Source organism: Mus caroli, unplaced genomic scaffold, assembly GCF_978045245.1.
Source record: "Mus caroli unplaced genomic scaffold, Mus_caroli_1 scaffold_1, whole genome shotgun sequence".
Classification (NCBI taxonomy): domain Eukaryota; kingdom Metazoa; phylum Chordata; class Mammalia; order Rodentia; family Muridae; genus Mus; species Mus caroli.
The window spans coordinates 46,076,424-46,148,512 of NW_028227256.1; the positions used below are offsets into that span (position 1 = coordinate 46,076,424).

The 72,089-nt window shown below is 35.4% G+C and overlaps 1 pseudogene; it reads left to right on the forward strand.

Moving 5' to 3' along the window:
- The first annotated feature begins 6,331 nt into the window (after nucleotides 1–6,331).
- LOC110295163 (ADP/ATP translocase 2 pseudogene) lies at nucleotides 6,332–49,547 on the forward strand (annotated as a pseudogene).
- Nucleotides 49,548–72,089: the final 22,542 nt, after the last annotated feature.

Genomic DNA, 72,089 nt, shown 5'->3' on the forward strand with positions numbered 1-72,089 from the left:
CATTTGACAAAATTCAACACCCATTCATGATAAAAGTCTTGCAAAGATCAGGAATCCAAGGTCCAGACATAAACATAATTAAAGCAATATTCAAATTGTATCTTGGGTATTTTAAGTTTACCCATTAGTACATATCACGTGAGTACTTTTTTGATTGGGTTATCTCACTCAGAATGATATCTTCCAGATTCATCCATTTGCCTAAGAATTTCATACTTTGTCCCTCCTTAGTATGGGGAACAAAATAATCATGGAAGGAGTTAAAAAGTTTAGAGCTGAGACAGAAGGAAGGACCATCCAGAGACTGCCCCACCTGGGGATACATACCATAATCAGACACCAAATTCAGACACTATTGCATATTCCAGCAAGATTTTGCTGACATGACCCTGATATGGCTGTCTCTTCTAAGGCTATGCCAGTGCCTGGCAAATACAGAAGTGGATGCTCACAGTCATCTATTGGATGGAACACAGGGGGCCCAATGGAGGAGCTAGAGAAAGTATCCAATGAGCTTAAGGGGTCTGTTAACCTATAGGAGTAACAGCAATATGAACTAACCTGTAATCCCTAAGTTCATGTCTCTAGCTGCATATGTAGCAGAAGATGGCCTAGTCAGCAATCATTGGGAGGAGAGGACCTTGGTCTTGTAAAGATTATATGCCCTATTACAGGGGAATGTCAGGGCCAGGAAGCTGGAGTGGGTGGGTTAGGAGCAGGATGGGGGAGTGTATAGGGGACTTATGGGATAGCATTTGAAATGTAAATGAAGGAAATATCTAATAAAAATTGTTTTAAGCCGGGCATGGTGGCACACGCCTTTAATCCCAGCACTCGGGAGGCAGAGGCAGGCGGATTTCTGAGTTCGAGGCCAGCCTGGTCTACAAAGTGAGTTCCAGGACAGCCAGGGCTATACAGAGAAACCCTGTCTTGAAAACAAAAACAAAAACAAAAACAAAAACAAACAAACAAAAAAAAACAAAAATTGTTTTAAAAAAATAAAAGCAATATACCACAAACTAGTAGCCATCATCAAACTAAATGGAGAGAAACTTGACACAATCCCACTAAAATCAGGCACTAGACAAGGCTGCCCACTTTCTCCCTACCTATTCAATGTAGTTCTTGAAGTCCTAGCCAGAACAATTAGAAAGCAATAGGAGATCAAAGGGATACAAATTGGAAAGGAAGAAGTCGAAATATCACTATTTGCCAATATTATAATAGTATATGTAAGTGACCCTAAAAACTCTACCAGAGAACTCCTAAACCTGATAAACAGCTTCAGTGCAGTAGCTGGATATAAAATTAACTCAAACAAACCAGTGGTCTTTCTCTACACAAAGGATAAACAAGCTGAGAAAGAAATTAGAGAAACAACACTCTTCACAATAATCACAAATAATAGAAAATACCTTGGTGTGACTCTTACTAAGGAAGTGAAACATCTGTATGATAAGAACTTCAAGTATCTGAAGAAAGAAATTGAAGAAGATCTCAGAAGATGGAAAGATATCCCATGCTCATGGATTAGCAGGATTAATATAGTAAAATTGACCATCTTTCCAAAAGCAATCTACAAATTCAATGCAATCTTCATCAAAATTCCAACTCAATTCTTCACAGAGATAGAAAGAGCAATTGTCAAATTCATTGGGAGTAACAACAAAAAAAAAAACTCAAGATAGTGTATTCTCAACAATAAATGAATTTCTCAAGGAATCACCATCCATGATCTCATGCTTTATTATAGAGCAATCATGAATAAACAAACAAACAAACAAACAAAACAAAAACATGATATTGTGATATTGTTACAGAGACGGGCAGGTTAATAAGCTAAATAGAATTGAAGACCCAGAAATAAACTCACAAATCTATGTTCACCTGATCTTTGCAAAAAAGCTAAAACTATCCAGTGGAGGAAAAAATACTTAAATTAAAATCTGGAAAAAAAAAATCCAAGCAAATGGTTCCAAGAAACAAGCTGGAATTGACATTCTAATATCCAATAAAATAGACTTTCAACCAAAAGTTATCAAAAGAGATGGGCAAGGAAACTACATACTATCAAAGGCAACATCAACCATGATGAACTCTCAATTCTTAACTTTTATGCCAAAAAGGCAAGGGCACCAATATTTGTCAAAGAAACATTACTGAAGCTCAAAGCACACATTGAGTCTCACACAATAATAGTAGAAATCATCAACATCCCACTCTCACCAATGGACAGATCATGGAAACAGAAAATAAACAAAGACACAGTGAAACTAAAAGAAGTTACAAAACAAATGGATTTAACAGATATCTACAGAACATCTCACCCTAAAACGAAAGTATATACCTTCTTCTCAGAACCACTTGGTACCTTCTCAAAAATGGACCATATAAACAACAAAGAACAAACAAACAAACAAACAAACAAACATCAACAGAACCAAGAACATGAATTAATCCCTACCATGGACTAAGGCTGGTCTTAAGAGCCACAAAAACAATAGAAAGTCCACATACACATGGAAATTGAACAACTATCTACTCAATGATAATTGGTCAGGGAAGAAATAAAGAAAGAAATTAAGGGTTTTTTAGAATTTAATGAAAATAAAGGCACAACATACATATACTTTATGGGACACTAGGCAGTACTAAGAGGAATACTCATAACCCTGAATGCCTCCATAATTATATTGGAAAGCTCATACACTAGTAGCTTAACAGCACTTCTGAATGCTCTAGAACAAAAAGAAGCAAATATACCCAAGGCAAGTAGACAGTGGGAATTAAACTCAGAGCTGAATTCAACCAATAGAAACAAAGAGAACTATTCAAAGAATTAACAAAACTAAGATCTGGTTTCTTTGAGAAAATCAACAAGATAGATTAACCCTTAGCCACACTAACCAGAAGGCACAAAGTCAGTATCCAAATGAACAAATCAGGAATGAAAAGGGAGATATATCAACAGAAACTAAGGAAATTTTAAAAAAATTCATCTGATTCTACTACAACAGTCTATACTCAGCAAAACTGGAAAATTTAGAGGAAATGGATGTTTTTTTAGACAGATAGCAGGTACGAAAGTTAAATTAGGATCAGATAAACCATCTATACAGCTGGGCATGGTGGTACATGCCTTTAATCCCAGCACTTGGGAGGCAGAGGCAGGCGGATTTCTGAGTTCGAGACCAGCCTGGTCTACAGAGTGAGTTCCAGGACAGCCAGGACTACACAGAGAAACCCTGTCTCGAAAAACCAATAAATAAATAAATAAATAAATAAATAAATAAATAAATAAATAAATAAATATAGAGTACCATACTTTCTAAGGAAATAGAAGTCAATAGAAGTCTCCAAACCAAAAAAAGACCAGGAAAAGATCGGTTTAGTGCAGAATTCTATTAGACCTTCATAGAAGACCTAATAGCAATACTTGTCAAACTATTCCAAAAATAGAAACAGAAGGAACACTACTCAAGATGGTCTATCAAGCCAGAGTTATTCTGATGCCTAAATTGCATAAAGAACAAGCAAAAAACAGAACTTCAGACCAATTTCCCTTATGATTTTCAATGCAGCAAAACTTAATACAATTCTTTTAAACTGAATGAATTCAATCACAGATCATTTACCATGATCAAGGAGGCTTCATCTCAGGACTACAGGGATGGTCCAATACATGAAATCCACACATCTTCATTCTCATCTATACCTATTATCCTTAGGTTTTATTTTCTCATTGTGCCCTGAATTTCCTGGATGTTTTGAGTTAGGATCTTTTTTGCACTTTGCATTTTCTTTGATCAATGGAATCTACTATATAAACAAACTCAAAGGAATAAAAAAGCCACATTGTCAACTCATTAGATGCTGAAAAAGCCTTTGACAAAATATAGACCCCCTTCATGTTAAAAGTAATGGAGGAATCAGGAATTCAATGTCTATACTTAACCATAATAAAAGCAATATAAAGTAATCCAATACCCAACCTCAACCAAAATGTAGAGAAACTTAAATCAATCCCATTAAAATCAGGGGCAAAACTAGGCTGCCCATTGTCCCCTGATCTTTTTAATATAGTATTTAAATTTCTAGCCAGAGTAATTAGACAACAAAAGGAGATCAAAAGAATAGAAATTGGGAAGGAAGAATGTCAAGAAATCACTATGTGCAGATTATTTGACAGTACACATAAGCAACCCCAAAAATTCTACCAGAGAAATTGTACAAATGTTGAATTATGTCAACAAAGTGCCTGGATATAAAATTAACTCAAACAAATCAGTAGCATTCCTCTACTCAAAAGATAAATGGGCTGAGAAAGAAATTAGGGAAACAAGACCCTTCACAATTGTCACAAATAATATAAAGTATCTTGATGCCACTCTACCCAAGCATGGAAAAAACATGTATGATAAGAACTGCAAGTCTCTGAAGGAAGAAATTGAAGAAGACGTCAGACGATGGAAAGACCTCCCATGCTCTTTGGCAAGATTAATATAGTAAAATTGGCCATCTTACCAAAAGCAATCTACAAATTCAATGCAATCTTCATCAAGATTCCTACTCAATTCTTCACAGATAGAAAGAGCAATTGTCATATTCATTGGGAGTAACAAAAAGCTCAAGGTAGTGTGTATTCTCAACAATGAAATTCTCGAGGAATCACCATGCATGACCTCAAGCTCTACTACAGAGCAACAGTGGAAAACAACAAACAAAAAAACAAACAAACAAACCATGATATTGGTACAGAGATAGGCAGGTAAATCAGTCGAATAGAATTGAAGACCCAGAACTAAACTCACAAATCTATGGTCACTTGATCTTTGAGAAAAATATAAAACTATCTAGTGGGAAAAAAGACAGTGTTTTCAACTAATGGTGCTGATTCAACTGGCTGTCAACAAGTAGAAGAATGCAAATTGATCCATTATTTATCCTTGTTCATAGCTCAATTCCAAGTAAATCAGGGACCTCTCCATAAAACCAGATATTCTGAATCTAATAGAAGAGAAAGTGGAGAAGAGCCTTGAACACACGGGCACAAGTGAAAATTTCCTGAACAGAACACCAATGGATTATACTCTAAGATCAACAATTGACAAATGAGACTTTGTAAAATTGAAAAGCTTCTGTAAGCCAAAGGACACTGTCAATAGGACTAAACAGCCACCCACAGATTGAGAAAAATCTTTACCAACCCTACAACCATTAGAGGATTCAATTAGGATTACCACCCTAATATCCAATACATACAGAAAACTCAAGAAGTTAGATAGAATCCAGAGAACCAAATAACCCAATGAAAAATGGGGCACAGAGCTAAACAGAGGATTCACAACTGAGGAATCTTGAATGGCTGAGAAGCACTTAAAGGAATGTTCAACATTCTCAGTCATCAGGGAAATTCAAATCAAAACAACCCTGAGATTCCACCTCACACCAATCAGAATGGCTACCATCAAAAATTTAGCTGACACTAGACACTGATGAGGAGACAGAGAAAGAGGTACACTCATTCATTGCTGGTGGGACTGCAAACTGTTTAAACCACTCTGGAGATCTTTCTGGCAGTTCCTCAGAATATTGGTCATAGTACTACCTGAAGAACTACCCATAACACTCCTGGCCTTATACCCAAAAGTTTCTCCAACATGTAAAAGCCATATGCTACACTGTTTATAGCAGCCTTATTTGTAATAGCCAGGAGCTGGAAACAAACAAGATGTCCCTCAACAGAGGAATAGATACAGAAAAAGCAGTACATTCCCAGAATGGAGTTCTACTTATTTATTAAAAACAATGACTCCATGAAATTCTTAGGAGAATGGATGGAACAAGAAAATATCATCCTGAGTGGAGTAACCCAAACACAATTGAACATACATGGAATGCACTCACTGATAAGTAGATATTAGCCCCAAAGCTCAAAATGACCAGGATACAATCCACAAACCATTTTGACCTTAGGAGGAAAACAGTCCATGGCATGGGTGCTTCAGTCCTGCATAGTCTGGGGAACAGGATGATTCTGGGTGATGGAGGGAAGTAGTGTTGGGAGGGACATAAGAGGGAGAGGGGTAAGGAGGCAAGTTAAGGTACTAGAGGGTTCAGGAGGACTTTACAGAGGGTCAAGAAATCAAATAAAAATATGTAGCAGTGGTGAATGAGGAACTGGGGTTATACAAAGGAGGGTGCAAGAAGCCAGGGAAGCAAGTGGCTCCCAGGACCCAGTAGGGATGACTTTAGTGGAAATGCACAGCAAAGATGAGATAGAACCTGTAGAGACCAGCTCCAGTAGATAGGCACGATCCCCAGTCTAGGGATGGGGGCACCCACCGATCCTAAAGTTCTTAACCCAGAAGTGTTTCTGTCCAAAGGGAAGACAGAGATAAAAATGGAAGAGCCTGAAGAAAGGCTCTCTGGGGACTGCCCACCTGGGAATCCACACTATCTGCAGACACCAAACAAGACATTGTTGCTGTTGTCAAAAGGAGTTTGCTGGCAAGAACTTGGTGTGGCTGTCCCATGGAAGTTTCAGCCAACCATTAGACTAAGTACCAGGACCCCGCTGGGGGACCTGGCAGAAGCACTGGAGGTGCTGAAGGGAACTGCAACCCCATAGGAAAAATAATGTTGACTGTCTGGACTACCACGTGCTCCCAGGGACTAGACCACCAACCAAGGAGTATATAGGGAGAGATCCATGGCTCCAGTTAGCCATGTAGCAGAGGATAGACTTGTCTGACATCAGTGAGAGGTGAAGCCCTTTGTCCTGTGGAGGTTTGATGCTCTAGTGCAGGGGGATTTTAGTGGTGGGGCAGGAGTGATTGGGTAGGTGGAGGAGCTCTCTTATAGAGACAAAGGGGAGGAGGGATAGGGTAGATGGGATAGGGAGGTTCTGGAGGAGTACCCAAGAAGGGGGATATCATTTGAGTTGTAAACTACAGAAATGATTAATAGTAATAATAATAAAGATGCCATTGACATTTTAGAATCCATTTCTTACTGAAATCACCTGTTTGATAAGAAAACTAGCATATGGTTGCAGCTCATTAATTTTCAATGAGTATCTCACAAAAACAATGCCATCTTAGAGTCTATGATAAGAATCATATTACTCAATTCTCAATCTCTTTTGTTACACAAAAATAATATAATAAAATATCTTCATCTATTACTTTTATGTATTGTTTCTACTTCATAAAAATATTAAAAACTAGAATGAAACAATTTTATGAAACTAAATTTTTGACAAAATGAACAAGACCTCTAGCTTAATATCTTTTTATAACTAAACCTTCCCATTTTGTTGTTGCCACACCTTCCACATAACTGTGATTTACCATAAGCTAGACTTTTCATATCTGTAGCCCACAGAAGATGTACAAAGAGGAAAAGGATTTGTTCACCTCTATTTTCCAGAACACAATATCATCTAGAATTTTATATAACTTTCTTTTACTCCTCTGCAAGGTACTGCAGAACAGTATTGGCTGCTGGGGATGTTAATGATCATGCAGAGACTTTCTTATACACCTATCTATTATGAAACACTCTCTTCAGAATACAGTATATCTTATATTCTCTTTTTAGTCTCCTTAGAGTAGAAAATCCATCATCAAGTCATGATGCGTATGTACATGGACTGCACTATGAAGAAAATTGACTGCAAAAATGATTCAAAAAACACGCATTTCCTTTTCAAGTATACAGTATATGAGTCACAAAGAAAAAAACCTTCCCAAGGGATGAAATTATGTAATAGTGTAACAATGGTAAGGTTCTATGATCAAGATCTTTTAATTTAATTATCTGATGAAGATTTTAATGAAAAAAATGTATTAGAAATGTTTCAAGATTTGGCAAAAAATGTATAAAATGATTTTATAGATAAAATTCCTATTGTCACCATCAATCTCTTCAAGTAACACCAGCAATTGAATGAAATTCCGTGAGCATGACTTTTCAAATGGAAGTCTCAAATCTCATGCAGAGCAAGGTCCTGACCTGGTCTTTGAAACCTATTTTCTCAGCAATAATGACATGTTCTAACTGCAAGTAATTGAAATAAATGTAATTCTATGATACTTTAAAACAATTATTAAGGCTTTGACATGAAGAAGGATAGCTTGTAACACTCAGAGGCACAAATTTTGTAGTTTATAAGAAAAGCCTGTATTGAAGATCAAGTTTTCCAAACCAGAGCAATGCCTAAGGGATAGGAGACTTTTCTTCAGACTTCAGTAAATTGCAATATGACATTACATGTCTGCATGTTCCCCTTTATTCTCATAAGTTTCTTCGTATTATTTTATGGTAAATGACCTGGCAAAAATGAGAAAGCTGATTGCCTAATACATTGCGTTTGTTTGTGGGCATGAAGCACCACTTCGTTGACGCTAATTTAATTAAACTCACCTAGAGCATGCACACTGTCATGGTACTTAATGTACTGAAAATATGTACCCAGGATTCTGATTCTATTGTGTATTACTGATACACTGTACAGTTAGCATGATATTAATATATCACTGAGACAGCTTCCTACATAGATACAAGATCACATTTTCTAGTATTAATTTAAAAATGAGAATTATTCCCAGAATAGAAAATGTTCTTATGACTTGAATTTTCTATTCCATTTTCTACTTTGGTAGCCTAAGTATAAATTATGATATAAATTATGAGTGAAATTTTGTATTTTTAAAAATCAGTATTATAATGAAGGAAATACAAAGTAGACCATTCAAAATAAAATACTGAATTTACAGAAAATAGCATTGCTATCAATTTCACTTGTTCTATGAAATTATGTTATTTTTTCAGTTTCATTTTAAAAGCTTGATAGAATTTTAATAGGTCTCCTTAGCTAAGAGGACAGAATAACTAATTGCTTTACATTCAGTGTCTTGGCTGAAGGGTGATAAACTAAATTTACCCAGTAATTGCTCCATTTGTGAAATGCAGCATCAAAGTCTTGATGTGTTTTACTGTAGTCTCTTGGGAAGGTTCATGTCTAATTTTTATGCTGATATGGTTCATAAAACAGTCCTCTGACTCTTCTATTTTCTCTTGCAATTACAAGTTTTCTTATTCCATTGTGCCTATTCCTCTGAACTAATCTTAGCTTAACTGAACTTCCTTTGAAAACCTGCCTACCCATCAAATATGTCAGACCTAATGCATTCAGTAGCCATAGAAAATCAATGAGCTGCACACTTTCCCGCTTCCTGCCACGATCAATAGTGTTCACATAATGGGTGGAAAAATTTTAATCATGACAACTCAGAATCTTCTTAGCATAAATCATTCCTGAAGTAAAAATTCTTCATTTCCCACTTCCTGAATTTGTAGACATTGAATAGCATCTTTACAGAAGCTATCATCAGTGAAGTAATGCAATTAGATCACATGTCAATGCTAACAACCTCAGATTGCAAAGGACCATGTTCTGGCCAATGTGTCATCTTTTGTATTTCTAACTTTAAATTTATATCTTGAATATACTCCACAAAATGTAAGCATTTGTTTATATCTATGTTCATTTAAATATGAATATAGAAGGAAGGACAGAGTTTTATATTTTAATAAACTGAAAGTCTTTGAAGTTTTTAGGAATGGTTTAAAAGGTTTTCTTTTGAGGTTTCTGTTTTGTTGCTTTTTGATACGCGCGCGCACACACACACACACACACACACACACACACACACACACAGAGAGAGAGAGAGAGAGAGAGAGAGAGAGAGAGAGAGAGAGAGAGAGAGAGAGTATTATACTACTGTAGTCCTTAGCAGCTTAGAGTTGAGGTTCAGGAGAAAAAAGACAAAGTTTAAGTAAATACTTGTTTAGAGATCTTTCTTTGCTCAGTTTTTTCTCTCTCACACTAGCCATGTATAATGGGTGGGCCTCTTATTTAGCAATCACACACTTTACATCCGAGGTTTTTCCAATATTTTTGTTGCACAAGATTATTTTGTAAATCTATCAATTAAATGAAATATATCATCATCTCTAAATAGTGGTCCATTTCCTTCTCTTTGGCTTGTACTCAGCTACCTTCCTGAGGTTCTGAGTACATAGATAGTGGAAAATCAATGTCTTTGACTTAATTCATTTTAGTGGATAATTTTAAATAGTGAAGCATAGAACATACTAAAATGTGGTCTTAAACATATATTTTCTACAAGATTTCAAGAGATCTATACTTGTAATATTTAATAGATGTAATAGTTTTAAACTTATATTTTATAATTAAGTACTTATATTTCTTTGTTGTTTCATAGCAACTATTTGGCTATAAGTTATTTTCTAGACTAGGTTTTTATTATAGTTAAATTTTTAAATGAAATTACATATATAAAAATTAGACAGTATATCTAATTGTCTCTTACTGACATAAAAATTCTATATTTATTATATTTATGAAAATAAGGTTGTTTTCATAATATATTTGATCATAATGATCATAGTACAGTATAAATATGAATGTACTTCATCCTTGGCTTTGTATACACACACACACACACACACACACCGCACACAAACTGTAAAATTAAATTAATTTTTGAATGGTCCATCCATACCAGCAAAACTTTAAAATGACTTCTTGTGTCTTTTCACTTTGATGTAGTCAAAGTTTATATTAGAGTAGATATTCTTGTTGTTGAATTTTCTGTTTTACAGATAGAAAGTAGGAATAAAATCATTCTTCCTTAAGATGAGTCAAAGCCAGGTAAATAAATGGTAACTAAGCCCCTTTTGCCTGAAGGTTCCCTATTATATTATTTTTTATCACTGCCTGTGAGAAAAATTCCCAGTGATGCCTTCACCAGAGTTGTCATGTCAGATGACAGGAGTATGAAGTCAGGGTCTGCTTCCCCTGGCATCAACTATTTCAGATACTGTTCCTTTAATTTAAATGTAAAACAGTTTTGATGTTGTATTTCCATGCAACCATAAGAGTCTAGTTCATTTGTTCTTATTAGCAAGGATTAAAATCAACCCTATTAATACCCCACAAAATACTTATGGGTCATTTAGACACTTGGTTATCTTTTACCTTCTTGTGAATTATGAGTTATAGAATTTGCTTTGACCTTTTATTATAATGCATCTAATTTATTGGGTATTCAATTCCCTTCTCATTTTATGACCTCTGTAACATGTAGCAATAGAAAGAATCGCCAACACATTCAAATGTAAAATATTAAAAGGCCAAAGTTGTTTTAAAAAACCCTCTACTTGGCTTTAAAGGATATTTTAGTAGTTAATTTCTGGAACTGCTATGAATTACTAAAAATAATAAAATAAATTAATTTCTTTCCAGTTTTAAGTGAGAAATTGCATGTCTTTTCTTTTTACTTTTCTGCATTTTTCCTTTAATGATTTCTTTCCTTCTTTCTTTCTGTCATCCTTTCATTTCTATTTTCTTTCTTCACTTCACTTATTTAATCCTTCTCTTTGTTCTTCCTTTCATTATTTTTTAACAGTCCTTTGTTTCAACTGATGTCACCTCTTTATGAAGAAGAAGATGACTCTGAGCTAGTTACTTATAGTCCTGCCTTCAGCTACAAGTGCTAATGCTATACTCATATACCATTACTTTATTTTTTCTAAATTCATACATTTTATCTCTGGATTAAAATGTTCTGCAGAACTAGTATTTCTCAGTTCTTTCTCACGCTTCCAATATAATTAATGTATAAGTCTGAATTTTTTTTCTTATTTTTTAATTAATCTTTGAGATGATTACACAAATTATCATAACCAACCTTTATCACATTCCTTACTTTCTGAATGTATGTTTTTATCTCTAATTTTCAAAAATGTGTCTTTTTGAGTGTTCTATTGCTGTAAAGCAACACCATGAAACATAAAAGTGCATCTGTTATATACAAAAAAAAAACATTAAATTTGGGCCTATTAACGGTTTCAGAGATTTAGTTTACCTGCATCATGGTGGGAAACATGGTGACCCAGAGGCAGACTTTGCTCTGAAGAAGACTCTGAGTATTTTATACTCTGAATAGCTGTTCTAAAATCCCATCCCAAGCCTCATACCTCTTCCAACAAGGAGATACCTCCTCATCTTTTCAAATAGCATGCTCTGGTGACCAAGTCCTCAAATTTATGAGCTTATGGGGCTCATTCTTATTCAATCCGTCATAGTAAGTAAATTACATGAGGGTGGACAAGGTGACATGGAAGCAGACATGGTGTTGAAGTAGTAGATGAGAGTTCTACATCCTCATCTTCTGGCCTCAAAGTGCACCCTGAGGCAAACATCTCCTCCAACAGTGACTAATCCTCTAACACCTCCTGTTACTTTCAAATAGTGAGCAAGTTTTCAAATCTGTATCCATCATAATAAGTAAGCTACACGCAACACTCTTTCCATGCTGAAATTCTGAACATTTATAATAAATAAAGATGATCATGTTCTAGAAATAATCAAGTCTTAAGGTAATAGATAGTTGCTTCTATTGGTGTTGTCTCTTTTACTCATGTTTTACTATTTCCTGAATTGATAGTGTTCTTGAGAATTTTATATATGAGTACTTTATTGACATCATATCTGCCCCCTTTTCACTTCAACTCTATGTTCCCCCACTACATCTCAAATTCATATGTATATGAATGTGTGTATATATACATGTATGTATGTATGTATGTATGTATGTATGTATGTATGTATGTATGTATATGGAAAAAGAGAGATAGAACTTAGGTTAGCTTATTGTTGGCCCTACCTATATGGTTTTAGGCCTCATAATTTAGGATCATCAAGATGCTTGTCTTTGGTGAAAACTGATTGTCTCTGGCACTCAGTGGCCTGTAACTTTTCAGTTAATAGTAAGACCTTAAGATTTCCCCTGATCACATTGAAATGTCAAGTGGTCTTGATATTGTTCCATTTTTTTATGCAATATCATTGCTAATATTTTAAGAGCTGACACCATTGCATACACTAGCAAGATTTTGCTGAAAGGACCCAGATATAGCTGTCACTTGTGAGATTATGCCAGGACCTAGCAAACACAGAAGTCGATGCTCACAGTCAGCTATTGGATGGATCACAGGGCCCCCAATGGAGGAACTAGAGAAAGTACCCAAGGAGCTGAAGGGATCTGCAATCCTATAGGTGGAACAACAATATGAACTAACCAATAACCCCCGGAGCTCGTGTCTCTAGCTGCATATGAATCAGAAGATGGCCTAGTTGGCCATCAGTGGAAAGAGAGGCCCATTGGTCATGCAAACTTTATATGCCTCAGTACATGGGAACACCAGGGCCAAGAAGTGGGAGTGGGTGGGTAGGGGAGTGGGTGGGGGAGCGTGTGGGGGACTTTTGGGATAGCATTGGAAATGTAAATGAAATAAATACCAAATAAATAAATAAATAAATAAATAAATAAATAAATAGCCTTCCCAATTAAAAAAAAAAAAGAGTGCACCTTCCCTATCATATATAGAGGAAATCATCTCATAGAAAATGCTCTGGTCCTCTGGGTTTTACAGTCTTTGTACCCTATTTTTTCCTATATTCGCCAAGCACTGGGTATGGGAGTTTTAATGGCAATTGTTCTTTGATTTTTAGCTTGTACATTTCTGTAAAAGTATCTGTCAACTGCAGAAATAAGCTTCTTTGAGGTGGGTTGATAACTGCACTTACTTGTGAATAGTAAGATATTAGCAGGCTGCAGATGTGGATTACAGTGGTCTAGGGAAATGACATTAGCAGCTTCTGTTCTGTGTCTCTGAGCTTAGTAGCCATTGGAGTTGACTTGCATTACAGCAAAAGACCCATATTCTCGTAGGTCTAGTTATAAGGCTATGGAATACACTGAATATCTAAATATCACTATTTCATCCTTGGGTATATCCTATCATGCTGTTTATTCTTGTTCAATACATTCATAGATACTATAAAATCTATTCCTCAACAAAGGTCTCCAAATTAGTTCCAGGTAAATATCTCCAGGTCCTGTGTAGATAATGTGTGTTCTCTTCAGACATTGGGGTTTTCCTTTATGTTATGGGAGCCAGTCAATGACAGTGGCAATTTGTAAGTTTAGATGTTTTTAATCTACTTTTATTAAAGGTTCTTAAATATTTTGCCCCTCTTTCTAGCCTACCATCTAAAGGTAGAGGAGAATAAAAGGTTAATAGGACATATGGATCTTTTTAGAAGTTGTTATTTGGGCATTTACAATCTCCTTATATCAGGATACCAGAAGTCCATTTCATTAGTGTCAGGATATCAAACATGAATCGGTTGCAGTGACATGATCTAGAAGAAACTGCCAAGTCAGCTCAAGTCAGGAAACAAACAGGACCAGACAGAAAAACAGGTGTTCTCTTTCATGCCTTTCTCAGAGAAACAAAGATTAGTAAAGGGGAAGATGAAGAGAGCTGTCCATTGAGTCCTATTTATCCTTTTATATGTTTTCTCACAGGTCTTGCCTCACCCTTTGAGTTGGCCTTACCATGTGAGACTGTATCAGCAAACACCAAGTGGGTCTGTATCATATGACATAGCCAGTAACTTCCACTGCATCAACTGACTACCTTGGTGCCAGTACCTTCTCGATGCACTAGATTAAAGGTTGTAATCACAGGGATAATAATTGCTACTGTATTTTCAAGCCTCCATTTTCTGGAAGCACATTATTTATAAGTATCTGAAAAGAACACTTACTGTGTTAGAAAAGGTATTATTTATCTAACCTCAAAAATTAATCTAATAAAAACATATTGATAAATATTGTTTAGATCACATATGTGATTCATTTATATTTTTACTCTCAACAAAATAAACTCGGTATCTTTTTTCAACTATGACAAGCTATCAATGTATATCAAGTGCTTTGCAGTAAATAAAATGTGAAAAATGTTGGAAGTAAGATATAACAAATTCTGGCAGAATTCCATAAATCCCTATATATGATATCATATTACTGTTATCTCAAGTATATTTGATTTTATTCCTGTCAGGCACTTGGGAGTTAGTATCTGTAATATTAATTGTGTTTTGTAAAATAAACTGAAAGAGTGAGTTAAGGTTTTCATTTGCTAAATTAGAAAAAAAGTTACCTTTTAGCCAAAACTATCTACCAGGCAGCCTTTTTTATTAAAAAAAAGAATATGAACAATATTTTGATCAGTTTCTCCCTTCTCAACCCGTCACAAATCTTTCTGACTGTCTTACTTATTAAACTCTACAATATGGTCTCTTTCTCACTCTCTTTAGAAAAAAAAATCAGGCAAACAAAACAGAAAAATAAAAGAAAAACAGAGAAGATGCTGACATCTGCTTAAACACATAAACACACACACACCAAAAAGAAAAATTGCAAATTACAATATACAAAGCATACAGGCAAAAGAATCGTAGAACAAAAATGACCAAAAAACATAGCATTAGATAAAATGTCTACAAAAATTCCATTGAATTTGTTTTGTGTTAGCCATCTACTGCTGAGCATGGAAACTGCCCTTAAGTATGATTAGTATCTTGGCAAGATCTTTATAAGCATCAGTTGGAGACTTTTTTTTTAAGGATGGAATCTCATGTCCACTATCTCCTCTAATCACTGGGACCTTGCTTGGCTTGAACATTTACAGGTTCTGTTCACAGTGCCACATTCTCAGTGACTCCATATATCCATCATCTATGTTGCATTTTCTAATAATTATTTCTATATACTAATTAATTGTGACTCTGTTTCCTGGAAGGCACTGATTTTATGCATTTACATAAGATACTCATAAATGCATATAATCCCAATTCTTTGCACATGTACATTGTTTTACACACACACACACACACACACACACACACACACACACACACACCACACACACATTTTTAAGAAGCAATTAGTTCATTAAAATGACTCCAGAAAGAAGCAGAAATCATTTTCACTATCTGTAACTTTACTGTATTTTTCTTCCAGTGATAGTGTCAATATGTGGGAATCTGGAAACCTGTTTTCCAATATACTGTCAACACTTAAAGTCAAACTTTTCTTGATAAAAAATAGCATGTGAAGACATTTTTGGTGACCAAAAACTGTAAAAAGATACATAAAACATTTTAAGTATTTATTAATTATATATTTGATTTGGTTTGTGTTTGGCAGTATAAATTTATGTGCATCAGGAAGAAGTGGAGATCAGAAAATGGTAGGCATAATATCCCCTAGAGCCAGAGTTGTGAGCTGACATATAGGTGCGTGGAACTGAACCTGGGTCTTCTGCAGGAGTAACATGTGCTCTTAACTACTGAATTCATTCTCTGGTCTCAAGATCAAATTTTTGAAAGAAATAATTTAAGTATTCTTCATTCTTAATATTCTATAAAATAATGAAAGTTATTTAAGTTACTATGAGATCCCAATTTGAAATGCATCTACAACATAGCATTATTGACATGTATGTTTCAACTGATCCATTTAGGCCTTAGGTCCTTGTGCATATATTAGTTGTTGGGTTAATTTTTATAGCATAAACACTTCCCACACATTTGCTTTATGGAATTGTAGTCACTGTAGAACTTAAAGTCCCTGGAGAAGAAATTCATCTTATATATTAAAACTGTATTTTATTTCTATAATTTACAAAGGAAATTTAGATTTGTACAGCCAGCATTAAAGTCATTTGATCTTATTCTTTAAAGCAAATAAGCAAATTTCTATGGTTTCCCTGAAAAAATGTTCAACATCCTTAATAATCAGGATAATGCAAATCAAAACAACCCTGAGATTCCACTTCACTCTAGTCAGAGTGGCTAAGATCAAAAATTCAGGTGACAGCAGATGCTGATGAGGATGTGGAGAAAGAGGAACACTCCTCCATTGTTGGTGGGATTGCAAGCTTGTACAACCACTCTGGAAATCAGTCTGGCGGTTCCTCAGAAAATTGGACATAGTACTACAGGAGGATCCAGCAATACCTCTCCTGGGCATATATCCAGAAGATGTTCCAACCGGTAAGAAGGACACATGCTCCACTATGTTCATAGCAGCCTTATTTATAATAGCCAGAAGCTGGAAAGAACCCAGATGCCCCTCAACAGAGGAATGGATACAGAAAATGCGGTACATTTACACAATGGAGTACTACTCAGCTATTAAAAAAATGAATTTATGAAATTCCTAGGCAAATGGATGGACCTGGAGGGCATCATCCTGAGTGAGGTAACCCAATCACAAAGGAACTCACACAATATGTACTCATTGATAAGTGGATATTAGCCCAGAAACTTTGGATACCCAAGATATAAGATACAATTTGCTAAACGCATGAAACTCAAGAAGAACAAAGACCAAAGTGTGGACACTTTGCCCCTTCTTATAAATGGGAACAAAACACCCATGGAAGGAGTTACAGAGACAAAATTTGGAGCTGTGACAAAAGGATGGACTATCTAGTGATTGCCATATGCAGGGATCCATCCCATAATCAGCTTCCAAACGCTGACACCATTGCATACACTAGCAAGATTTTGCTGAAAGGACCCAGATATAGCTGTCTCTTGTGAGACTATGCCAGGGCCTAGCAAACACAGAAGTGGATGCTCACAGTCAGCTATTGAATGGACCACACGGCCCCCAATGGAGGAGCTAGAGAAATTACCCAAGGAGCTAAAGGGAACTGCAACCCTATAGGTGGAACAACAATATGAACTAACTAGTACCCTGGAGCTCTTGTCTCTAGCTGCATATGTATCAAAAGATGGCCTAGTCGGCCATCACTGCAAAGAGAGGCCCATTGGACTTGCAAACTTTATATGCCCTAGTACAGGGGAACTCCAGGGCCAAAAAGTTGGAGTGGGTTGGTAGGGGATTGGGGGGGTGGGTATGGGGGACTTTGGGGATAGCATTGAAAATGTAAACGAGGAAAATACCTAATAAAAAAATAAATTAAAATGATGTTTGCATAATTTTGTTTTTGATAAGGAGTCATTTAATGATTTCTTCTGTTTACTTAGGGAATATAGGAAAATTTAAATTATTTACCAGCAATTTAATTTTTGTAAATGATATCTGTTTAGAAAATCATCCACTTCATTTAGATTTTCTTATTTTGTGGAGTACAAACTTTTGAAGTATTACCGAATGATTCATTCAATATACTCAATGTCAATTATTATATCCCCATTTTTATTTCTGATTTTGTTGACTTGGATAATATCTCTCTGCCTTTTAGTTAGTCTAGGGTTTTGTCTATCTTATTGATTTTTCAAAGAACCAGATCTTGGTTTCATAGATTCCTTGTATGTTCTCTTTGTTTCTAATTGATTGATTTCAGCCCTGTGCTTGACTATCTCCTGCTGTCTCCCCCTCTTGGTGTGTGTTTGCTTGTTTTTGTTGTAGAGCATTCAGTTGTATTGTTCAGTTGCTAGTATGAGATTTCTCCATATCTTTATGATGGTATTTAGTACTATGAACATTCCTTTTACCACTGCCTTCATTGTGTTACTAAGTTTGGTTGTGTTGTGTTGTGGTTTCATTTTCACCGAATTCTAGAAAGCCTTTAATTTCTTTACTTTCTCTGCCCCAGTGGTCATTGAGGAGAAATTTTTTCAGTTGCCACGAGTTTGTAGATTTTCTCTTGTTTTGTTTGTTGTTGAGGTTCAACTTTAATCCCTGGTGATCCAATAAAATTAAAGGGATTGTTTTAATCTTATGTCTGTTGTGACTTGCTTTATGATCCCATATATGCACAGTTTTGGAGAAGGTTCCCTGAGGTTCTGAGAAGAAACTAGATTTTTTTTTATCATTGGTTGAATTTTTCATTACATATCTGTTAGGTCTATTCGGGACCGTGGGTGTGGGGAAAAGAGGGAGTGGGAGAAAACCTGCATCCAGCCAGCGTTCCTGTGATCTGGGCGGGCAGACAAGCAAGACTGCTGCATGATTTCCATGGGCCCCAGCTGGTTGTCTGGCTGTGGGAAGCCACTGACACCAGTTTAGCGGGTGGTAGACAAGGGGCCATCCTAGGCACCAGATTCCCTGCTTCTGGCATCCCATGCTGGATACCATTCTAGCATGTGTTTCTTGTATGTAGCAAAATGCAAGATCCTGTTTTTTTACATCCAGTCTGTCAGTTCCATTTTATTGGGGAATTGATTCCATTGTCAGAGAGATATTAATGATAAATGATTGTTAATTTCTGTAATTTTTATTTTGGTTATGGTAGTATGTGTTTAGGGGGTTTGTTGTTGATTTGTTTGGTGTGTGTGTGTGTGTGTATGTGTGTGTGTGTGTGTGTTTGTGTTCTCATATCAGTTAGCTAATGTGATGTTATTTATTTCCTGTGTTTTCATGGGATTAGTTTACTTCCTTGAGTTGACATTTTCCTTGTAGTATTTCTTGTTAGTCTTCAATGGATACATTGTTTAAATTTTTGTTGTTGTTGCTTTTATTTTTTTCATGAAATGTCTTGTTTTCTCCATCTATGGTGATTGAAAATTTTGATGGGTATAGCAGTCTGGGCTGACATCTGAAGTCTCTTAAAGTGTGCAAGATATCTGCAGAGTCTCTTCTAATTTGAGTCTTTTTTGAGAAATCAGGTATAATTCTGATAGTTCTGCATTTATATGTTACTTGGACTTTTCTCTAACAACTTTTGACAGCCTTTATTTGGTCCCTACATTTAGTGTTTTGGCTATTACATGGGAGGGGAATTTTCTTTTCCTCTCCATCTACTTGGTGTTCTGTAAGCTTCATGTATTTTTATAGGCTTCTCTTTATTTAGGTTGAGGAATTTCTCTTTTATGATTTTGTTGAAAATATTTTTAGTCCTTGTAGCTTGAAATCTTCTCCTTCAATTCTTTTTATTCCTAGGTTTGGTCTTTTTTATAATGTTACAGATTTCTTGGATATTTTGTGCCATGAATGTTTTAGATTTACCATTTTTCTTTGACCAATATATCAATTTCTTCAAGTGTATCATCCATGCCTGAGATTCTCTCTTCCATCTCTTGTATTGTGTTGGGGATTTCTGCACCTGTATTTCCTGTCCTATTCCCTAGGATTCCCTCAGTTTGCATTTCCTTTATTACATTTAATTCCATTTTCAGTGCTTGGGCAGTTTTACTTTTATTTATCCTACTTGATTGTATTTTTTCTGTGTTTCTTTAAGGGATTTATTAATTTTCTCTTTAAAACCATCTATCATCTTTATAAGAATGGATTTAAGATAACCTTCTTATGCTTCAGCTCTGTTTGTAAATCCAGTACCTTCTTTAGCAGAATAGCTGGGTTCTGGTGGTACCATATTACCCTGGCCCTTGTTGATTTTATTCATAGGATACCTTTTAGCCATCTTCTTGTCACTGGTATTGGTTTGATGGTCCTGATGGCAGCAGAATTCCTTAGGGAAGTAGAAAGAGACAAAATGGGATCTCAGTGAACAGGAAGCAGCTCCCCCATGCTGGGCATACTCAAAATCGACCTAGCAGGCAGAGGATTAGATGGGCAGAGGTCTAAGTTACATGTTCCTGTGGCCCTGACAAGCTTATCAAAAAGGCATTGGGTCACTGAAAGCTGTGGACCAGATGCTGGAATCCAAGATACAGCATGTAACTCACCTCTGCTGGCTGTGCCCAAGATGAAACCAACTAACAAGTGATTGGTGGATTAGGGGTTTAAGCTGGATGTTCTAGGAGCACCCACAGATCTCATTGAGGATGCAGTATGCCTCTGGGGTCCCAAAATTCTTCTTGGAATGTAAGGGAGAGCTATGGGTCAAAAGACAAAGGTTGGGGCAGAAAGCACAGCTCATCTCTGATGTAGCATTCTTTCAGTGGTTCTGTTTTGGAAGGCTGGGATGCATTCGTAATTTTTTTTTTTTTTGTCTAGGTCCTCTTGCCAACTATTTTTCATGGTTTCTAGAGCATCTTTCTGTCTGTTGATTTGTTGATTTTTGGATGTGTATTTTATTTCCATCCTATGTGTCTATTTATTCTATTTTAGAAGAGAGAGTTAGGAAGGAAGGCTCATTTAAAAAGGAATCTTCAATTTCTACATTATATCTATATATTGAAACTTATCTTGTAACTACAATATTTGTAAGTGTCCTTCTTTTCAGAATCTTCCAGAAATCAATTGATTTATTTCTTCCCACACAATTGTATATGTTGTAATAATTTTATCTACATTTAAAATCTAAAAAAAAAATATCATGGCAACCTACACATCGACATATGACTATACAGTGAATATGTAATTTGAATTGAAGAGATGTATCCTAGAAAGCCTTGCATAACTTAACTTTTTAAAATCCATGAATGTGATGAAAAGACAAAGGTCTGGTTTCTGTCATGATTGAGATTACTGACACCTCCACTGTGCTAAATCACACAAGAATGTCTTCTGATTATATTTGATACATTGCGGAGACACAAAGCTTGATGTGTGATGTCTGACAGTGTAGGTAACACAATGAGCAAAGCTCTAAGGAATGTTGATGGGATGTGGAATATGGATTTGGAGTTTACCTTTCTGATAGGCAGGTATACTCTACTTGTTACGGCAACTGGATTTTTTGTTAAATGCATAACAGTTCCATTTTCTAAAGCAAATTTAACTCAATTTTTAGTGTTTTGTTATTTTCAGAGCATGTCTAGTCTACAGAAGGTTGTCAGTAAAGGATATGTGAAATATGATCAGAATTAAAACCATTGATGATTGTAAAAGTCTCTTGTTAGGAATAAAATGATCATAATGGGCCAAAAATAGCATCAATGATCTACAAGTGTAGGATCAAGACTAATGTGAAGAAGTGTCAATTTAAGTACTAAACCATTATCTCAATAAGTAAAATAATCAACTGATAGATAAATGGGTGGAACAATAGATTGTTGCTGATAGATGATAGATAGATGATAGATAGATGGATAGATAGAGATAGATAGATAGATAGATAGATAGATAGATAGATAGATAGATAGATATGTAAAAATAAATCAAATTTTCTCCCAGCATTTCCTCCAAGAATGATGACTCTGAGACTAATTATTTATTAATACATGTGAAGTCCATGAACTTCACCTTCTTCTTTGACTTGCCTGTAACATATTATCTCTTCTTTTAACCAGGGTTCAGCTACATGGCTGGCTTTCTATCTTCATCTTCTTATGTCCATTTCCTCAGAGTTTCTGGAGTGAATATCCCTTTTATTCTATCCTGAGTTCAGCTACCTCTGGTTTATATCCTTCCTCATTATTTCAAGGAGAATCCCTCCTTTATTCTATCCTGAGTTCATCTATCTGGTGGATTATGTCTTTCTCATCCACATTACCAAACAAATCTTCGACATCTCTGTTTATTTTCCAGAATCATCTCTTTCCCTGTTTGATGGTTTCTGCATAACTTCATTGCCCATAGATTTTATAATTGCCAGACGATGCTTGTAAGTGACTCATTCTATGTTGACAGATAGATGACAGATGGATAGATAGATAGATAGATAGATAGACAGACAGATAGATTTTAGATAATTATAGATAGATAAAGAGGTAGATTACAGATTTATAGATTACAGATAGAGTAATAGTACATACATTGATCAATAGATGATACATAGAGAGATAGATGATAAATATAGATAAAGAGAGATAGATTAACGAGAGAGAGGGAGAGAGAGAGAGAGAGAGAAAGAGAGAGAGAGAGAGAGAGAAGGAAAAAGAGAGAGAGAGGTTCACATGATTTATATTGGTTTTTTTATATCACTGTTACCTCTCATGCCTGAGATTTTTACAGTTGTTAGATGTCTGAGAAAATAAATTGAAAGGCATAGAATAATCTGAAAGGTTATTTATACTTATCACAGAAAGATACATGACATCACTTAGCATGTTTTAATTGTTCAGAGTATGGCAGATACCACTCTGACAAAAGAGATCAGGCAAAGTCTTGTCTATGAATACAAGAATTATCATTGTAGTTGAGGATACTTGAAATCTGACATCCTATGAAAGGAAAATTAAAGATTCTCCCTGTGTCTTATAATTTATTTTAATGCTCAATATATTAGTATGAAAAATAGTGCAAAAGTATGCTGAACAAAGTAATGACTGTGATAGGTTGAATGGGATTGACCCCTGTAGGACCATACACTAGCATTAGCATGTTTGTCACCAGTTGATATGTTATCTGGAAATTGGGATGTGTGGCTTTGTTGGAGGAAGTATATCAGTAGGAGCTGACTGTAAGTTTTAAAGGTTCATACCAATCCCCATGCCCTGCCCCTTCTACCTGTTTAATCAGGATATAATGTTCTCAGTTGCTTTTCCTGCACCATGCCTGTGAGCATACCAAAAGGTTTCCCATCATGATGCTAATAGATCAGGTCTCTGAAATTGCAAGTAAGCCCCAAGTTGGATGATTCTTTATTGTCTTTTAAATTTATTTTTCTCTTATACAATACATCCTAACAACAGCCTCCCCTCCCTTCCCTTTTCATAGTCCCCCGCACAGCCCCTATCCCTAATATCCATGGTCCTCCGTTTCTCTTTAGAAATAACAGTCCTCATTGTGATATGATCAGAACATGGCAAAGTAAAATGCAATAAGGCTAGGCATAATTTATCATATCAATGCTAGACAAAGCAAAATAGTAGGAGAAAGGTGTTCCACAAACAGGCAAGAGGGTCAGAGAGATCCCCCAGCCATTGTTAGGAGTCCAGCAAATGTACAAAGCTAAACAACCACAACATGCATACAGATGACCTATCAAAGACCCATTCAGGTTGCCATTCCAGTATTGTTAATCAGCTAGGAGCCATGCTTTGTTGTTATAGGGGCCATGCTCCCCTGGTGTTCCTCACCCCTCTGGCTCCTACAATTCTTCTTCTACCTCATCTGAAGGAGTCCCCATAAAAAGTTGCCTTGGTCATGGTGTCTCTTTACGCCAATAGAACACTAAGACTCGGTTATGTATTGAGGATTAAAAAAAGAAATAATATATTATTTAGAAATAATTTAAAGATATTCATTAATTCTGTGTATAGCTAAATAGAATCTGTAAAAAAAAATCAAATCACTGGACATTTTTCTTTTGGTACTTACATAAATACCAGATACTATTCATGAACACACTTAATATTTATTTTTAATTTATGTTTATGTTCTCATAGTTTATCAAATGTTAGTCATTATTTCATGGCAGAAGATCAGTATTCTGGTATATGTCTTCCATTCCCTCTCTAGTTTCTTTAGTATTTTACCTTGTCTGATATTATCCAGTTTCAGGGACTTTGTGACTCTAATCCTTCACATCTTCAACCATGTGTCATGTGTCCTTTTGTCTTTCATGTTACTCTAGATTCAATATGTGTTATTGTCTTTCTTCTTTTACACTGTGAAACTTACTGTTTGTGACAAAAATCCCGTGAGATGGAACATTGCAACCACTATCTACATAGTAATATAGACAAATTTACATGTACTCTATTTCACATGTGTAATGTAATACAAATTAGTTTCCATTAGATGATTAATATCAGAATAAGTTCTCAAGAAATGAAACCCTAATATGTCTCCATTTAACTTGATATTGGCTGTTGTTTTGCAGTAAATTGCTTTTATTCTCTTTAGGTATGTGCCTAGAATCCCTAATTTCTCCAATAGTTTTAACATGAAAGGCTGTTGTATTTTGTCAATTACTTTTTCTGCATTTAAAGAGATGATCATGTGATTTTTTTCTTTGAGTTTGCTTATATAGTGGATCATGTTTACAGATTTTTGTAAATTGAATCAACCTTGCATCCCTGTGATGAAGCCAACTTGATCATGGTGAATGATGGTTTTGATGTGTTCTTGGATTCAGTTTGCAAGAATTTAATTGAGTAATTTTCATCAATATTCATAAGCGAGATTGGTCTAAAGTTTTCTTTTTTGGTTGGATCCTTGAATGGTTTAGGAATCAGAGTAACTGTGGCTTCATAGAAAGAGTTAGGTAGTGTTCCTTAAGTTTCTATTTTATGGAATCGTTTGAGGAATATTGGTATCAGGTCTTCTTTTTAGGTTTGATAGAATTCTGAAAAGACACTCTAAAATAATATTCATCATTATCAGAAATGCATTCATAAAACATAAACTACAGTAATGAGAGAGGTTGAAAATGTAAAGATAAATGAAAGTCAAAAATCCTGGTCAATATGAGTCAGAAATGTTGTAACTATATTAAGTAAATGGCAATAACATACAGACACGGATATAGATGTATAACATATGAGTAAATGTAAGAGTTATATCACTTATCTAAACAAATATAGATTGGATACAATATAAGAAGGAATTATTCAACTAATAGATTAAGAATTCTTAACTTTCAGTGACATGAAATGCAATATATTTGGGAGAATGTTCACAAAATATATAAAGAATCAAGGAGAGTTTGTCTAGTATTGCTATACGTGGCATCGTTATACATACAGACAATATATAAGTGATACAAAATTTGGTATGGTAGTATTTGAGATGAAAATAATGAGAGGAAGTTGATGGGAAAGGGAGATGGGAAACATTTAATTAAAACAAAAAGAAAAATTCATATGTAAGTCTACTGTTTGAATAGTAATATAATAATAAATTTATTAGAGCAAAAATATCAAAAAAATGGGAAATGCCACGTATAGAAAGGAAGGCCATATACTTTGGTTACTTTATATATTATAAATACCAAGCCAGAAATTATCTGGAAGTTTCCTCCCTGACAGTAAAGTTTCATAGTTCCAGAAATTTTCATGTAAGGCACCAGGAAAGAAAACCATCATAGGTATTACCCAATGGTGCATCCTATGAACTATGCTACTAGCCTTTAGGCAAGAGGTTCTCATTAATATTATACAACAGTGATACAAAAGCTATAGGGGTGATATTATTCTTGATAATTGAATTTGAGTCTTGCTTCACAGGATGAAATCCATTCATACTACTATAATCCTAATGATGCACTGATGGCTAATGGGAGCACAGGAAGTAGATGAGATTGCTGCTACTCCTAGTGAAATTCTATAGTGTCAAATTACCATCAAAAATTTTTATACTCATAGAAAAATGTCACTTTCAGCATTAATAAGAGAAGATCATATTTGCAGTGGACAGTGGTAGGGATAGATATGAATGTCTGCCCAAGATGCTGAAAATGATTGAGATTTGAATGTGCAATCATAAATATGATATTGGTATCACTCCACCTAATGGATGGAAGAATTTCATGGAACGGGGGTGTGTTGTTGAAAGATACTTGGCAGAAGAGATAGTGAGGCTATGATTTGACCCAGTGTGAGAAAGGGACAGCTATTACAATTACAAACTAAGCAAAATTATGGCAGTCTGAAAAAGAATGCTCTTTTCTAAAGCGAGGCATAGATAGAGGAAGGGCTCAGGGGTATTCACTGCTAAATTATTATTACAAAGAGTATTATTACTGTAATTATTATTACAGAGTAATTTTAAAAAGCAGAAGTTATTGCTTTCATTTTTGAAAGCACTGGTATTTCTACTATGCCCCAAGTAATAGTTTCAGTCTGATGGTCATACAAATGGTCTTGGTTAATGTAAACATAATGAAACTCAAAACAAATTCTAACATACGTCTCTTAAAGAAAGGAGAGGATATGATAGGGATAGAAGTGAAACAATGCAGGATAATAATGAAGAACAATCAAAATTCATTCATGTTAAATTGTCAAAGGTCTAGTCTAACTAAAATAACTCATGCTTAAACTTCATTTCCAACATCATGTGCAAATTTAAGTAATAGGTGCATTTTAATTGTTATTGAACACCTAAGAAACATTAACATTTTTTTCAAGATACGCAGAATGAAAGAAAAAGATTAGTTTTTTTAAAGTAACATGACAAGAAAAACTTAGGAATTAATAATATAAATTCAAATTGAAAAATGCTAGGAATTTTAGTTATGTAGTGTCAAAATAAATGTATAATTAAGGGTAAAGCATTTTGTTTTCTTTCAGAAGAAAACATGGTAATAGAGAATTGTATTATGAATGGAGCAAAACTGAAAGCAAATCTATTAGACCAGGAACAAGGCAAAGTTATTCACTCTCTCCTTATATATTCAATATAGGATTTAAGTTTTAGCTAAACACTTTTTTTAAAACTGAAAGAAACCAAGGTGATCAAAACTGGAAAGGAAGAAATCAAAGTATTCTTGTTTAAAGATGACATGATAGTATGCATTTGTGTCCTCAGATATTTCACCATAGAACTCCTACATATAAAAATAAAATTTCATCAAACTGGCTAGATACAAAATTTACTGAAAAAAATAAGTAGCTTGATTATATACAAATGATAGAGAATCTGAGAGAAAACATCAGGGAAACAGCATGCTTCACAATAGCTTCAAATGATATAAAATATCTGGGATAACTCTAAGCAAGCAAATGAGGCTTGTATTATTAAAAAAAACCTTCTAGACTATGAAGAGATAAATTGGAAAATATATCAAAAGATGAAAAGATCTTTCATGCCCATTTATTGGTAGGATTAACATAGTAAAGGCCATCCTACCAAAAGCAAACTTACTGATCCATTGCAGTCCAAATCAAAAAGCCAACACAATTTTTATAGAACTTAAAAGAACAATTTTTGACTTTATATGAAAAAACAAATAACCCAGAATAGCTAAAACAATCCTGAAGAATAGAAGAATTTCTGGAGATATCACCAATCCTGAAGTCAAACAGTATTATAGAGCTAAAGTGATAAACAAACAAACAAACAAAAAGCCTTACATGTCATTGACAAAAAACAAACAAACATGTTTATCAATGGAGTCATATTGAAGGCATATCTATATGTTTAAACACTTATGAACCCATCATTTTTGATTTAAGAAAAGGAAAACAAGAACACATCTGCAATAAATTGTGTGGCTCTAATGGATGTCTGTAGACAGAATAATGCAAATAGATCCATATTTATAAACTGCACAAAATTCAAGTACATGTGGATCAAATACATCAGCATAAAACTAGACACACTGAATGTGATAAAAGAGAAAGTACAGACCAACTTAAACTCATTGTCACAGGAAACAGAATAACTACAGCACAAACACTGAGATCAAAGATTAGTAAGAGGCCTTATCAAACTTAAAAGTTCCAGTATAAAAACAAATACCATGAGTAAGACATAGTGGTACCTACTAAATGGAAAAAGATTTTTAACAATCTACATTTGATAGAGGCCTAATATCCAAAGTACATAATGAACTCATGAAAACTGATATTAAATTAACTAAGTAGCCCAGTAAAAAATGGAGAAGTTTCCTGGCACTAGAGTAGTGTCGGACATTGGCTTCATGGCCTGGGTTTCAAGTACGATGAGTCATTGGTTGGTCACTTCCACTAGTTCTCAAGTGCTTCACTGCAATGACCACACCCACATCTTATAGGTATATTGATGGTTTGGGGGCTGGGTTAGTGTCCTAGTCCCTCCATTATAGGCATTGTCTGGTTACAAAAGATGGCTGGAGTAGTCTTTATATTTTGCTTCACTAGGAGTCATCACAGTGGTCACTTTTATAGATTCCTGGGCACTTCCATTACACTATGTTTCTACCATGCTCCATGAACATGATGGGTAGATAAAGAAAACATTATGCATTTATACAATAGCGTATTACTTAGCTATTAAAAGAAAAAAAATGACACCTTGAAATTTTCAGGTCTAATGGATGGAAAAATCATCCTTACTGAAGTTAAACTTTTGAGATTTGGTCTGTTCCTCTGTATTGTAATACCAAATACAGGCCCCCAAGATCCTGTTGTCCCACGGAGGCGAATCCAGACATAGACCCAAGTGATGCTGTGACCTTGCCCCCATGTTATTTCTTATACATATACATATACATACACATACACATATACATATTTATTACGTATTTTCGTCAATTACATTTCCAATGCTATCCCAAAAGTCCCCCATACCGTTCCCCGAGTCCCCTACCCAACCATTCCCACTTTTTGGCCCTGGCATTCCCCTGTACTGGGGCATATAAAGTTTGCATGTCCAATGGACCTCACTTTCCAGTGATGGCCTACTAGGCCATCTTTTGATATATATGCAGCTAGAGCCAAGAGCTCCGGGGTACTGGTTAGTTCATAATGTTGTTGCACCTACAGGGTTTCAGATCTCTGTAGCTCCTTGGATACTTTCTCTAGCTCCTCCATTGGGGGCCCTGTGATCCATCCAATAGCTGACTGTGAGCACACTTTGCCCCTTCTTAGAATTGGAAACAATCACCCAGGAAGGATTTACAGAGACAAAGTTTGGAGCTGAGACATGCCATATCCAGGGATCCATCCCATAATTAGCCTCCAAATGATGACACCATTGCATACACTTGCAAGCATTTGCTGAAAGGACCCTGATATAGCTGTCCCCATGTTATTTCTGATTGCTCGATAAAGATGCCTATATCCTACAGCTGGAGACAATTGAGATAGATGGTGCTTGGAGATCCTTGCCTGGGGGCCAGAGGAGACCACAAGGATAGAGAGAATAAGAGAAGAAGGAGGAGGAACACTATGGGTTAGAAGTCAAGGAAGTCCTGAGGGTTGGCTAATTGGATTTAAGAACAGCCCAGGTAAAACATAGTAATAACTATGTGTTCTAGATAATAAATTTTAATAGCATAGTGGGTATGTATATATTTGTTCGGCTCTAGTTCTGATTAAGGTTTAAAATAAATACAAAGGCTTTGTGTGTGTGTGTGTGTGTGTGTGTTTGTGTGCTTTATCTGGGAATTAAATGGTTAAAACTGGGGTAGAGTCAGGTAGTGGTGTCTCACGCCTCTTATTCCAGAATTTGGGAGGCAGTGGCAGGCAGATTTCTGAGTTCAAGGCCAGCCTGGTCTACAGAGTGAGCTCCGGGAAATCCAGGGCTACACAGAGAAATGCTGTCTCAAAACAAAACAAAACAAAACAAAACAAAACAAAACAAAACAAAACACAAAACAAACAAAACAAAACAAAACAAAACAAAACAAAACAAAACAAAACAAAACCTTGGGTAGAAACCCAAGATTCAGATTAAATTTTCAAAAAATAAAAATCAGACCGAGAAAGATGAATATGTTATGTATTCACTTATAAATAGATATTAACACTTACATAAATTATAATCAAACTACAATCCACAGACCCAAGGAGTTAAGGAAAAGAATGCTTTAGTTGGGATGTAAGGGTCTTCCTTGGAAAGGGAGATAAAAGATTTTTTTTCAGGTTCGCTAGGTGAGGGTGGGGAAAAGGGAAGCAGGGTAAGGTGTTGGAGGAAAGAAGACAGCTTGAATTGGGGGCATGGTATAAAAACTTAGTCCAAAAAAAAAAAAAAGAAAAGAAAACAAACAAACAAACAAACAAAAACCTTAGTGCAGTGGAATCTTCCACTTGAATCTTTTAGTGTGACTCTATTCTTAAAAAGAAATGAAAAGACTTCTAATGCTAGTCTTCTATACCCAGAGTTTGATGCCTTTTAGATTATCATCAGAAACGTTTTCTCTGGTAGTAGATGGGAGCAAACTAGGCCAATAGACAGGCATTAATCATAGAGTCAGTCTAAATTGGTGGTCTCTATTGATCTCTTCCCCTTGTAAATTGAGGAACACCATAGAGGATGGGAAGGAAAAATTGTAGTACTCAGAGGGGATGGAGGATACCAGGAGGACATATCTCACTGATCTGGTATTGGGTGAGGGAAAAGGACTGAAGCCCTGAGGGCCAGCAGAAAGAAAGGATACAGGCACCCTCGGGAAATAGGAGGTTGAGGGGACCCACCAAAATGCTCCAAAGAACTGTAGGGTGAGAGACTCTCAGGACTCAAAGGAAGGTATCTTAGATGAAATGCCTAACATTAGGGAGGGGAACTTATAAAGCCTACCTCCATCAGAAGACAAGGCATCAAGTGAGGGATTGGTTGCCATCCCACAGTTACATCTCTGACCCATAATTGTTCCTGTCTGAAAGAATGACAAGGATGGAAATGGAGAGGAGCCTGAGGATAAGAAGGTCCAGCAACAGGCCCAAAGTGGGATCTAGCTCAAGGGAAGGTGCCAAGGTCTAACACTATTACTGAGGCTATGGAGGGCTCAAAACAAACAAACAAACAAACAAACAAAACAAAAACAAAAACAAAAACAAAAACACAAACAAACAAAACAAAACAATAACAACAAAAAAACCAGACCTATTATGATGGCCCTTTGAAAGACCCAACAGGCAGCTGAAATAGTCAGATGCAGATATTTGTACCCTACCAATTGACAGAAGCAGCTGACCCCTCTCATTGAATTTGGGAAGACTGAAAGAAGTTGAAGAGAAGGGTGATCCTGTAGGAGGATCAAAGCAGTCTCAATTAATCTGGACCCCCAAAATCTTTCCAAAATTGGAGTATCAGACAGCACACACCAGCTGATATGAAGCTGCCAATACATGTACAGTAGAGGACTTCTGGATCTGTGTTCATTCAGAGATGATGCACCTAACCCTCAAGAGACTGGAGGTCCAAGGAAATTTAGAGGTGAGGCTAGAGGGGGGCTGGGGACATCCCCATGATGACAGGAGGATGGGATATATGGAACAGTTGGAGGGTGGATCAAGGGTGGGGAGAATAAAATAAGGAGTGTAAAAAATTAAAAAAAAATAATTTAAAAATATATTAAAAAGTATTCCCTACTATCATTTTGTAAATTTTTGAAATGTTGTATATTAATTTTATATTCACATAGAAATAAGTGTAGCTACCACCCTTCATCAAAGAATCTTTTATTTACAGAAAATGGAGACCATCATAGAAATCCATAAGTTGATATAACTTATGGATTTATCTCTGGTCTACAGAGTGAGTTCCAGGACAGCCAAGGCTACATAGAGAAACCCTGTCTCAAAAAAAAAAAAAAAAAAAAAAAAAAAAACTCAAGAAGTAAAATTTATCTCCTTCAGATCCATTTTTGTAATTCTAAACTCTAAGAAGAAAAAGAATGAACTTTAATACTGTAAAGCATTGGGTTTATATTTATTTGTTACATCTAAAATCTGAAACTAATGCATAGTACATTGACAAATGTTACTTTTGTTGGAATATTCAGTGTTCTTAAATTTTAGTGTTATCTCAATAGCAATGATTTAGTGGGAGATAGTAGAGGTTTTAAAGCCTTGAAAATATGAAATACATTTAAATATAACTGTTTTCATGCTAATTTTCTGTAATCAAGATGAGTAAATTACTTAATCTATAAGAGTCTCTATTCTTGTTCCTATTGAGGGTTACTATTTTCTGTCTTCTAGTGTTGTGCTAATTAGCATATCTTATATATAAAAAAAACTTTTGCTTAAGAGGGGCAAAACTAATAATAGCAACTGTCTGATTTCAATTTGGTTTAAATTTAACAATCTAAGATTCAAGTTCTTTTATCTGTCATACACTGAGATGCATTCTGCTCTGTCATCCATGATTCCAGACAGTGACTGCCTGACTAAGCAACCAAAGTATTCCTTTGCCTTTAAAGATACCTGTGTTGGCTAGTTTTGTGTCAACTTAAAACAGCTGGAATTATCACAGAGAAAGGAGCTTCAGTTGAGGATATGCCTCCATGAGATCCAACTGTAAGGCATTTTCTCAATTAGTGATCAAGGAGTAAAGGCCCCTTGTGGGTGGGAAAATCTCTAGTCTAGTAGTCTTGGGTTCTATAAGAGAGCAGGCTGAGCAAGCCAGGGGAAGTCAGCCAGTAAGGAACATCCCTCCATTGCCTCTGCATCAGCTCGTGCTTTCTGACCTGCTTGAGTTCCAGTCCTGACTTCCTTGGTGATGAACATCAATGTGGAAAGTGTAAGCTGAATAAACCTTTCCTCCCAAACTTGCTTCTTGGTCATGATGTTTGTGCAGGAACTCTGTTCACCTACCCTTCTATCTCCTATAACATAACACGAGACCTTTTTCATAGTAAGTCCTTGTCCATTGAACCAATACTTTTCATTCCCTGTTATGTGTTAGGTATCATGCTAGCTATCAGAGCTAAAGCAGTTACTATAAGAGTCAAACATCCATATTCTCATGCCACATACATTTTTTGTATTGAGCACACATAATAAACAAGTAAGTAGACACGTGAAATATAAATTAGCAAATCTATTATTAAATGCGTAAAGCAAGGTAAAAATAATAGAAAGATAAGATCAGTGTCTATATTAGATAATGAAGGACATTCCCTCATTTCTCCTGCAGGAATTTCTATTCTATGTGACAAACAATAGTAACCTTGGTTAAAAATGGTTTACATTCTAGCTGTTCTCCAGGATAATGCTATTTTTTTAATTATTAGATTAGATTTCTTTATTTGTATTTCAAATGTTATCCCCTTTCCTGGTTTCCCCTCCAAAAAACCCCTATCCCATCCCCACTTCCACTGCTCATCAACCCACATACTCCTACTTCCCTGTCCTGGCATTCCACTACCCTGGGGCATCTAGCCTTTATAGGACATTTCTTTAGGTTCTGTGCTTCTCAGTTGCTCAAACCCTTTGACATATATCAAACTGTAGTGTTAACTTTCTTGCTTTAGCAGTCATTGAAATATCTCTTTGGAATCATCCAGGCTAATCTCAGATTGTCTTTGCAGCAATAGTTATAATCAAAACTAAGTAATAAATGAATGCCAGTTGTTCAATAATAATATGAAATTACTATGAATATTTTCAAAGATAGATTGGTTCAGTTGACAATCAATTGTGAGCTGTGAATTCAATTAATTCATCTGTCCACATCTTCAAACCATATCCTTTAGTTGGAACATGAAGGACAAATCTGAGTATACATATTTTCTTTTAAAAAATAGTGTTTAAAACTTGTTAGCAAACTTTCCATTTCTCTATCCTATAATGGCACAACTCTCCATAGACTCCTCATTATTATCTAAACCTCATGAACACAGTTTTGTTTTGTTTTTCTGTTCACATTATTTTGACATTGTCAGTTTTTGAACCAATACCAATATTGGTTCAATATTGGTTCACTGTACTTTACTTACAACATTCTAAGCTCTAACGATGGACTCTTGATTCTTTGGAAGCATCCCATTGAAGTAATGTGAATAATTGATCAGGTTGTAACAGCAACATTTTATTGTGTTGAATATTTTTACACTTTGAGCAAAACTCTGAGGAAATAAACTTATGAAAAGAAATATTTGTTTGTATTCACGTTTTGGAAGCATCTGTGTGTCGTGTCTGGAAAGCTGGCGTGGAGAAGAGTGATTCACAACCCTGTAGCTAAGAAGGACAGAAAGGAAACCTAACACTACTGTCTTTCTCCTTAGCTTCTTTTCGTTCCCACAGACTAATACAAAGCACCAGCCATATCCAGTAAATTCTTATTTGGTTTAATCTACTCTGGAAATCTCCTGACATATATCTTTAGTGGTATATGCTATTAGTATCCCAGAATCTTTGAATACCATCAAAATAACAATATTAATCATCCATAACATCAGAGGGAATACCAAGTGCCTGATTTTTTGTGTGTTGCAAGTTCTTGATATTGTTTCATCTTTCTAGAATTACTAAAGCTTAATTTCCCAGCAATTTGCTCCTTGTAATTGATATAGAAGTCTCTAATTAGCAAGAGAATTCTTCTATTAAATGTCAGTGATATCATTTGTGAAATCTACAAATGAAAAAATATGTACTATGTATAATGTAAGTATGCAGAAGGCCCATGCAAGGATGCCAAGATAAATATGCTAGAGAAAGCACAATGCTGTGGAATTCTGTTCCCAACTGTTCTCCAAACTGGCTGATCTCTAAAACAGGCTCTACTTAAGCAAGTATAATACTTCTTTCCTTCTTACAATTATTAACCATAATTAGCAATATGCTAAATTTTAGAAATTTAGCAAAATGTAACACATTTTCTATGTAGGTCTTGAAACTTTTCCAAGTAAAAATTGCAAGGTGTTTTGTTTTTTTAAATATTCACAAAGGATACCTTTCAAGGACAATGAGGTATCAATTATCCTGATCTGCCTTTAGTTTGCCAAGACTCTTAAGCACATTTCATATTTTTGTTCTTGATTTGACTGAAATATTTGTCTTGTGAATATTCCCCTTGCCATTTCTTGATAAGCAACAATATATGAAACTAACATTTTCCACCACATTAAGTGTTAACTTTTTCACCTAGCAATTCTCAAACATTTCCTTTTGGTTCTCTAAAGCCAATATTATTACATTGATTATATCTTTCTTTTCTGCTTTTGTTTGTGGTAGGTTTTGAAACAAAACCTTACACTTTAGAACAAGTTATCATAGGTCTCATCATTTCCAGATTTATGGCTGTTAAGGTTGGATGAATATGCTGTTATGTTGTCATTTTAAAACATTATTTGTTGAAAATAATAGATTCTTAGAAATACAACTAGTACAGGACAAGTAATCTTCAGAAAATAGAGCTTTAACCTACTAATATATATATATATATATATATATATAATTAATCAAAATATATTATATAATATAATTAACATATACTAGTATATATTAATAAACATTAATATTTAATTTCTGTTTAATTGATTATTATTTGATAAAATATTTTACCTAGAACAAGTATATATATATATATATATATATATATATATATATATATATATATATATATAGGTAAAATAACGGAGTTTATTAGGGTTACTTACAGGAGCATGGGTGAGTCATGGATGGAATGTACACCATTCAGAAGTCCCAACCACTGTCTATGAAACACCTTTTCATTTGGCTCTACATCTACAGGAGAATCAACACAACTTACAGTCAGAGTAATACCTATCAGTTGAGGGTTGTTTTGTGTCTAGTTATGTGGTCAGTTTTGGAGAAGGTACCATGAGGTTCTGAGAAGAAGGTGTATTCTTTTGTTTTATAGTAAAATGATCTATAGATATCTGATAAATACATTTGGTTCATAACCTCTAATAGTTTCACTGTCTCTGTGTTTAGATTCTGTTTCAACAACCTGTTCATTTGTGAGATTGAGGGGTTGAAGTCTCCCACTATTATTTAGTGGGGTTCAATGTGTGTTTTTAGCTTTAGTAAAGTTTCTTTTATGAATGTGGGTGTCCTTGCATTTGGATCATATATGTTCAGAATTGAGACTCTCTTGGTAGATTTTTCTTTTGATAAGTATAAAATGTACATTTCATCTTGCTGTATAATTTTTGGTTGAAAGTCTCCTATCTTTATGAGAAAGGATTTTAGGTCAGCTTCCTGATTTTCAGGTATGTTGGTACATTCAGGGCTTGCTTTGGTGGGAGAACTGGGTTTTGATGATGGCCATGTATATGGATTTCTGTTGCTTATGGTTTTGCGCTTGCTTCTTGCCACCTGGTTATCCCTGGTGTTTGCTCATCTGGGTGACTCTGTCTATAGTCAGTCTCTTTTGTCCCTGGGTTGCTTCAGGTTTCCCTGTAGGCCTTCAGTCCTGTCTGTAGTAGGACTCCTGTGAGGCTTTCCATTGGAGGGATCCTCAGAGTAGCAGAGAAGCTGCTAATCTGTTGCCTTGGCTGCAGAATATCTACTGGAAAGCCTTCAGACTGTTTTTTTTCCCTCTGTAAAGCTGTTCTCCAGGAGTTCTACAGACTATGGTTTCTTTTTCCTTGTGTGAAGCAGAACTCCAAGAAGGCTTTTATTCTGTTGGGCCATTTGCCTTGTGTGCCACAAACTTCCAGGATTTCTTCAGACTGTGTTGTTGCCCTCTGTACAGAGGAACTCCTGAAATGCCTTGAAGCTCTGGTGTTTTCATGAGAGGAGATAAACTGGTGATCAGTTCCTCAGTTATCCTGTTTTTAGAAGAACAAATGGTATGCCTCAGGCTGTGGTGTCAGTTGCCGTGAGTACAGCAGATCTCCTGGAATACTTCAGGATGTGGTGTCTTCAGGGTAGCTGACTAGCTAGCAGTCTGTCACAACAGAAAGTACCAGGTAGAAGGGCAGTAGAATTCTGTGGACAAAAGTTGAAAGGTGATGGGTCCCAAGTTCACTGGACTCCCAGCAGCTGCTGTGGGAGTTTGAGAAGAGGGAAATCCTTACCAAATGATCATGAGTGCAGAGGAGCTCCTGGTATGCTTCAGTATATAGTGTCTTCAAGGGAGCAGCCTAGTTAGCAGTTTGTCCCTTCAGAGAGGACCATCCCAAAGGGGAAATATTCAAATTTTATTTCTTAAATTTTTATTAATTATTTTATTTATTTATATTCTATCTGTTGACCCCTCCCAGACCCTCCCAACAGTTCCTTATCTCATTCCTCCTCCCCTTTGCCTCCAAGAAGGTGCTCACCCTCTCTCCCACCCCTCACAACCCCCTTCTCTGGGGCCTTAATTCTTTCCAGGATTAGCTACATCTTCTCTCACAAAGCCTCTGTTTTCTCTCTCTCTCTCTCTCTCTCTCTCTCTCTCTCTCTCTCTCTCTCTCTCTCTCTCTCTCTCCATGTATATGCCGCGGGCCTCAGAGAATCCCCTGTATGTTGCCTGGTTGGTGACTCAGTCTCTGGAAGGGTCTGGGTTAGCTGAGACTGATGGTTTTCCTATGGTGTCTCTCTCCATTTTAGCTCCTTCGATCCTTCCCCCAGTTCCTTCGTAGCTGTCAGAGACTTCAGTCCAGTTGTTGGGTGTAAGTATCCTCATGTGTCTCAGTCAGATATTTTGCAGGGCCTCTCAGAGGACAGCCATGCTAGGTCTTATCTATAAACCTATCACAGCATAAATAATAGTGTGAGGATTTGGTACCCCCATCCCATGAGATGGATCACAATTTAGGCCAGTCACTGGACACCCTTTCCTTCAGTCTCTTCTCCATTATTGTCCCTGCAGTTCTTTTAGACAGGAACAATTCTCAGTCATAAATTTTGACTGTGATTTGATAACCCTGTCCCTCATCTTAGGGCCCTGTCCCTGTACTAGAGTTTGGGCACTGAGTGCCTTTGTTGTGGATGGCTCTGTGCTGCATGCATTTTGATGTTAATTCTGCTCTCTCAGGAGAGGTTGTCTGGAATGAGAAATGCACCAATCAGGTGACTTCTCCTGAACCTCCCTGAATGAATAAAGGGATCAATCACTGGTCACATAGGCAGGACTTCTGTGTTGAACTGAGGGAGAGAGGAAACATGAGAGAGTTAGGAGCTTTTGAATAGGGGATAGCAAAAGGGCAGGAGGTAGATGCTAGTGTCTCCCAGTTTTATGGCAGATTCGCTAGGATTTTCCACCAGAGGAATTAGATTTAATATGGTTTCAAGATTGAGATTCTAGTTGTTGCACCCAGAGATTGAGTTACCATTGTTTCTGAACTGTTTGTGGAGTGTTTTTCTTCTCACAGTGACTCGACTAGGTTCCAGAGAGAAAGGTAAGGCAGGAAAGTGTCTTGCCTGATGTGTACCACAAAGCCTGTGGGGGTTTTGAAGCATGGGGCTGGTGTGGTAGTGAGCAGCCAGTGTGAACTTAGAGAGTTGAGTAGAGACATTTCAGGAATCATTGGGCCAGAGAGACTGAGGAGATGAGAAACCCTGCTGGTGCCATGCAGCCCTCAAGTTCGCAGAGTAGTGAGCAATAGCAGTATTTTTTCTTAATATTTCCTGCTACTTTCCACTCCAGAAAGCTGCAAATGTCCATTCTCTTGGCCCTTGGGATTCTCTCCTGACTGCCAACTCAGTGCTATGAATTTTACTCTTAGCACTGCTTTCATTGTGTCCCATAACTTTGGGTATGCTGTGTCTTCATTTCATTGAATTCTATAAAGACTAAAATTTGTCTTTATTTCTTCCTTGACCAAGTTATAATTGAGTAGAGAGTTATTTAGCTTCCATGAGTATGTGGATTTTCTGTTGTTTTTGTTGATAGTGAAGTCCAGAGGTGATCTGATAGTATGCATGTGATTATTTCAATTTTCTTATATCTGTTGAAGCTTGTCTTGTGACGGTATATATGGTCGATTTTGGAGAAGGTAACAGAATGTGCTTAGAAGAAGGTACATTATTTTGTTTTAGGATGAAATGTTCTTTAAAAAATCTATTAAATCTATTTCGTTCATAACTTGCATTAGGTTCACTGTGTCTCTGCTTAGTTTCTGTTTCCATGATCTGTCCATTGATGAGAGTGGAGTACTGAGGTCCCCTACTATTATTGTGTGAGGTTCAATATTTGTTATGATATTCAGCAATGTTACTTTTACAAATGTGGGTGGCCTTGGATTTAGGGCATAGATTTTCACAATTGAGAGTTCATTTTGATAGATTTTTTCCTTTGATCATTATGTAGTGTCCTTCTCCAAATTTTTGATTACGTTTTGTTGAAAGTCTATTTTTTGGATATTAAAAGAGCCACTCCACCTTGTTTCTTGAGACAATTGCCTGGAAAACTTTTTTCCAGTCCTTTACTCTGAGGTAGTTTCTGTCTTTGTCATTGAGGTGTGTCTCTTATATGCAATAAAATTCTGGATCCTGTTTATATCCAGTCCATTAGCTTGCCTCTTTTTACTGGGGAGTTGAGTCCACTGATGTTGAGAAAAAAAAATTATTATAAGGAGTGACAAAAATAAAAAAATATAATTATTTCCCATCATTGCTGTCATTATGGAAGTGGCTTTCAGAGAATACTGGTCAGATGAATACTATTGCTTCCTACTTTTCAAGTGGTCTATACAATACTGAGAGTTGGAGTTTGAGGTTTTGGGTCCCTATTGTCTATAATTGCTACTCTTGTTCTCCTGTTTATATACGGATGAAATTTGATCATTTGGTGTCCTGTACCTGTAAAATAAATGTGCACCTTAAGAGTCTTCTATTATTCAAATGAAATATTTACATTAATATTCATATTTTATTAAAGAAATTTTGCCGTATAGTTGACAATAAAATAAAAAGTCAGGCACTTGAACATGAACCCACAAATGGTATACTAATATTTCACTGCTACATATAAGGCTCATAGACCATCTTGGAAGAGGAGCTGAAAGAGTGTTAGAAGCAGACTTTAGGGAAGTCCATGGCTAAATTCTATGTTCAGGTCATGTCAGGGCTACTGTACTCCTAAAACAATAGTCATTTTACTTAGCACACAAGATCTACCAATATTCAAGTCTATAATTATACCAGCATGGTATGGGTTCCTACCCATACCTCAGGATCCCTTGACACCTCATTTTATCTGGAAGAGGCCAACATTTATACTTAAGGGTTCAACTGCTGTCAAATGAACTCAGCTCCAGTTGATGACTGGATATACCCATGATTATATGGGCAACTAAGTTGTGATATGTGTGTTATTAAAAGAAGAAGAAGAAGAAGAAGAAGAAGAAGAAGGAGAAGGAGAAGGAGAAGGAGAAGGAGAAGGAGAAGGAGAAGGAGAAGGAGAAGGAGAAGGAGAAGGAGAAGGAGAAGGAGAAGGAGAAGGAGAAGGAGAAGGAGAAGAAGAAGAAGAAGAAGAAGAAGAAGAAGAAGAAGAAGAAGAAGAAGAAGAAGAAGAAGAAGAAGAAGAAGAAGAAGAAGAAGAAGAAGAAGAAGAAGATATAAAAGAGGAAAAGAAGTGGGTAATGTAATTTTGAGGAACTTGGGAAAATTTGAAGGGAAAGTTGGGGATAAATTTGATGAGTATATTTTCTGTTCATTTTTTAAAATTCTCAAACAATTTTATACAATATATTAAAATTTTGTTCTATCCTCATAGCCCAGGAGTCAACCCCAGTTGTCAAACCAGTCCTGCTCTGCACTTACCTGCTAGCAGTCATGTGTTGCATTTGCCTGCCTCTTCTTTATTTCTTTCAATACAAGAGATGCCTCTGTGTCTTTTGTCAAGGACTTCCTTGCCAATATAGTGGCAGTGGCCATATCCAAGATGGTGATATCACCCATCAAGTGGGTCAAGATTCTACTGCAGGTGCAGCATGCCAGCAAGTAAATCACTGCAGGAAAGCAATACAAGGGCATTATATACTGCCTGGTTGTATCCCCAAAGAAGAGGGAGTTCTGTACCTTGTGGTATAGTAAACTGGCCAGTGTCATCAGATACTTCCCTACTCAGGGTCTCAAATTTGCCTTCAAAGATAAATACAAGCAGATCTTTCTGGGTGGTTGGACAAGAGGACCCAGTTTTGGCAATCCTTTGCAAGGAACCTGGCATTAGGTAGTGTCACTGGGTCCATATCCTTGTGCTTTATGTACCATCTTGATTTCTCATACCTGTCTAGTAGCTGATGTTGGCAAAGCTGGAGCTGATAGGGAATTCAAAAGCCTTGGTGATTGCCTGTTTATGATATGCAGATCTGATCGAATTAAAGATCTGTTCCAATGCTTTAATATGTCAGTAAAGGGCATTATCATCTATCAAACTGCCTACTTTGATATCTATGACACTGGAAAGGGAATGCTCACAAATCCCAAGAATATTTACACCTTCATCAGCTGGATGTTTGTGTTGTCTGTCACTACTGTTCATGGCCTGACTCTTTCTATCTTTGGACATGGTTCACAATCATATGAAAGTACAGTATGCCTGCAGAGGAACAGTATATGTAAATATATATATATATATATATATATATATGTATATATATATATATATATATATATATATATATATATATATATGTGTGTGTGTGTGTGTGTGTGTGTGTATGTATATATTTGACTGCTGGCAGATAAAGCAAGCAAGACTTTTTTTTTTCTCCCAAGGGTGCATGGTCCATGGTCCAATGTTCTCAGAGGCATGGGTTGTGCCTTTATGTTTGTCTTGTATGATAAGATCAAGAAGTGCATATAATTATGTCCCAGGTGTTCTCCCCAAGAACAGCCATGTTGTATAATACACCATATCTTGAAATTTTCTTGACATATTTTTCTGGGCTTGTCTGTTTTATCAAATTGCAAATACAAATATTATAGTCATTTTCTACTGGGGTATATTTCTGCAAATAAATATTTTATCTCTGTTCCAAAGTAATCATACTCTTACATAAGGTGACCTGTAGCTAGTGCTTATTAGGAACACTGTTACCTTTATATCCCATAACTGTTAGAAGAATTGCAGTAGCAACATTCAAACAATCTAATAGCAATTTCTGAAGGTATTCACAGTCTCAGGTTTCTGGCAGATCTGTTGGCTCATTAAGTCTCAATGAGATGTTTTGTAGGAAAATGAAAGTAATTCAATTTAAAGGCTCTTGAGCAAAATATGTTACTTAGCTCAATTGGCTAATTATCTATAAGCATGTGGAGAGCTGGACATCGCCCTAACAAAAAGCAATTCTAAGCATTTCAACTGAAGTTCTTCAATTCATAAGACAAAAATGTAGAGTTTCTAAACATGCTAAAATTGTTATTTCCAAATCTTCATCCAAATACATGCCTTAAGCCTGTGTTCTCATTTTAAAGATCACTTGGAAGTTTATGTTACTTATAAAAATATTATAATCCAGCCATTAATACTGTGTCACTAAAATAACAAAAGCATTTAAAGTTGTAGCTTATAACTTTGCAATTACTACATTTAAGACTCAGTGCTTTATGTAGAGATACATAGACATAAACTAAATAATTTATTTATTCTCTTACTAGGTTTTTCATTTCAATTCTACCATTATTTGGAAGTTGTAGAGGTATTAATAAGTCATTGTGACTAAACATCACATAATGGCTCATGTACTATTATACATCCATATATATATCACTAAGCTACAAACTGTAAACTTTCAAAGTTTTGAATTATTCAAAGTTAAAGACACAGCATATTTATTAGACAGGATGAAATCTTATGGGATTTGTGTGTAGGCTATATGATTCAAATGAATAGTAAAAATAATTCTTAAAATAAATAGAAGATACATACATAAATGTTTAATGTTTCTTATATTTTCCTACTTCATTATTTGAGGTTTATCTATAGATATTATTGAAGTTATCTGTGGCAATTAAAGAAAACAAATTTAGAAATAGCATCATTCTCAAATGTGTCTTTCAAAAAGTGCAAAACTTTTTCTTAAATACTAAAAATGTTTTGTGTCCCCAGTTTTTCCATAAAATTCAAGCAATGAATATAAATGATTTTATTGATACCAGTTTTTCACAATTTGTGTAAATGTTCACATGGTAAATGTGACACACAAACAAACACACACACACACACCCTTGGCAATTGTTGTTTTTTTCATTTCTATCCTATATGTGAAATCCAAAGTCTCTCTCTCTCTCTCTCTCTCTCTCTCTCTCTCTCTCTCTCTCACACACACACACACACACACACGCACGCATGCTGTATTGTATTTACCCTCATCAACCATCCTGTTATTGATTGTCTCAGCTCATCTGACCTCTCACCTGAGCTTCCAGGTTTGAAGATGATAAGATCAAAATGCCAGTCTCAAATTTTCAAGAATTCTATCTTTTGTCATTAGTGTTTGATTTTCTTCAATGTTGAATTATGTTTGCTTTTGATTATTAGTGTTAGGTTTAAACAGTGGGAAGTGGATATGACATGTCATATTTCATTGGCAAAATAAATAACAAAACTTCTGAACCTATTTCCTATTTTTCATTTTCTGTGGAAATGTGGATGCCTTTTTGAGTAATTAATTTTCAATAAACACAAATATTAAGACACATGCATAATATTTCCATGGTTTTAAAATATTTCATAGTAGTAAAACATCATGTGTCAGCTTCTTTTCTAAAGTGTACAGCAAGTTCTAGCTTAGGAAGAGTGACTGGATTTAAGTATGTAAGACTACAAACAGTAATGTATCACCCACTACATAGTAAGAAATTAATGCCCTTCTGATAAATATGCAAACCATTTACATATGCCACACTAAACTTTAACAAGAAGAAGTAAAGTAGAACTTTTTTCTCCCCCTTTTAGATAAATGCCAAGGTGGGAGGATGGGAGTTGGCAGCTGGGAGAGGACCCTCATAGAGGCAAGGGAGAGGGGGATGGGATAGGGGTTTTCTGAAGGGGAGATCTGGAAAGGGGAAAACTTTTGAATTGTAAATAAAGAAAATATCCAATTAAAAACAAAAAAAGGTTCTGCCTAAACCATCTAATACTGTTCTAACTAGATTTTGAAACCAGGCTTACCTTTCTCAAAGGCCTTTTGTTTTGACTCCCTCTATAATTTGTTCTACCTTTTTAAAAATTTGCATCAGAGTTATTAATTATCTTATTTTTATTCAAATTATTTCTGGTAAACTTTGGATTTTTTTTGTACTTCTTTTTCCTGTGAATCCTGCTAAATACTTGCTTTAACAAAATTAATTTATTCAGCAGACAGATCTCTTTGCTCAGTCCTTTAATATTTATTCCATGGTTGTTAACTTTATGTTTTTAAAGTCTATGGTACTGAATAGAAATAAACTTAATTTTATTAATTTATAACATCAGAGACTATCTGTACCTAAATAACAAATGAATAATTTCAAATTCAGGAATTGTATTTGAAAAAATAATATATAATATTCTAGACAAAGATCTATATTAGCTTTAATAAACACATTACTTATGAAGGATTAAACAATTTAAAATATTAACTCAATAGATTTAAATGCTATTAATAATCTTTGCCAATAATATAAGAGTAAGTATCGCTCCCTTAAGCTCTCACCATTCTTACTTTCATCTCTAGCCCTCCTTTTTTCCCTCCCTTCCTCCCTTCTCTACATGTGGACATTGCCGGCCTCTCTCTTTCTTTTACTTTCTCTCTCTCTGCCTTTCTACAATAAATCTCTAAAACCATAAAAAAAATAAGTATCATGTCCAATTTTAAAAGAAAGTATCCATGATATATATATGTGTATGTATACATACATATACCAGGATACTTAATAAATGAACAAATTTCAGAAATTTGTCTACAATTACTTATAAAGTCTGCAGAAATTAGAGACATGTCTATACAATATAAGAAAAGAAATTTTATTCCATTTTCTATAAGATCTTCCTATTATAAAAAGTGTCAAGTTTTGTTCCTATTCTAACTCAGATCTGAAGTTTCTAGAAGAATAGAAAAATATTTTACTGACAGATTGAAGTACCATGGAGTAGCTGATCATATAAAATATATTTGCTCCAGATTTCACCCTTTTGGATTCTTTCAAAAACATCCTTAATTGCATACCTTAGAAATGGCTTAAAATAAAATAAGGGTGCATTTTATTGTTAGTGGCAGCTGGATTGGATGCACTGGGTAGCAAACCAGAATGTGTGATACATCATTGAAACTATAGAAAATATGGGCATTAGGTTGTGATCAGTAGTGATGACTAAGAAACCTAAGATAATCACAGGAGGATACTGAGAAGTAAATGTATTTCATATAACTTAACTTGTGTGCCTAACACATGTACCCATAAAGGAGTAACTTTACATACATTTTTTTAGTAGCAAACAAGTGAACATTGTGAGTTATAACTTAGAAGAGAGTGTCATGCAACTGTTTTCTTCAAAGTAAAACATCCCTTCTTGGAGGCAGGAAGTATATCATAAAACTCAGAAATCTACAGGCACTTAAGAGGCCCAGAGATATTAGCACTTTACAAGATTCACAAGGGCAAAGTTTTAAAAGCAGTAACAAATGCTGGTAATAAGACCTTGTGGGCACTAGCCAGCATCTAGGACAAGAAGTTCCTAGTAAGCAATTTTGTTTAGTCATGGTTCATGTGCTTTTCAGTAATATACCTATTTAAAATCATTCATGCTCCCTTAACTAACCCTTTACTCATGTTTCTGTAAGTAATCCAGAGGAACAAGGAACAGGATGACTCATCAAACTACATTTCAGCATAATAATTTCTTTGGTGAGGGTTGGCATCCTATCTGGAAGAAAAATTCTTTCCTTATTGTAATACAAGAAAATTATATCTTCAGCTGTAGAAAAGAGAAGGCAAACAAAGGGAACAGTATCTAATTTTGCTGGTTCAATTGGTAGATATTAGAAATTTTATACTGTTAGCAGATGATTAACAAGGGAGGAATCAGGGAACCATTGGTGGTAGATGAGAAATGACATATCCACATATGGGCAGCATTGATTGCATTCAATGGATTATAACCAAAAAGAAAGGAAAGGAGGAAGGGAAGGAGAGAGGGAGGGAGGAAGGAAGGAAGAAAAGAGTAGATATGAGGTTGGAAAGATATGTTGCTGGTGGCACCCTGGACGATGCAGGAATTGATATAAAAAGATAGATGGTATACATTTATAAACTTTCAAAACTTTAAAATAAATATTACAATTTATTTTTCCTTTCATTCTACAAAATAAACAAGTGAATATACGAAAACATTACACAAACATGTGATAGTATGAAGACACTCAAATAATTGTTGATAAATTTTGGTGAGATAAATCAGACTGAAAAATGCATAGTAAATAATATCAATTAAAGAACATTCTGGAAAATGGAGAGGTAGAGAGAAAGAAAATATCTGTGTTGCAGTTACATTAGATGAGAAGATGAAGCAATTAGTCCTAGAGGCAAAACACTTGAGAGAGCTGATATTACCTAACAAAGCTGTAATGTATGTTACTCAGTGTTTGCCAGTATTTACAAAATTCACAAAACATAATGTATCACAGTAGAGACTCTGAAGTTCAACAATTTACATATTAATGTTGGCTAATTATCATGATGAGTATCTGAGATTCATACTTAGTATTTCCACAAAGCAAAATACTCAGCAAATGAAATTAATAATGGAAAAAGATTGAGAAAGTATACAATATTCCTAATCACATTATTTTATAATAATATTATATTCCAAATACTTAAATAATTAAATAAGTGTCAGTATCACAGTCAGGCAGAATTTGTTTCATTTAAAAATTAATGTATTATTTCATATTTTAGTATCAAATATTTTTAATGAACCAAAAGGTAGAATACAGAATTTCCTCAAATCTCATGTTTTGTTTTTGTTACATGGAGTATCCCATAACTTTGCATGATGTATATGAGACATTTCTATATCACTGTCATAATTTATTATTTATAATTTATATTATTTTGAAATATGGAATGTCAGGGAAATCTAATAACCAGGCTTTACTTCTCCATTTTCACAGTTAAAAAATAGGATGAGAATCTATGTTTATAGATCAATTTTTAATCTGAGAATAGAGAAGAAAATATTACTGTTTAAAAGACTTATCTATAAAGAGAATTGTGTATGTTTCATCATCTCAATCCCGAATTTTTTGTAGTAAAGAATTCCAATAATAGATTGCTTGATTTTTGATTCTTTGTGTTGTATGACAATTGTAGTTAATAATATTAGTACAGTCTGGTTAAACCTTCTGTGGTGATTGAAATGTCCCATGCTGAACAAGTTACGTCTGTCTTGAGTGGTTCTGTGCCAAATGAATACACGGAAGATGACTAGGAAGACTAAGAAATGCAAGTTTTACTTCAGTGTAATCAGTTTATATGTAAATTGAGCAGATCCAATAGAAAATTTGGAGGTTGATGATCTTGTAAATCTGCAGATTATGTCACCAAAAAGAAGTAAATAGTGCACCAGTTCTATGCAGGTAATATTCCCAAAGCCATTGGTGTTCATCCATCTAGTCTTTGTCCTGCTGTATCACTGGAAGTTCAGATCATGGTGACATTTGGTAGTTAATTTTCTTGCATCTTTCTTCTTGGCTTTTGATTATTGCCACATTGGTGGATTTTGAGGATAATTGTCCTCTGTGATTTTGGATCTCTTCTATAACAAATGAAATTAGACCCTACAATAAGGGTTTCACATTAATTTTTATCTTTAAAACTGAAATGTTCAAATTGCAACACTATAATCCAGCAATATTAGGGTTTTAAGTAATCTGTGGGTGAATGAAGAAGCCAGTTGAGACTGAAAAGTACTGAGTTATATTTTCAGGGGAATTAGTTCCTTCATTTCTACCTGGTTCATCAGACAGCAAGTCCAGCAGTTCCTAAACAAAAAGAAACTCTTACTGTTACAACTTATGCTGAGGAAGAGTATGCTCTAAGATAATGCATTATTTTACTTTGTCAATATGTGACTTGGACACATCTAAGCTTAGAGGTATTATCTTATGGAGACCGACCATAACTCAGAAGACATTTGGGGTAGGCAGCAGATATATTTTCTTGCAGGGCCAAGACAAAATGGAACATACGTTTACATATTCCTAATAAATCTGCCAGACTGGAAATAATGGGAAGGTATAGATTGATTTCTCTGTAACTATCCTATCTCATAAAGGGAATATGTCTTAAAGTGGCACATCAATTTTACAAACAAAACACATACTATTGCAACAGTCTCACATATTTTATGTTCCCCCAATGTCATAAATTGTTGACAATAAACTCAAAAATGTGTTGTTTTCAATGGTTTCCACTTTCTTCAGTAATCCTGGTTGAAGAAAAAACAGGTATGTTGTTTGCTAACTCAGTTTCTACCGTCATGTCTTCAGATTCCTCAGACTGGAAAAGGCACCTCTAGCTGCTGTGATTTTAGAGAATGAAGTTGCTAAGGTCAGCTACATGTTTCAAAGTGCAGGCAAAGGAACTGATAGCTATATGGACTGCAAGTCCACATAGGGGACTAGGGAGCCAGACAGATGGCAGCTGAGGAATTGCCTCAATACCAGGGAGAAAGCCAAACTACAGGCTCAGGATAGCCTGGATTTTTTAACCTTAGAGATCACACCGATTAGTGACAGCTGTCACTGTCTCAGTAGTAAGTGTTCACATATTTAAGAAATCTGAATGAAAGATATAAACCTTTTATTTTCTTTTGTCTATGTCCAATTCTTTCAGGGAAATCAGGGTTCCATTTTGTGTGTTCTTAATATTGATTAATAAATGAGAAAATAGACTAAACAAGAAGGCATATATGATTGTTTCATTAACGTTTGAGAAAGAATAACAGGGAACATGAACTGTAAGTAATAGTTTCTTTCAGAAGGTGGAACGTAGCAAAAAATTAAGAAGAAAACGACATACTTAATTGAGATATGGTCCAAGAAAGCAGAAAACAAAGCAATGTAGGTCAGCAAACAAGCAGGAGGAGGAATGTCTTTAAAGAAAGAGTGAGATTTTCCAGAGTTCCAAGATAGGATTTTCAATATTTTCTTTCTGGTATCCAAAGAAGAGACAGGAGGAATTTGGGCAAGGAGAGAGAAAAGCAGGAGGGAAAACTGTAATCAGGATATATCATGTGAGAAAAGAATCTATTTTAAAGAAAAGAAAAAATGCTATTAGAAATTATAACATTTCTGCATGGTTTCTGGCTATTGCCTGGACCATGGGCATGTACATGATCTCGACAGGAAGCCATTGAAGAGAACTCTTAAAACTTGTGTTAAAGATCCTGATGTGTTGCACTTCACAGTTTATACAATTTCTGACAGTGATGGCAGTGGGAAAGAACTCAGATTTTGTTGTTGCTGTTGTTGTGATTGCTGTCTATATGGAGGTGGTCATTGGAAGTTTAACCATGCTCAAGTGACTATATAGGCAACAAAAATTTGACTTGTTTTTGTTTTTTGCATTTTTTGTTTGTTTGTTTGGGTTTTTGTTGTTGTTTTACTTTTTCTTTTTTTCCTTCTTCATTTCTTTCAGGGAGGCCACAAGAGTGGAGAGTGGACCTGGAGAGTGGACCTGGAGAGTCTGGGAAGTGAAATTGATTGGGTTGTATTATATGAAATTCCAAAATAAGCAATGAAAATATCGTGGAAATAAAAAAAAGGGGATAAAGTCACTTATATGTGTGAAATACATTTTAACATTTAAATGAATAAATTGTTTTAATAGGATCTGTATGGATATTTTGTGTGCATAAGTACACTATGTGCATGCTTAGTACACTTGAAATACATACAAAGTCATTAAATCCATTGGAAATAGAGATACAGATATTGCAAGCTATGATTTGGATGCTAGGAAATGAACTGTGATCTTCTAGAAGAGCATGCAGTGCTCCAACCCCTATGTTAGCTCCTCACTCAACCATAATATTTTAACAAAATAAAATTTATTCTAAAACAAAATAAGATAATCTGAATGATATCTTTTGTACAATATACTTAAGATGATGAATCATTTAAATATAATATCATTTTACATAACAAATGAGAATAATTTCTTCATTGTATTTATCTTTTAAAATATGTACAAATCAAGATCCACAGATTTTAATCATTTATTGTCCCTGCATTTCCATAGAACAAAAACAGTTCTTTGGCAAAAAATTTGAATTCTAGCAGGTAGTCCCATGTCTCATCTGGAGGCCCATGTCTATCTACAGGAGGTGATCTCTACAGATTTTATCTCCCCAGTATTGGGCATTTTGGCTAAGGTAATCCTCATTGGATCCTGTCAACCTCTAATATTCTATGTCTGGGACTTTCCCACCTACTACAGCTGCATATTCCTGGTCCACTGGGGTTTTCTCCTGTTTATCCCCAGTTCTCATCCTAATCACCTTTTCATGTCCCTCTCCCCTCCCCCCTTTCCCTCCCTCCCTCTGCCTCATAAGGTTATTTTATCCCTCATTCTAAGTGGAATTGAAATATCCACACTTGGGTCTTCTTTCTTGTTAAGTATCACATGGTTTGTGAGTTGTATCATGGATATTCTGTGCTTCTTTGGCTATTATACACTTACTAGTTAGTACATATCATGCATGTCCTTTTGAGTCCTGGGTTATCTAACTCAGAAAGATATTTTTTAGTTCCATCCTCTTGTCTGCAAAATTCATCATATCCTTATTTTTAATAGCCAAATAGTATTCCATTGTGTAAATGAACCACATTTTCTGTATCAATTCTTCAGTTGGAGGTTATCATTGAATAGTGAGTTATTCAGTTTCCATGAGTACGTGGGATTTTAGGTTTTCTTCCTTTCCTTCCTTCCTTCCTTCCTTCCTTCCTTCCTTCCTTCCTTCCTTCCTTCCTTCCTTCCTTCCTTCCTCCCTCCCGCCCTCCCTCCCTCCCTCCCTCCCTCCCTCCCTCCCTCCCTCCCTTTCTCCTTTCTTCTTTCTTTCTTTCTTTCTTTCTTTCTTTCTTTCTTTCTTTCTTTCTTTCTTTCTTTCTTTCTTTCATTATTGAAGTCCCACTTTAATCTTCATGATCTGCTATAATGCATGGTAATATTTAGATCTTCTTGTGTCTTTTGAGGCCTGATTTGTGTCCATTATATTGTCAACTTTGGAAAAGGTTCCATGAGGAGGTATATTCTTTTGTTTTAGGGTGAAATGTTCTGTAGCTCTCTCTTAAATCCAATTTGTTCATAAGTTCTGTTAGTTTCACTGTGTCCCTGTTTAGGATCTATTTCAATGACTTGTCCATTGGTAGGGTTTTAATGTCTCCCACTATTATTGTGTATGTTTTGAGCAGTAGTAGAATTTATTTTATGAATATGTGCCCTTGCATTTGGAGCAGAGATGTTCAGTATTGAGAGTTCCTCTTGGTGGATTTGTCCCTTGAGGAATATGAAGTGTCCTTTTGTAACTCATTTGGTAACTTTTGGCTGAGAGTATATTTTGTTGGGTATTAGAAAGGATACTCCAACTTGTTTCTGGGGCCCATTTGCTTGGGAAACTTTTTCCCAGCCCTTTACTTTGAGGTAGTATCTGTCCTTGTCACTGAGGTGTGTTTCTTGTGCATAGCAAAAAGTTGGATACTGTTTATGTATCCAGTCTGTTAGTCTATGTATTTTTATTGAGAAATTGAATCAGTTCATGTTGATAGTTCCTGTTTTTCTGTTAGAGGTAGTGATATGTATTCATGTGACTCTCTATTTTGAACGGTTGTTGTGAACTCATAAATTTCTTGTGTTTTCTTGAATATAGTTACCATGCTTGCTTGGAGTTTTCCTTCTAACATCTTCTGTAGGCTTGATTCGTAAAAGTATGTTGTTTAAATTTGTTTTTTTCTTTCATGAACTATCTCAGTTTCTTCATCTATGGTAATTGGAAGTTTTCCTGGGTATAGTAGCCTGGGCTAGCATTTATGTTTTCTTAGGTTCTGTATGACATCTGTCATACAGAATATTCTGGGGTTTAGAGTCTCTGTTGAGAAGTTCGGTATAATTCTGATAGGTCTAATTTATCTGTTACTTGGCCATTTTCTTTCACAGATTTTAATATTTTTCTTTGTTCTGTGCATTTAATGTTTTGATTATTATGTTACAAGAGCATTTTCTGGTCCAATCTATTTGATTTTCTATAGGATTTTTCTACATTTTTGTCCAGCAGTTTCTTTAGGTTAGGGAAATTTTCTTCTATGATGTTGTTGCAGATATTTTCTAATCCTTTGTACTTGGAATCTTCTTCCCCCTCTTCTATTCCTATTAATCTTAAGGTTAGTCTTTTCACTGTGTCGTGAATTTTCTGTATGTTTTGGGTTAGGACCTTTTAATGATTTTTAGTCTCTTTGACCAATGTATCAATATCTTCTATGGTATTTTCTATGCCTGAGATTTTCTCTTCTATTTCTTGTATTTTGTTTGTGTTGCACTCATCTGTAGCTTCTGATGCAGACATATCTCAGTGTCAAATATCCTTTTTTTAATAAAGCATTTTTAAATACCATATTTGGTAGATCTTTAAGGTTTTGTTTTGTTCAAGATTATCTATCTGTAGTATATCTAAATCAGCAAATGTTGCCTGTTTTAATCAGTTTGCTATATGACTGACTTTGAAAAATATACAGAAAAAGAGGCCCATTGGACACACAAATTTTATATGCCCCAGTACAGGGGCATATAAAAAAAAACTGGGAATGGGTTGGTAGGGAAGTGGGGGGGAGGGTATGGGGGACTTTTGGGAGAGCATTGGAAATGTAATTGAGGAAAATACGTAATAAAAAATATTTTTTTTAAAAAAAGAAAAGAATGCCAACCTTCCACCTAATGAAAGATGTTCTTTTAAAAATAATTAAAAAAAAAAAAACAAATTTGAAGTTACTCAGGTTACAGTTGTAGTGGCCAAATCTGTATAATCACTTTATATCATTTTGATTATTATAGAATACTTAGATGATTGTAACTTTTCCCCATGGAAAGGCATGCTTGTTCAATGGCTTTTTTTTTTTTTTTGTATATTTGAAGTACATTTAGCGCATTACATGTGGTTATTTAATTCAATTATTTAATGAAGGATATGATCGTGTCTTAAATATTTTAAATTTCTATGTAAACTTCTGGTGGTCTATTTTTTCCATAGTAAAAAATGCCATTCTTTAAATAAACTTAAATATACATTCCAAAAGAAAAAAGAAAAAAAATATACTGGATACTAAATAAGTCTTATTCATGTATTTAAATTATGGCCTAACATTACAATATCTTTGATTGACTGACTACTAAGATATATTTCTTAATATGCTAATCATTTTGTAATAGTAGGTTTTAAAAAGAATGGAACTTCACATAATATTTTTAATGAGTGGCATAGGAAAAACATCTTACACAAGAGTACACACGCACACATGCATGCACACACACACACACACACACACACACACACACACATGCGTTGGTCTTGTGAAGATTATATGCCCCAGTATAGGGGAATGCCAGGGCTAGGAAGTGAGAGTGGGTGGGTTGGGGAGCAGGGCAGGGGGAAGGTATAGGGGACCTTCATGATAGTATTTGAAATGTAAATAAAGAAAATATCTGATAAAATTGTTTTTTTAAAAATATAATCCTAAATCTATATCAATATACAAAGTCTACGCTGAATGTAAATATTTTGCTTTTTAATGCTTTTATTCTAAAAGTTAATTTGTACAGTATGACAAAATTGTAATATAAAATTTCAGCCATGCCATATAAAATGATGGCATGGTAATTTCTGAGGACTCTGTTGCCAACAAGATTTATTGGCAATGCTCAGCTGAAGTCCTGGCTTGAGATTTTCATGTCTAAACCAATTTTAGGCCGTTCCTATGTAAAGTGATCGGCATATTCTTTACCTGATTTGTTAATCTTCTTGATTTCTTCCTTCATGTTTGCAGCTTAGATCTTAAGGAGGTCTCTCCCTGTCAAATATAATGTTTTTAAATTTGAATGGAAGTCATACCTTTTCTTCACCGGTTCAAACATAGACAAAATCTCTTCCTTGCTACAACACATTTCCTGCCTTCTATTCTGAAGTTAGGAAATCCTTAAAATAAGTTATTCTAATTCAGAAGATTTTTTTCCCCCAAAATCCAGTGTTTCTCAGAAGTTGCTTTTTACTAGCATTTTATAAATTCAAAGTAAAACATAAAAGCACTATGCAATCTATCTCTGGAGTTTTTATTATCATTTTTGGTTTGTTAAGCATTTCTTTTAATGTGTGATTACATCTTTTTACAAGTGATTGTCTTGTAGATTATATGATATACCTATAAGTGCGTTATAGTATAATATGTAAAAAAATTAACTCATTTTACTAGAGACATGCTGGAGCCCTGTCAATTTATACAGGTATCCATATAATAGCCATAACTTCTAATAAATGTATAATAATTGAACTTTTCAAAACTTATAGAATATGTATCCATGGTACGTGCAAATGCTTTAATTTTCCAAATGGTGCAAAACAAAATGGATCCATCCATTTGCCAAATTTCTTTGGGAACATTTTGAGATATTCTTTGTATATAATAGAGTTTCACTATACAAAGAACAGGTAGGACATTTCCATATAATTTCCTTGTTTTGCTGCCAAGTGATAGAAATATCTTTCTTTAAACCTTTGCTGTTAACATGGTGCTTTTTATGAAATTCTGAAGGTTCCAGCATATTTTCTAATAGCTGATCAGTGTCCCAGAGGACCTGGTAAATGCCAATGGGATCTGGAATTATGTTATATACAATAGATGATTTCTACTTCATATTACCTGTTCTATTTGAATAAATAGTAAAACTCTGAGTCATGTTGATTAAGTACAGCACTTCCAATACTAAAAAATTCTTTCTTTATACTGAGAATCAGTAACTTTTTAGAGATTCTGAAAAACTTCCACAAATCACAAGAATGTCATACAGCTCTGAAATATATGGGCTCTAAGCCACCTTACTTACTTTTTTTTTTCTGTCTTATAGAATACATTTCCTGATTTGTTTGCACCAGTTTAGATAATAGAGGATCCACAAATTGGTGTCCCTTTCACTATATGTGAAAGAATTCAATTAGCTCTTTTAGGGTCTTTTTATAAAATAAAGTTACCTGCTTTTGTATAGCTTATTATTAATTTCTCCAAAAAAATATTGCAAGCTCTTTACTAATATTCACTTTTTGTCTATAGTGAGGCATTCTTTGCTATAATAAAAGATTTTTCTTGTTCTAGTCTTGCTAAGTGATGAAGTCACATTTTTCCTTTCATAATCAATTAAGAAAACTTTTCTACACAGACCTTTAATTTTTTTTTTAATCTGCTTGTATGTCAAAATTATATATTCTAAGATATTATCTTTTTTCCATACCTGTATTTATTTATTTTTTTTAATTTTTAATATTTTTATTACATATTTTCCTCAATTACATTTCCAATGCTATCCCAAAAGTCCCCCATAGTGCCCCCCACTTCCCTACCCACCCATTCTCATTCTTTTGACCCTGGCATTCCCCTATATTGGGGCATATAAAGTTTGCAAGTCCAATGGGCCTCTCTTTCCATTGATGGCCGACTAGGTCATCTTTCGATTCATATGCAGCTAGAGACAAGAGCTCCGGGGTTCTGGTTAGTTCATCAACATCATGTTGTTCCAACAATAGGGTTGCAGATCCCTTTAGCTCCTTGGGTACTTTCTCTAGCTTCTCCATTGGGAGCCCTGTGATACATCCAATAGCTGACTAGAACATCCACTCCTGTGTTTGCTAGGCCCCGGCATCTTCTCACAAGAGACAGCTATATTTGGGTCCTTTCAGCAAAATCTTGCTAGTGTATGCAATGGTGTCAGCGTTTAGAAGCTGATTATGGGATGGATCCCTGGATACGGCAGTCTCTAAATGGTCCATCCTTTCAACACAGCTACGAACTTTGTCTCTGTAACTCCTTCCCTGGGTGTTTTGTTCCCAATTCTAAGAAGGTACACAGTGTCCACACTTTGGTCTTCATTCTTCTTGAGTTTCATGCGTTTAGCAAATTGTATCTTATATCTTGGGTATCCTAAGTTTTGGGCTAATATCCACTTATCAGTGAATACATATTGTGTGAGTTCTTTTGTGATTGTGTTACCTCACTCAAGATGATGCCCTCCAGGTCCATCCATTTGGCTAGGAATTTCATAAATTCATTCTTTTTAATAGCTGAGTAGTACATCATTGTGTAAATGTACCATAATTTCTGTATCCATTCATCTGTTGAGGGACATCTGGGTTCTTTCCAGCTTCTGGCTATTATAAATAGGGCTGCTATGAACATAGTGGAGCATGTGTCCTTTTTACCAGTTGGGACATCTTCTGGATATATGCCCAGGAGAGGTATTGCTGGATCCTCCGGTAGTACTATGTCCAATTTTCTGAGAAACCGCCAGACTGATTTCCACAGTTGGTTGTACAAGCTTGCAATCCCACCAACAATGGAGGAGTGTTCCTCTTTCTCCACATCCTCGCCAGCACCTGCTGTCACCTGAATTTTTGATTTTAGCCATTCTGACTGGTGTGAGGTGGAATCTCAGGGTTGTTTTGATTTGCATTTCCCTGATGATTAAGGATGTTGAACATTTTTTCATGTGCTTCTCTGCCATTCGGTATTCCTCAGGTGAGAATTCTTTGTTCAGTTCTGAGCCCCATTTTTTAATGGGGTTATTTGACTTTCTGGAGTCCACCTTCTTGAATTCTTTATATATATTGGATATTAGTCCCTTATCTGATTTAGGATAGGTGAAGATCCTTTCCCAATCTGTTGGTGGTTTTTTTTGTCTTATTGATGGTGTCTTAAGCCTTGCAGAAGCTTTGCAGTTTCATGAGGTCCCACTTGTCAATTCTCGATCTTACAGCACAAGCCATTACTGTTCTATTCAGGAATTTTTCCCCTGTGCCCATATCTTCAAGGCTTTTCCCCACTTTCTCCTCTATAAGTTTCAGTGTCTCTGGTTTTATGTGAAGTTCCTTGATCCACTTAGACTTGACCTTAGTACAAGGAGATAGGAATGGATTGATTCGCATTCTTCTACATGTTAACAACCAGTTGTGCCAGCACCATTTGTTGAAAATGCTGTCTTTCTTCCACTGGATGCTTTTAGCTCCCTTGTCGAAGATCAAGTGACCGTAGGTGTGTGGGTTCATTTCTGGGTCTTCAATTCTATTCCATTGGTCTATTTGTCTGTCACTATACCAGTACCATGCAGTTTTTATCACAATTGCTCTGTAGTAGAGCTTTAGGTCCAGCATGGTGATTCCACCAGAGGTTCTTTTATCCTTGAGAAGAGTTTTTGCTATCCTAGTTTTTTTGTTATTCCAGATGAATTTGCAGATTGCACTTTCTAATTCGTTGAAAAATTGATTTGGAATTTTGATGGGGATTGCATTGAATCTGTAGATTGCTTTTGGCAAGATAGCCATTTTTACAATGTTGATCCTGCCAATCCATGAGCATGGGAGATCTTTCCATCTTCTGAGATCTTCTATAATTTCTTTCTTCAGAGACTTGAAGTTTTTATTATACAGATCTTTCACTTCCTTAGTTAGAGTCACGCCAAGATATTTTATATTATTTATGACTATTGAGAAGGGTGTTGTTTCCCTAATTTCTTTCTCAGCCTGTTTATTCTTTGTGTAGAGAAAGGCCATTGATTTGTTTGAGTTAATTTTATATCCAGCTACTTCACCGAAGCTGTTTATCAGGCTTAGGAGTTCTCTGGTGGAATTTTTAGGGTCACTTATATATACTATCATATCATCTGCAAAGAGTGATATTTTAACATCATCTTTTCCAATTTGTATCCCTTTGATCTCCTTTTGTTGTCGAATTGCTCTGGCTAGGACTTCAAGTACAATGTTGAATAGGTATGGAGAAAGTGGACAGCCTTGTCTAGTCCCTGATTTTAGAGGGATTGCTTCAAGCTTCTCACCATTTACTTTGATGTTGGCTACTGGTTTGCTGTAGATTGCTTTTATCATGTTTAGGTATGGGCATTGAATTCCTGATCTTTCCAAGACTTTTATCATGAATGGGTGTTGGATCTTGTCAAATGCTTTTTCCGCATCTAACGAGATGACCATGTGGTTTTTGTCTTTGAGTTTGTTTATATACTGGATTACGTTGATGGATTTCCGTATATTGAACCATCCCTGCATCCCTGGGATGAAACCTACTTGGTCAGGATGGATGATTGTTTTGATGTGTTCTTGGATTCGGTTAGCAAGAACTTTATTGAGGATTTTTGCATCAATATTCATAAGGGATATTGGTCTGAAGTTTTCTATCTTTGTTGGGTCTTTTTGTGGTTTAGGTATCAGAGTAATTGTGGCTTCATAGAATGAGTTGGGTAGAGTACCTTCTGTTTCTATTTTGTGGAATAGTTTGTGAAAACTGGGATTAGATCTTCTTTGAAGGTCTGATAGATCTCTGCACTAAACCCATCTGGTCCTGGGCTTTTTTTAGTTGGGAGACTATTAATGACTGCTTCTATTTCTTTGGGGGATATAGGGCTGTTTAGATCATTAACCTGATCTTGATTCAACTTTGGTACCTGGTATCTGTCTAGGAACTTCTCCATTTCATCCAGGTTCTCCAGTTTTGTTGAGTATAGCCTTTGCTAGACGGATCTGATGGTGTTTTGGATGTCTTCAGGATCTGTTGTTATGTCTCCTTTTTCATTTCTGATTTTGTTAATTAGAATGCTTTCCCTGTGCCCTCTAGTGAGTCTGGCTAAGGGTTTATCTATCTTGTTGATTTTCTCAAAAACCAGCTCCTTGATTGGTTGATTCTTTGAATAGTTTTTCTTGTTTCCACTTGGTTGATTTCGCCCCTGAGTTTGATTATTTCCTGCTGTCTACTCCTCTTGGGTGAATTTGCTTCCTTTTGTTCTAGTGCTTTTAGGTATGTTGTCAAGCTGCTAATGTGTGCTCTCTCTAGTTTCCTTTTGGAGGCACTCAGAGCTATGAGTCTTCCTCTTAGAAATGCTTTCATTGCGTCCCATAAGTTTGGGTATGTTGTGGCTTCATTTTCATTGAACTCTAAAAAGTCCTTAATTTCTTTCTTTATTTCTTCCTTGACCAAGGTATCATTGAGAAGAGTGTTGTTCAGTTTCCACGTGAAGGTTGGCTTTCTATTATTTATTTTATTATTGAAGATCAGCCTTACGCCATAGTGATCTGATAGTATGCATGGGACAATTTCAATATTTTTGTATCTGTTGAGGCCTGTTTTGTGACCAATTATGTGGTCAATTTTGGAGAAGGTACCATGAGGTGCTGAGAAGAAGGTATATCCTTTTGTTTTAGGATAGAATGTTCTGTAGATATCTGCCAGATCCATTTGTTTCATAATTTCTCTTAGTTTCTCTGTGTCCCTGTTTAGTTTCTGTTTCCATGATCTGTCCATTGGTGAAAGTGGTGTGTTGAAGTCTCCCACTATTATTGTATGAGGTGCAATGTGTGCTTTGAGATTTACTAAAGTTTCTTTAATGAATGTGGCTGCCTTTGTATTTGGAGCATAGATATTCAGGATTGATAGTTCCTCTTGGAGGATTTTACCTTTGATGAGTATGAAGTGTCCCTCCCTGTCTTTTTTAATGACTTTGGGTTGGAAGTCAATCTTATCAGATATTAGAATGGCTACTCCAGCTTGTTTCTTCATACCATTTGCTTGGAAAATTGTTTTCCAGCCTTTCATTCTGAGGTAGTGTCTATCTTTTTCTCTGAGATGAGTTTCCTGTAAGCAGCAAAATGTTGGGTCTTGTTTGTGTAGCCAGTTTGTTAGTCTATGTCTTTTTATCGGGGAGTTGAGTCCATTGATATTAAGAGATATTAAGGAAAAGTAATTGTTGTTTCCTGTTATTTTTGTTGTTAAAGTTGGCATTCTGTTCTTGTGGCTGTCTTCTTTTAGGTTTGTTGAGGGATTACCTTCTTGTTGTTTCTAGGGCGTGGTTCCTGTCCTTGTATTGTTTTTTTTTCTGTTATTATCCTTTGAAGGGCTGGATTCGTGGAGAGATAATGTGTGAATTTGGTTTTGTCGTGGAATACTTTGGTTTCTCCATCTATGTTAATTGAGAGTTTGGCTGGGTATAGTAGCCTGGGCTGGAGTTTGTGTTCTTTTAGTGTCTGTATAACATCCGTCCAGGATTTTCTGGCTTTCATAGTCTCTGGTGAAAAATCTGGTGTAATTCTGATAGGCTTGCCTTTATATGTTACTTGGCCTTTTTCTCTTACTGCTTTTAGTATTCTATCTTTATTTAGAGCATTTGTTGTTCTGATTATTATGTGTCGGGAGGTATTTCTTTTCTGGTCCAGTCTATTTGGAGTTCTGTAGGCTTCTTGTATGTTCATGGGCATCTCTTTCTTTAGATTTGGGAAGTTTTCTTCTATAATTTTGTTGAAGATATTTGCTGATCCTTTGAGTTGAAAATCTTCATTCTCATCCACTCCTATTATCCGTAGGTTTGGTCTTCTCATTGTGTTTGTATTTCTTGGATGTTTTGAGTTAGGATCTTTTTGCATTTTACATTTTCCTTGATTGTTGTGCTGATGTTCTCTATGGAATCTTCTGCACCTGAGATTCTCTCTTCCATCTCTTGTATTCTGTTGCTGATGCTCGTATCTATGGTTCCAGATTTCTTTCCTAGGGTTTCTATCTCCAGTGTTGCCTCATTTTGGGTTTTCTTTATTGTGTCTACTTCCCTTTTAAGTCTAGTATGGTTTTGTTCATTTCCATCATCTGTTTGGATGTGTTTTCCTGTTTTTCATTAAGGACTTCTACCTGTTTGATTAGGTTATCCTGTTTTTCTTTAAGGATTTGTAACTCTTTAGCAGTGTTCTCCTGCAATTCTTTAAGGGATTTTTGTGCTTCCTCTTTAATGTCTTCTACCTGTTTACCAGTGTTCCTTTGTATTTCTTTAAGTGTGTTATTAAAGTCCTTCTTGAAGTCCTCTACCATCATCAGGAGATATGCTTTTAGATCCGTGTCTAGCTTTTCCGGTGTGTTGGGGTGCCCTGGACTGGGCGAAGTGGGAGTGCTGGGTTCTGATGATGGTGAGTGTTCTTGGTTTCTGTTAGTAAGATTATTACGTTTACCTTTCGCCATCTGGTAATCTCTGGGGTTAGTTGTTGTAGTTGTCACTGTTTAAAGATTGGAGCAGAAGCTGTGTTCCACTCACCAGCAGTCTCAAAATCCTGTGGCGGGGGTCGTGGGTAGCTGGTGGTACCCCGGTGCTGGTCCAGCTGGAAGAGGCCTGTGGTCCTACTCAGGCCGGTTTTCTGCTTCCCTAACTAATGCAGTCTCAGGTCCCGCACGCAATTGGATTGGAGGAGAAGCTGTGTTCCACTCACCAGAAGTCTTAAGATCCTGTGGCGGGTGTTGTGGGTAGCTGGCGAGTGTCAGCCGACCCTGCGCCCTAGCTACCCTGTTGCTTTTCTGACTTAAAGAGGCTTGTGGCCCTACGTAGGCCGTATTTCTGCCTCCCCAACCAAAGCAGTCTCAGGTCCCGCGTGATTGGACTGGAGCAGAAGACTCTAGTCCAATGGAGTGGTGTTCCACTCACCAGCAGTCTCAAAATCCTGTGGCGGGGGTCGTGGGTAGCTGGCAGGTGTCAGCTGACTAAGATATTATCTTTTCTCTGCATAAAAATGTCTGTGGGTTAATGAGTAGAAGGCTAAATAAATAAATATAACATATTTTTCTATCCACAAAGTCCAAATGTTTATCCTGTAATTTCTTTTCTAGCAGAGACAATTCTCTCTCAGCTCCAGCTGATAATTTGCTTGTACTATTTACATCATTAATACCTCATAACATTGGAAATAAATTAGTCAGCTCTTAAGTAGTTAATATATTTATGTGTATTAGCCAATTAATATTTCCCAATAATATTTGTAATTCATTAAGATTTCTTAATTGGTCTCTCTTGACTTTTACTTTTGGTGGTACAATCTTATATATACCTTTCTTATATCTCAGATAATTCATAATATTATGTTTGCATTTTTCAGGAACAATTTGTAATTCTTAACATGGCAAAATTCTCTTTACTTCATCAAACATTTTTTTCTAAAGTATTTTTATCTGAATCAACCAGAAAGATATAATCCATATAATAGTCAATTGTAGGCTGAAGAAATTCTTTACAAAATATTTCTAATGGCTGTTTTACAAAATACTGGCATAAGTTAAGACTGTATAACATAACTTGTGGCAAGACCCTCTAATGGTATTTCTTATAGAACAACTATTATTATAAACAGATATTGAGAAAGCAAACCTTTCCCTATCATGCCCATTCTAAAGAATTGTGAAAAAGCAATCACTTAAATCAATCAGTATAATAGCCCATGACTTAGGTAACACGGAAAGCAATAGGATTCCATATTTAAAGATTCCATTGACTGGATAGTTTTATTGGTTGCCCTCAGATCTGTCAACATCCTCCAAACTTCAGATTTTCTTTTAATGACGAATATAGGAGAATTCCATGATCTGGTGGCCTTTTCTATATGTTTAGTTACCCACAGCTCTTGGAGTAGTTCTTCTTGTGCTTGCCATTTTCCTTTTGTTATAGGCCTTGTTCTATCCAGACATGTATGCTGATTTGGCATTATCCGCAGTGGCTCCCCCAAATAAAGTTGGAGTCAGTCTTTCCTGTTTATTTCTTATGGACAGCTTGGATAGTCTGTATCTGTTTCTTCTATCACATTTCTATATTTCCTTATTAGGAACATCTTTTCTTTTAACTTTTAGCTTTAAAACAAGAAGAAGTTAAAACTAGAGGAATTGTAATCTGTTCTTCCCACTGTTGCAATGAATCTCTTCTCCCATAGACTTACAGCTATATTAGCCATATATAACCTCATTTTCCTGTTTGACCTTCTAGTGTTATGCATTTAGCCTATTTTTTAGACTTTGTTTTACGTGAGACAATGTCACAATTCCTAGGAACTGTGAAGAAATCCACTGAAGTAAAGAAGCTGGAATCTAGTCATCTTATGATATTATAGTTAATCTGTTCCTATATCCAGTAATGTTTCGATCTTAATTCCATCTAACTGTACTTTTAATTTTGGTCTCTTATCATTAATAATATTTTGCTAAAATATGTTTCTGTGTACTTTTAGCATCTTTTAGTGAATCTATAGGAGCTTCTCTATCTCTGTTAAATGGTTTATTTAAGTTCTGAGCAGCTCTTTTCATCCTATCAGTCATTGGTTTTCTAGTTGTTTTTCAGAATATTCTCTTTTGATTGGATAGCAAAATTGTCGGGCCTTGAGTTGAAAGGCCAAACTTACTCTATCTTGGGACCTGCCTCCATATTAAATGATAAAGCCTGATAACTTGACCTGCAGCTGAACCCAAGCTACACCCAAGTACCAGGAATGACCCCATGACTTGTCCTTGACCCATGCCCCAACGTTACTCCATAGCTACTTCCTAGCAACAATTAATCAAAGATTAGTCTGATTGTTACAGATGTACTTTCAGGCCATTTGTGATTTTTTTATGGTCTTGCTTCAGAGCACCTATCTTTTAGCTTACAATGATCATTCTATTAGATCCTTGCCATGTTGAATATCCTGTTACATGTCCCAATTTCCTATAAAATCCTATCTCAATGAGAGTTCAAAGCTGTTCAGGAAACCATCCTTTGTCTTGGGGTGAGTAGAACCAAACTCAAGGTTTAATGAAGAGACCCTAATTTGATTATTACATTAAAGAACCCTAATTTGATTATTATATTAGACTGGCTCCTTGGTGGTTTTCAGGTGTTCATGAATGCTTCCAGGCACAACAGAGTAAAGTCCCTTAGTCATTGCTTAAACATTAAACGAATTCTCTCAAATATCTTTGAATGGCCTACATTTATCACCATTATATCTGTTCCTTCCACATCTTCTTCATTTCACAGGAACCTCTCTTCTTGGATTACTGTTATTATAGAAGGGTTTATTCTTAAGAACTGTTTGCCTGTAATCCTTTAAGGAATAACCTGAACTTTCATAGCAATGAGCATTTTGTGTTTTCTCCATTTAGTTGTTTGTCCAACAACAACTGAATTGTGAGCATTAGATCCTGTATCTGCAGTAGTTTTGAGTCATTCATAAGGAGGTACAGATATATGTTTTAAAGGTCAAATAGCCATTTTGCATGCTGCATTAGCATTTTATAAAGCTAATGATTCAATTAAAATTTGTCTAGCAGTGCAATGTGATATTACTGTATTTAGGGCTATAGTCAATCATTCTGTAAATTTGATGAAAGACTCATTTGAACCTTTATTTTTTGTAAATGTATTTAAGATTATTGTATGGCATCATTCTTAGATAATATCATCAAGGGTGATCTATGCTCTTAATTCAAAATATGGACCTTCATCTAATAATTGAATTTTGACAGTATCAGTGAGTCTAGTCCCATTTGCTTGATTCATGATCAAAACTTTTTCTTTTCACTGTTAGCCATTGTAATTGAGAGCAGGTCTATTAGATGGCTGTCATCATATGTCTCCAAATTTTTGAAATTATACAAATTTGAGAGGTCCCCTTATTAAGTATTTTATATATAAACCAGATGTCATCATTGCTTCCTTAAACCTTTTTAAATCTTGTGACTTGATAAGCTGCCATGTGAATTCTTGATTATCCTGTGGATTTCTCTCATCTCCATCTAATTTCCTTATCAAGGCTGGGAGGATCATTTTAGGTTTTAAAACAGATATAGACTGCCTTTTAGCAGTCTTGTTACATGGTAGCACTATAGACTTTAGGCTGGAATCATTTAAAATTTCTTCATGATTCAAAAAACTGTGTAAACTTTGATCTACTGTTTGTAACTTAATAAGGATTTTTTTTTTCATTTCCTTCCATATCTAAGTCTGTCTTCTTTGATCTCTGTTATATATCTCTGATATAATACATATATATAATATATATTTCATATATCTGATATACATGTATATATAGAGAGAGAAATAGAGAGATAAAGATAATAGATGATAGATAGATGATAGATAGATAGATAGATAGACAGATAGATAGATGATAGATAGATAGATAGATAGAGATATAGAGATGCAGAGATGTAGAGATATAGAGATATAGATATCTGTAATCATTCCCAAAAATGTAGTTATCTTATGCTAAGCCAAACAAAATCCTTGAGTTTCCAGACACATTGTGTCACTTGGGTTTCTCTACATTTTTAAACATTTTTTTAAAATCTCTAATTATTTTTTCCTTCAAAGACCTTCTCCACATGACTTTCTATGCTTAATTTCTTTCTTTCTTTAGCATTTAGAGTGGTTTAAAAGATACTTACTGGGTTAGAGACTACTGTCTGGGCTTGGATTTCTTCTTCATGTTGTTTCTAGTGCTATTTCTGCAGTTCAGCTAGTACCAGGTATTGGTGGATGGCTGTATTCCCTCAACTTAGTCCAGTAGGCTGCCACCCTGGTTTTGCCTTATGCTGGCCTTGGTCAAGCCTCTTTAACCTGCTGTATTTCTGCATAGCTTCAGGCCTCCACCTGCAGGCACTCACTGGTATTTTCAAGCCAATGTGTCCTGACTTGGGATGGGGCTGGTGTCTCTCAGTGGGCACAGGGCTATTGATGCAGTGGGCCAGGACAGGGTTGTTGTTTTGTGTAAGAGTGCTTCCCACCAATCAGAGCACTGAATTTCCAGAACAACATGTGGCCTGTGGGACTGTGCATTAAGGGTGTGGTTTTCTACTCTACTGTCTCCTCACCGGCCTGAACTCACCACAGAAGCAAGCCATACAGTCCAGTGTGGAGGGAAGGAACCTGTACTTCTGCATTTGGTGTCTCTGCATTTTTCTTCCTACCACTGTTTGCTAGCTTATATGGCTAGGCAGACTTTAGCTGCTTCACTCAGAAAGCAGTGTGCCAGAACAGTATGCTAAACTGTCCTTTCCCTTGGCTTCACGGGGTCTAAAGCATGAATCTAAAAATCTATATGTTGGACAACACTTATAACCACAGATTTTTCTACTAATGTCTTAGTTCCCACATAACAACACAAGTTTAATGTTATTAATAAATGCCTAGGCTAGACCCATTCCTTGACTAACTCTTAACTTATTTTATCCTGAATTCAACTATGTGGCTGGTTTTATCTCTTCTGCTTCTGTTTTGTCTTTGTTTTTCTTTTCAGATATTTTATTTATTTACATTTCAAATGTTATCCCATTTACTGGTTTCCCCTCTGCAAACTCCCTATCCCATAACATTTCCTCCTGCTTCTATGACGGTGCTCACCCACCAACCCACCCACTTCACCTCACCAACCTGATATTGCCCTATACTGGGGCATTGACCCTTCACAGGACAAGGGGACTCTCCTCCCACTGATGGCATATAAGACCATCCTCTACTACATATGCAGCTGGAACCATGGATCCCACCATCTGTACTCTTTGGTTGGTGGTTTAGTATCTGGGAGCAATGGAGGAGTCTGGATAGTTGATAGTCTTCCTATGGAGTTGCAAAAAGAGGGTATTCCTACTTTCTCTTCTATTAGTTTCAGTGTATCTGGTTTTATGTGGAGGTCCTTACTCTACTTGGACTTGAGCTTTGTAGAAAGAGATAAGAATCGATCCATTTGCATGCTGACTGACTGTTGAACCAGCACCAAATTTTGAAAATGCTGTCTTTTTCCCACTGGATGGTTTTGGCTTCTCTGTCAGATATCAAGTGACCATAGGTGTGTGGGTTCATTTCTGGGTCTTCAATTCTATTCTATTTTATCTACCTGCCTTCCTCTGTATCAATACTGTACAGTTTTATCACTATTGCTCTGTAACACTTCTTGAGGTCAAGAATGGTAATAACCCAATAATTTCTTTTACTTCTGAGAATAGTTTTATTATCCTGTTTTTATTTTCTTATTCCAATTAAATTTGAAAACTGCTTGTGTCTAACTCTATGGAGAATTGAGTTGGAATTTTGATGGGCATGGCCTTGAATCTGTAGATTGTTTTTGGCAAGATGGCAATTTTTACTCTATTAATCCTGCCCATCCTTTAACATGGAAGATCTTTCCATATTCTGACATCTTCTTTGTTTTTCTTCTTAAAAGACTTGAAGTTCTTGTTATACAGATCTTTCACTTGCTTGGTTAGAGTCACAACAATGTATTTTATATTATTTGTGACTGTTTTGAAGGGTGTTATTTCCCTATTTTCATTCTTAGCCTGTTTATCCTTTGAGTAGATGAAGGCTACTGATTTGTTTGAGTTAATTTTATATCCAACCACTTTGCTGAAGTTGTTTATCAGTTTTAGTTCTCTGTTGGAATTTTTGGGGTCACTTATGTACACAATTATATCATCTGCAAATAGTGATAGTTTGACTTCTTTCTTTCCAATTTGTATCAGTTTGATCTCCTTTTGTTATCTAATTGCTCTGGCTAGGACTTCAAGTGCTATATTGAATAGATAGGGAGTGAGTGGGCAGCTTTGTCTAGCCCCTGACTTTAGTGGGATTGCTTCAAGTTTCTCTCCATTTAGTTTGATGTTGGATATTGGTGTGCTGTATATTGCTTTTAATATGTTTAGGTATGAACCATGAGTTCCTGATTTTCCAAGAAGGGTGCTGAATTTTGTCAAATGCTTTTGTAGCATCTAATGAGATGATTATATCTTTTCCTCCTTTGAGTTTGTTTATACAGTGAATTACATTGATGGATTTCCATATATTGAATGACCCCTGTATCCCTGGATTTAAGCCTGCATGATCATAGTGAATGATTATTTTCACATCTTCTTGGATTTTGTTTACAAGAATTATATTTTGCATTTTGCATTGATATCATAAGGGATTTTGGTCTAATGTACTCTTTCTTTGTTTGGTCTTTGTGTGATTAATGTATAAGCATAATCATAAGTTCATTGAAGGAATTGGGTAATGTCCCTTCTCTTTCTATTTTTTGGAATAGTTTGAAAGTCATTGGTATTAGGCCTTCTTTAAAGGTCACATTGAATACTGCACTAAATCCATCTGGTCTTGGGCTTTTTTTTTTTTTTTTTTTTTTAGATTGGGAGACTTTCAATGGCTGCTTCTATTTCTTTAGGTGTTATGGAACTGTTTAGATGATTTGTCTGATCCTGATTTAATGATATCTACCTTCTAGAAACTCCTTTGACAAGTGGCTCGGCTGTCTGATGACCCATTCTCCCTTCTCAGTGTCTATGATTATTATTCCTAAGTTCACTCCCTTTCAACTGGGTGCTTGCTTTGCCTAATGACCTATGGTTTACTTTATTTAATCTGTTTACAATAAGTATAAAGCTCATAGATTAAAGGTGTGAACTAGGGCTGAACCATGTCACAACTAGAAACAGAATATTTCTTTCAGTAAATAACAATCTCAGGGTTCACACTATGATCAGATATCCTGAAAAAACAAGAACAACAATAACAAAAACAAACAAACAAACAAACTTGGCTTGAGAGGGTGTATTTTCTTTTGTCATGAACCTATCATGTATAATGCAAAGTATCAATGATTATTCCTGTTTCTTTGCTTTATTCTTATTTCTTTGTCCATACCATAATATTTACCTAATCTGGCTGTGATAATACAGGTACAAACATTTGTTTTTGCTGAAGACAGTGGTTTCTGAGAAAATGTCTCATTGCTTGAGCTGAGACACAGTTCTACATATAAACCATTAACAAACACTTAAGTTGTAAAACTAATCACTATTGGCTATAACATTCCATGCTTAACTAATGATCAAAGACTCCTATTTTTATTTTTCATTCGTTTTTTTCTGTGCTTTTGCTTTCTTTTACTAGTCTAATTTAATGGTTTGTTTTACTGTATTAAAAATAATATGCCTCTAAAATATTGTTACCTGGAGAATATGACTGCCCAGTTGTGGTCTTTTTATAGAAGAGTATCAATATTTTCTATATCACCTCCATGGGATGGTTTCAATTATGATAATACAAAGTTGGTCACTGGAAACCTGACAGTGAAGTATTGTTCCATTCATTGGACATATAAGGTGTTTACTGATTTTGATCATAAACCAGATAAAATATGAAGTAGGTATCTGATATGAAAATGTATTTCATTTTTTCAGTATGTACAATGGCAGGTGTTTATTATTTTGCAAGAGACATTTTCTAATACTACTTGTTAAAAGGAGAATTACTATTCTGACATTTAAAATGTCATATTTTATGGTTAATATGTCATTCATAATTTGTTTTAATGCAAGATACTCACCTTTGAAAAGGCAAAGCAACTGTCAATGTCTGACCCTGTGACCTTGGCAACATTTGAAAATGTAACTGAAGGTTGAAAGTGAATATGCTAAGACTGCTAGTTTTCTTCATATCACTCCCACCTTATACAAAAAGCAAAATAACAAACAACAAAAAACAAACGAAACCTAAATTCCATCAAGCTTCAGATAGTTGTTGTGATTTTAATTACTTAAAACTTTGTAACTTTATGATAAACTATTCTCTATTTCTCAGTCACATATAAGCAAGCAGAGGGATTCAGTAACTTTTATTACAATATTTTAACTAAAAAGAAAATATATTTTACTGTTTATTAAAAGCTTATAAGTCAAATTCCTACATTTTGAGTGCTTAGCTACAATGTGAAACACACTACACAATTTTGAGAAAATAAGAAATTCAGTGAACATCTCATCCAATATTATTTCTCTCATCTTCTTAGAGTACAGACAAGGATTCCTAACATATTATGGGTGAGGAGAGGTTAAAAAGGAAGAAAATTCAAAAAACTTTGTTTCTCTATATAAAGTTTTACTCCAAATTTGTGTGAAACTAGGAATGTTACCATGCTGCAGTTATTATAATCTCACAGACATCATGTGTCCTCATTCTCAGAAAATGTTTTGATCTCAGTAGTTTTTGTGAGACATTTAAAAATGGAAGAAATAATTGAAATCCAATTGCATTCTGTTTTCTCATTTCCCATGTGTTACAGCAAGAGAAGGTGAATGTGTGTGGCACACTGTAATCTTCAGATAAGAAAACAGCATGATTCTCCTGCTTCAGCCTCTGTATCAAGTATCAGAGTTATTCATTCCCAAAACTGGTTAACTTATCTTGAAATTAAAGTAAAAATTATGTATAAACATTGATTTCAAAAGGAAAGTATATAACACCAAGCTTTGTATAGGTTAAGATATAGGCCAGGTTTCTGAAGATTAATTAGTAAAAACAACAGAACATTTTAAAATTCTTTTGACATTTATTTCACCAGTATTGGATACCCTAAATTCACAGGAATTATTTTTGTTTTAGTTAAGTTTTTGTTTGTTGTTTCTTAGTTTTTATTTTGTGTTTACTGCTTATTGTCATTTGTTTGTTTATTACTTATTTTCACTTTCATTGAGAAAATGTGAATAATATTGACCTAGCAAAATATTTACCACAGATTCATTAATATTTCATTATTGTGTTGTACATTTAACTAAATGAATAGCACAACGAAATGCTAAACCATATTTAAACATAAAGAACTAAGGCTAAAGCAGGCATATAATCTGTATCACCTGAGTAAGATTGATTAGTAGCTTTAAGAAGATCAGCTTATATTTATACTTATTCAGGCTGAAGTAAAGAAGCATCAGATGGCATTCACAGATTTTAAGAGCAGAACTTCTGAGAACTAATTGGTAATTGTTAGAGAAATACAGAAGTATTAAAAATAAAGTCATGTGAATTAAAACAAAATATTAAGGACTGGTACCATGGGAAATGAACTATATTGTCCCTTGTCTTAGTGAACGTTTCTTTGCTGTGAAGGAATACCATGGCCAAGGCAACTCTTACAATAAAAATCATTTAATTGGGGATAGGAAGGGTTGGAAGCTGGATTGCTCTTTACTTTCATTCTCTATTTTGTTTGTTTGTTTTTTGTTTTGGTTTTTGTCTTTTTTTATATATATATAGAGTAATTTCCAGTAATACTAGACCTTAAGGTTGAAGAGTGTAGGGAGGCTTGACTTCCCAGTGTTCAATAAATTGTTTAGGTGTTATCTTCAGCAATAGGCTCTTACTCTCACTTTGTGGAGAACAACCAATAACTGGTTGTTTGGACTTTCCTATGGGACCCTTTGGCCAATAACTCAATTAAGATGTAACCCAATCTCAGTACTGGAAACATCATTTGGATACAAGAGATGCTCAGTTGGGACTTTGTCTCCCTCATCATTTGGCAATTTAACTTGATTTCCTTCAATTGTGGATGTACATTTAAGAATCTTCTACTGTGCTAGATTTCCATACTACCTTTCAAATGACCACAAAATTTATTTGTTTCTCCCAATATCCTCCTCCTCAATCCTGTCTTCCTCTCTCCACTTGAGCCTTATATCCTGATTACATATCCATCCATAACAATCTGTTTTATCTTCCTTTCCTAACAAGATTGATCAGTCTACCCTACTCCCTTACTCTGTATGTAAACTGTATGGTTAGCAACTTGGTGTTGGTCTATGGATTTAATATTTAAAAACAACATATAGAAGAGAACACATTCCATATTCATTTTTCTTGTACCGATGATATACCTCTTTCCTTGTTGTCAGGGAGACTACAGGAACCTGGGACAGCTCTCTAGGTAGTGAATTATAAACAAATATCTGGTATTTCAATTAATTAATATATGGCATTTATATTATAATTTACCCTTCTTGGAACTTGTGAGGAGCCGCCCTCACATTCGTCATTATAAGATGGCGCTGACACCAGTATTCTAAGTAGTAAACAAGCAAGCTGCACATGTGCCGCAGTAGTTTTCCACCCCATGTGCTCTGCCTTCCCCGTGATGACAACTCCAGCTGATGGGCTGCAGCCAATCAGGGAGCGACACGTCCGAGGTGGAGGACAATCCTCCATAAAA